Source organism: Magnolia sinica, chromosome 15 (assembly GCF_029962835.1).
Source record: "Magnolia sinica isolate HGM2019 chromosome 15, MsV1, whole genome shotgun sequence".
In the NCBI taxonomy this organism is placed as follows: Eukaryota; Viridiplantae; Streptophyta; class Magnoliopsida; order Magnoliales; family Magnoliaceae; genus Magnolia; species Magnolia sinica.
In genome coordinates, this window is record NC_080587.1 from 13,068,131 (window position 1) to 13,131,071 (window position 62,941).

The window sequence follows — 62,941 nt, forward strand, 5'->3', positions numbered from 1 at the left end:
CGCTAAGGGTATCGAGTTACTCAGTACGCAATCCGCTTCCGCTGTATACCTTTACGTTTTTATCCTGCTAAGTAAATTATGTGGGTCCATCTTGAATTTTTTTGGTTTATCCGCACCGTTCATCAGTTTTTTCAGATCATTTTAGAGGTTGATACTAAATTTTAAGTAAATTTAATAATCAAGTAGATCGCACCATACGAAACACTGATAATAATGATTTCTTCACTGTTGAAGGAAATGAAAGATCCGAACCTTGCCCAATCCGATCCGACTCAGTTTTCTCGGATCGGTCTAGGGAAGCATGTGATAGGGTCGGATCGGGTAAGATGGCCCAGACTCGGTCCCGGATCTGTCCGAGTTCGGGTCAGTTCATGCAAAACACGGACAGGGTCGAGTTGGACCCAATCCGATTCGACTCGGTCCGATGCCCAGCTCTACTTAAGAGGAACTACTTCGTGCAATCGGTACACCCGCATAAAGACACCGTACACATGGCATAAATGTTCTTTCATCCAAAAATTCTAGATCACAAGCGTCAATGAAGGTGGCCATTCATGCAAATTCACACTAATCGTTAATCTTAACGGTTCTGGTGATGGCCATCGAATTCCAGTAAAAATCTAAAATTAGTTAATGGTGGAAATTAAAAGAATAAATGTTCACTAATCATAGATTATGATCATCCAACAAACTCGATTTTTTGTATATATCAATATAAGTAGATTCCACTTAATGGACGATTTAGATTAGGATAAGTATATTCTGTAAGTACAATGATTATGCGCGTGTATACGATCAATATACTCTGCCAGAGAACTTCTACTCGAAAGTTGGCTAAAACGATCCCTCTCTGTGCCAATATCTACACGCATAACTACACGCGGTTTCAACTCCGATTTTTTAACATCAATGGAAAAAAAAAGTATGTACATCATGAAGTCTGACTAATGAACGTCTTGAATTTTGTGTGCGTGTGCTATATATGCACATGCACTCTCGTGTATGTATGCTACTGAAGACGTGTAGAATTAGGAAACCCACTCTCCCCATTTTGATCCGCCTAGGCGCCCTACCGTTGAAAAAGACTGTTCATTGCGTGGGCTCTGGCCAGCATGTGCCCTGGCCTAAAACCTACGTGGCCCACTCATCATTCGCGCGACATGTGTACTCACGTCTGATTGATACTATAGAATGTATACGTGATGCTTGGTTTTGTCTTTTCTTTCAAGTGGGACCCTGGGTTCGATTATCCAAACCACATAAACAGTGAACCCGCAGTGGATCCTTACCCGGGTAACACCTTAGTGGGAGTTACCCTTACCGTGGGGCCCACCTTGATGATGTGCTTTATATTCACTCCTTCCATCTTTCCAGCCCATTTTAGGAGGTTGTCCCAAAAATTAAGTAGATCCAACTCTCAGGTGGACCACACCTAAAGAAACAATAATGATTGAACAACCACCATTAAAAACTTCTTAGGGCCCACCGCAATGTTTATTTGTCATCCAACCTGTACATAAGGTTAAGCAGGCCTAGATGAAGGGCAAATAAAAAGATCAGATTAATCCAAAACTTTTGTGGCCCTTATAATTTTGTTGACGGTCATTCACTATTGTTTCCAATGGCGTGGTCCACTTGAGATTTAGATCTACTTAATTTTTAGGGTTACCTTCTAAAATAAGTTAAAAGAAAGGATGAACGGTGCGGATATACAACACGTTCATCAAGGTGGCCCCCAAATAGTAAGGGCAACAATCACTAAGGTCTTACCCGGGTATCGCTAGGGGTGTACATGAACCGAGCTAGCTTAGTTAGCTCGCTCTACTTGACTCGAAAAGCTCGATTCGACTCGGTTCGAAGCTGAGTTTGAGCTTACTCAAGCTGATTTTTTGAGCTTTAAAATGAGTTCAAGCCGAGTTCGAGCAGGCCCCAGCTCGAATCCAGCTTGAATCGAACTCGAATCGAACCAGTTTGGTGACTCGGTTACTTTGCCATTGATGTTGCTCACTAACTATTTGATAAAATGACTCAACGGGATGTGGCTGGTGGCAAGGAAGGTTTGGCCGATGGCAACTGGCAAGCAAGGTATGTACATTAAACAAATACATTTTTTCTCTTTTTTTTAAAAAAAAAAAGTTTTTATGTTACTTAGAAGGTCTTTGATAAAACGCCTGTAAAACCATTGCCCCTGTTTGTAAAACAGTGGGTTTTTGAAGTTGTAGTTCAGGGGTTTGTGGAAATGCCTCAATGGCGAACTCGGCTCGATCTTGGCTCGAAATCGGCCCGAGCAGTTGACCAAATCGAGCCGAGCTGGCCAGTCAGGCTCGAGGACCGAGCCGAGCTAAGTTCGAGTTGAGGTCAGCCAGTGTTTGAGCCGAGTCGAGCTGAGGCCAGCTCGACTCAGTTCGACTCGATATACACCCCTAGGTATCACCTACTCCGCTACCATCCCCATACATCAAAAGTAGCGACCGCAGTGGTGCCAACCACATCAATGGTTTGGATTGGTTATCCCACATAAAAACCTGAGCAAAGTTACTCTACCTTAGACACCATCCCGCAACAACTAGAGTAGATTTAGACTAAGGTATTGTTTAGCATTCCTTTCAATTAATGGGGAGAGCCCTCTGGTTAGTGACCCAACACCAGCCAATTAGTTGGTGTCAAAGCTCTGGAGGCCCACCTTGATATATGTGTTTTATCCATGCCGTCCATCCATTTTTTTCAACTCATTTTAAGGCATGAGCCCAAAAATGAGGCAAATTAAAGTCTCAAGTAAACCGCACCATATGAAAAGTATTGGTTGAACGTCCACCATTAAAATCTTTCTAAGCCTAATGTAAAAAACACAAATATTAACTTGATTCAAAACCTTTGTGGCCTCCAAAAAATTCTCAACACCAATAATTCAATCCCCATTATTTCTGGTAGTAGACTTGAGATGTGGACTTGTCTCATTTTTACACTCATTCACTAGAGCTGGGCATATTTGACCTGATCCAGTGGATCCGACCCGATCAGACCCGATCCAACCCGTTCCGAACCGAACCGATGGCCTGGATCGATGCGAATCGGGTAGGGCCATTCAGATCTGGTATTTTTCAGATCGAGATCGGGTTGTGGTCAATCCGGACCGATCCGATCCGCAAACCCGATCCGAATGGATCCAGACCGTCCCGATCCAGAGTGGTTCTTATCAGTAATTCTACTACTTTTTCCAATGGTATGGTCCAATTAGAGCTTTGGATATGCATCAATTTTGGGTTCAACCACTGAAATGATATGGAAAAACGAATGGACGGCGTGGATAAACCACATGCACTCACGGTGGGCCCCAACAGAGTCTAGTTAGTATAATAAGAAGAGGTTTGCTGGTGTACCATATACACAGCTATATAGCTGTTGTAGGATAGGATAGCTAATCTAGGCTATAGGTTATAGCTGGAGGTGCATGTCATGCGAAGATGAGCACCGACGCTTCCTCGAGCTCCGAGTTATACGAACGGTTCAAAGGAGATCAAAGTTAAATGGGCCCCATAGTGATGTATTTATTATATCTACACCATTCATTTATTTTTAGAGATCATTTTAGAACATTATCCAAAAAATGAATCATATCCAAAGATCATGTGGACCATACCACAAATAGCAGCGGAGATAATGATTTTCACCGTTAAACAATTTGTAGGGCCCACCATAACGTTTATTTTCCATCCAATCTGTTCATAAGGTCACAAAGATCTGAATTAAAGAGGGAAAACAAATTTCAAATTGATCCAAAACTTCTGTGAGGCTTGTGACCCTAAAAAGGCTTTCAATGATAGACGTTCAATCCCCACTGCTTTTTTTCAGTGTGGTCCACCTAATGGTTAGATCTACCTTATTTTTCGTCTCAAGCCTTAAAACTAGCTCGCCAAATGGATGGACGGTTTGGATATAACACATGTTCCATGATAAGGCCCACATAACATAAAGGCAGCAATGTAGGCACTTTCGTGCACGGCATGCTGCACACCGTGCTGTACACGTAAAGCCTGTAGCGCCTCGAGCTCCGAGTTGTACGAACGGCTCAAATGGGAACGGAGTGGTTGGTGGTCTGTGGGCCCCAAAATGATGTGTGTGTTTCATCCATGCCGTCCATCTATTTTTCTAGGTCATTTTATGGTGTGAGACAAAAAAATGAGGTTTATCCAAATCTCAAGTGGAACACATTACAGGAAACAGTGTTGAATGAGCGTTGACCATTAAAAAACTTTTGAGTGCCATAAAAGTTTTGGATTAATCTATTTTTTATTTTTTCCATTCATCTGGACCTTTATGACCTAATCAACATATTGGATTTCAAAGAAATAGTACATTGGGCATTAGGAGGATTTTAATTGTGGATATCCAATCACTATTGTTTTCCTGTGGTGTGGTCCACCCGAGATTTATATCCCTCTCATTTTTGGCATCAAGGCCTGAAATGCCCATGAACAAACCCATAGAACTTGCTAACATCAATACAACAAAGTGGCACTTTCATGCTGTAAACGTCAAGCTTATGCCTTGACCACTGAGTTGTACGAACGACTCAAATGAGATTATCATCACATGGGCCCCACAATGAAGTATTTATTATATCCATATCGTCTACCCATTTTTCGTGATCATTTTAGAGCATTTGGAAAAAAACTGAATCATATCTAAAGCTCAAATGGACCATACTGAAAATAGCAGTGAGGACAATGATTTTCACCGTTAAAAAAAACCGATCCGAATCGTACCCAACCCGATACGACTCGGTTTCCCTGACCGATTCGGACTCGGTTCGGGTCAGGCCAATCGTGTGTCGGATCGGTTCGAGTCCTGTGTCCCGGATCGGATCAGGTTTGGATCAGGTCAGCCACATTTCGGACCGGATCAAGTTGGACTGAATCCGATCCGACACGGTCCGATGCCCAGCTCTATCATTCACTAAGATGAGCTAGCCAAATAGATAGATGACATTGATAAGACTAGCCGAACTGTCTAAATTAATCGGCGAATTGCTTTTATATATATATAATTTCTATTTTTAAGAATTAGTTATATAAAAATGTGCATGTTTCTTAAAAGATACATAAGAAAATAAATTTTTAATCTTAAGTGGACCACAAAAAAAAAATTGGCAATTGAACGGCCACCACTCAATTTTAAGACATGGTTGAAAGATAAGGTAGATTCAAATCTTAAGTGGGCCACACCAAAGAAATTGTGGCAATTGAACGCCCACTAATAATAGCTTACTCAGACTGATCGTAATGCTTCTTCGCCATCCAACTTGATGATAAGGTCACAACGGTTTGATTAAAAACACAAAGTAGCAGCTTGATGTAGAGCTTTGGCATGTCCTGATAATTTTTTTAACTGTGGAAATGCAATCCTTCCATGTGGTCCACCTGAGACTTGAATCTTCTTACATTTTGAACCATTCTCTAAAATACACTAGCAAAAATGGATGGACCAGATGAACATACATCCGGGTGGGTCCCACAGTCAGGGCCTCACCCCCTGCCACTAAACCGGAAACAGATTGGCTACTCCCCTGCCACTAGCCCGGTGGCTATGGTCGGTGCTCTGTGGGCCCCACCATCATGTATGTGTTTCATCCATGCCGTTCATCCATTTTTAAAGATAATTTTAGAGTTTGATCCAAATATGAGATGAATATAAATATCAAGTGAACCACACCACAGGAAAACAATAGTAATTGGATATCCACCATTAAAATCCTCCTAAGGCCCACTGTATTGTTTATCTGACATCCAATCTGTTGATTAGGTCATACAGACCCAGATGAAGGGGAAAAAAACAAAGATCATCTTAATGGTTGACGTTCATTCAACACTGTTCCCTGTAATATGGTCCACTTGAGATTGTGAAATACCTAATTTTTGGTCTGATAGCATAAAATGATCTATAAAAATAGATATACTGCATGGATGAAACACATGGATCATGGTGGGCCCCACGGAGCACCGACCACCAGCCATTGGCCGGTGGCAGCGGAGGATCCAATCCGTTTCCTATTACCCCTGCCTGACCTCATCCACGTCCACATAAAAGTAGAGCCTACGTGGCTTCTCCTGAGATGAGACCTGCCAAGCCGTGTGTGCAATGCAAGTCATGTCCAGTCCATTCGTTTGCCATCATGGAATCCAGAACCAGAGCCCGATTCATCCGTTAAAAAGGCACCACTACGTCTATACACGAGTGGAAGAGTTACGTTAACCCACTGATCAGGTGGGTCCCATTTTGTAAAATAAATGTGCGGCCCTAAAACGTTTGGCTAAAGCTTTCTAACCCATCTACTTGTTTCCACTGGTGGGACCCACCTTCTAAGGCAACTAGAATAATTTAAACGAAAATAGGGTCGGGCCAACGGGTGGATGGATCTGATTTCAGACCCATGTGCCACAATGGCACATGTGTGAAGGCGTACGGCTCTTCTGTCGTGTGCAATTAACCGACAAGAGAGAGATCTTCGCTTTTACCGGTGCTTTTCTACGAGTTTGTAGAATCGGAAATCAATGCAGGAAAAGGCGGCAGGCGTTGTGCATAAGGACGTAAAATTTAAAACTCAAATTATTTTTTAAAAACATGCCTTTATTCTAAAGCTTGTTTGGGGTCCACCAAAATGTAAGGCCCAAATCCACTCCGTCAAAAAGGTCTTACCATTCAATATCCATTTTTTTACAATGGTTCAGACCTATTTGAGATGTAGGTGGGTCACATCACATGGAAAACCTGGGATGGGGACATCCACAGTTAAAACATTCTAGATTGTGTGCAGGTCGCACTATTTTTTTTATATGTCATCCAATCCGTTCATATGATGTGTATCACCAGGACGAACACATATATTCAGAATTAGGACATCCCAAACTGAGGTGGGCCACAAAAAATCATTTTATAGCTATTGGCATGATTTTACATGGTGTGGCCCACATTAATTTGGATGATAATGAATTTTTATCTTCTAATGATAATATTAGGGGACGAGAATGATGGATGGAATGGATTTTATAAACACATCACAGAGAGCCCCAAGCACGCGGCGTAGGCTTAGCTTATTCTACAAATGTTGCAGAGGAAGCCTCTCACATCAGGTTGTAGGGAGAGGATTAGGTGTCACCCGCGTAACACCATAGTCAGTGTTACTCCTATCGTGTGGGCCCACTTTAATGAATATATTTTATATCCATGCCGTCTATCCATTTTAATATTATTTTATGTGGTGAATCCAGAAATTAAACAGATCCAAACTTCAGGTGGACCACACCACTGAAACAAGTTTTGAATGACAATTAAAAACGTTTTTGCGGACCATAAAAGTTTTGTATCAAGATGATATTTATATTTGATATTAATACAGAAATTATTGACATTATCAAAAGGTTGGATGACAAATAAACATTACTGTGGTCCCTAGGTAGTTTTAATGGTGGGCATTTAATCAATACTGTTTCCTTTGGTGTGGTCCACCTATTTTTTTTTTTAGTTTCTCTGTTTTGTAAAATTTACTAAAAGGTGATGTAAAAACGGATGGACGGAGTGGATATACATAAAATCATAAAAGTGGGCCCCACAGTAAGGGTAACCCCCACTAAGGAGTTACCTGGGGTAACACCTAATCCGCTCCCCAGGTTGACAGTAACACCGCTTCCTTTATGCAGTGTACTCAGCTTTTCTCTTCCCTCAAGTGGGGCCCACTTTTCAAAGATCCATGCCACTGGTATGCTGGACCACAGTGGTCAAACCATTACATTAAAATCGTTCGGTACAAGACCCTTTTCAATCTTCAAACCGTTGGACGAAAACGAACGGTTGACAACGATCGAAACTCGACCCGAGAAAGGCCCAACATAGGTGCGGTGAAGATCCTTCATACTGTCAGATTTACTTGAAATAGTCCATCCACGTGGGTCCCATCAAAGAAAATGGTCTAGATTTATAATCAAGTGGCCCCACCAGTGCAAAAACGAGAATAATCCATCGGTCGAGTTAACATGTATAATATATTGAGTTCTTAAGTCCAACCGATGGGATTAAAAGTTAAAGTCCACCACCGAATAACTTCAAGCCTTTCATATGTGTGTTAAATCTAAACCGTCCAATAGGTTCCAATTATCACTAGGACACTTATAAAATAAATAAATCATATATAATGATCAACTGAACCACATTTATATTATATATATATCAATGGTAATAAATTATTTTATATGGTGTGGTCCAATAAATGATTATATAGATCTTATTTTTGCCTAATATGGTCCTTATGTTGGTCAAACTTATTGTAAGGGTTGGATGTAAATTATAATTAATAGAAAAGGCTCAAGTCCAATCAGTTGCACTACATGCTACATTCCACCCAGCACTAATTTCCTGCATTCCACGTATGCGAGACATCCGACATACTTAAAAATTAGATAATTTAAACCGTCCAATAGTTTGAGCCTATCATGAAGATTATCTTGCCCAAACATAATCCATATCTATTCATCAAGCGAAGCATACTTGTATTTTTCTATTTATCAATGGCTATGAATGTTTTCTATGTTATGGCCCACCTGATAAGTAGATAGTGCTTATTTTTTCATTAGATCATCTTCATGGTGGGACCAACCTATTGAAAGGTTTGGATCTTACATAAAATTAATAGGTTGGATGTTACTTTCTGTATAGACCGTACCTTGTTGTCCAACTGGTTGGACGAGAGACCTTCTGATAATAATATAATTCATTTTCATTTAAAGTTCTAAACCCGCTCAAAACCCCTTAATCTCTTCTTATAAATACCCCTTCCTCTCTTACAGCTCCACCTCTTCTTCTCAGTCTCTCATTTCTGTAGAAATCTCTCTCTCTCTCTCTCTCTCTCTCTCTCTCTCTCTCGATTTCTAGGGTTTCGATCTTTCATGAACGTACAGAAACCAGATCGGATCTCTTATGGCGGATTCAAGCACCAACAATGCCGACGCCACGACTCCATCTCCTCACCATCCCGTCTTTACCTCGTCCTCCCCATGCGACGCATCCCGGCCGTCGATTCTGCTGTCATCTGCTTCCTTCAAGGGACGTAGGAAGGGTTCCTCAATCGCACGTGCCGGCACCTCTGACGTTGATGATCTTATGAACCTCCTCCATGGCTCCGACCCCGTCAAGGTCGAGCTCAATCGCCTCGAGAATGAGGTCCGAGGTCGGGATTTCCTCATCTTCTGTTGTATCTCGGCTGTGGATTCGTCGGTTTTTTGCTCGATTTTGCTGGGTTTTGGGGGTTTAGGGCTTGATTGGGGTCTGTTTAGGGTTTTTGAGGTGTTTTGGATTATTTTGATGTGTCTCGGAACTGACATTTTATTTTCTTTCTTATTTTCCCCCCATTTTCGCTGAGGAAAATTTGAGTTATTTATTTATTTATTTATTATTTATTATTATTATCATGTTAGGGCTGATTTGGGTGTTTCCACCACAAAAATCGATAATTCCATGCCAACATGGATAATTTGGCCATTTCAGAGCTTGTGAAAAGCTCTCATGGGATTTTTTTTAATGACAAATTAGCCCGATATGGCGTTGGATATCAATTTTAGGGTTTGGAAATAGCAATCCCCCTACTGAATTGTTCTAATGTGTCAATCGGAGTGAATTTTTATTCCCTTTTTTCATCAATTTTGTGGAGTAAAAGTTCTTTTTTTTTCGCTAAAAATTGATTTTTTGTGCTTTTTTACATGTGGGTTTTTAGGGCACAGTTCTCATTTTTAAATTTCCGTTGTTTAATTTGTGTGAATGCATACCAGTTTTTCCTTCTTGATTGGCATTATCTTGTCTTTATCGGGAGTAATGGTTTTCTAGGGTTCCTGAGTTTTTTTATGGTACTTTGACAATTTGTTCTTAAAAATTATTTCCCTTCTGAAATTAGGGCTTTATGGGTAGCGTTTGAATTGGGTTTAAGGTACAATTGAAATTATCCACCACATATGCGAATTAATAGACAGAAATCAACTTAATTCCCTCATTTTCTTAAATTATTAAAGTGCCCCTCTATATGAGCTTAATTCCTTAAAGTAATGGAAAAATACAAGTTGGAGGGCATTTTGCTCCTATTGGTTTTGTTTTGTTTTTTGTTTTTTGTTTTTTTGTTTTTTTGTCTATTCATGTAAAAGTAAGGGGTTCTGCAAATGTTGCGCTACTGTAGCTTGGATTTTTAAAGTTTTGATTACTTCATCTTTTTTAAAATATTTGATTGATAATATTCAATGGCATCATGGCAGATCATGGAAAAAAAATCGTTTCCTTGCTCAATCAGTTGATATCACCCCCTGGTTTCTTTCAGTGATTAAAGCATTCTGTAAATTGCTCTAGTTCTAATTTACTAGATCAGTGCTGAGGCCAGGTTATTTGAGATTTCCAGTGAATCAAAAGATTTGGAGGGAAATTGTCAGTTGTTAAAAACAATGGCATGTCTCAGTGGTCTGCCTCTTGTGTTGTGCTGATGCCAATTGTCTATTAGTTTCTATGTAATCCAAGGTTGATGGTTTTTGTCTTTGATACTGATTGGATTTTTATTTTTTTCTAATATTGTTTTGCAGATAAAGATAGGGAATTGACAGATGCACAGGCAGAAATCAAAGCATTGAAGTACTCAGAACGCCTTAGAGAAAAAGCAGTCGAAGAGGTGATGTGAATGACATGTGTAACAAGGCCTTTGTTGTTGCTTATGGTGAAAAAACTTTTAGATTTCTGAAACCGATTCAAAAGAATGTTATAATATATGCAATATAGATTAAACCATGATTTGTGCAACTTAAAAGGAATATGAATTCAGTAAGGAAACGAGGCCTCGTTGTCAGGATGTGTGGGTTCCGATATTAGTTTGTTTACCACAATCATCTTGCCACGACCCTCCACAATGATCAATCACGGGTATTCTATTTGAAAAAGAAAATAATGATGGCATTAGGCTCTTTGGTTTCCTCCTTTATGAGCTTTGGAATGCTACATACTCCTGGCTCATATGAATGGCTAACCATTTGGTTGATTTTTGTTCGTCACTTTGTTGGTTGTATTTCTCTGTGGTTAAGGCTGAGTTTGGCTCAGGCCATGAGAAAAATACTTTGCTTTGGGATTCCTACTCTTACTAGAATATCTGATAATTAAGAATCGATACTCATCTGGATATGAAAGAGCTTTTCCTTTCCAGTACAACACAATAGAGCCCCATCTTGCAATTTTTGTAAATTCTACTAAGGGCCTGTTTGGATAGTGGGAAAAGAAAAGGAAATGAATCACTTTTCCTTGTTTGGGACATTTCATTATCCAAACAAGGAAAGAGTTGATCCCACCAAAAAAATCATTATCCAAAAAGTATGATCAATTTCTCAAGCACAAGGTACAAGGTGTTTTCTGGGAGAGGAAAAATGAGGTTTTGACTTGCTATCCAAACAAGACTCCCAAAAATGGAATCCATGGGAATCCATATTTGGATAATCATGTCTCATTTCATTTCTTTCTTTTCCTCTATTCAAATAGGCCCTAAGAGTAGAAATTCGATAATCACAAAAAAAAAAATTCTTTGCTCTTGAAAAGGCCATGAGCCTAACACAAGCTAAGGTTAGGTGCCATAACTGTGGTTACACTGAATTGCTGATTATAGTTTTTTGCATCTACTTTCGAGTATCTTTGTGGCTTTGTTCATTCAGTTGCTGTCTAACCCTTACAATTGGTGACTCTGCCTGTTTGCATATTCTGGTTCCATGTGGATGTGAACGTTACGGATTCTATTTTTCAGTATATGTTATTAATTTTATTTGTTGGAATGTCATCCAGTTAACTGATGAGCTGCAAAAAGTGGATGAAAAGCTCAAGGCCACTGAAGTTCTTCTGGAAAACAGAGTATGATGCATTATTTTATATTCCTAATTGAAAGTTATCTGACATGTCTGGTGGTGGGTAGGTTCTAATCACATTCCTTTGTACATTTTGTAGAATCTCGAGATTAAGAAGATAAATGATGAGAAGAAGGCAGCTCTAGCTGCACAGTTTGCAGCAGAAGCCACGCTTCGAAGAGTTCATGCTGCACAGAAGGACGATGACATGCCTCCAATTGAAGCCATCATCACTCCACTAGAGGCCGAACTAAAGCTGGCTCGGTTGGAGGTATGGTACCTGTAGCACAACCAGTTCTTTGTTGTAGTCGAGAGTCCATTTACTATCGGTCTCTCGTACTCTAGTGCATCTGCCCTTGCATGAGTGTGGAATTATCTTTAGAACTTCATAAAAATTGAGGACATTTTGATCAATTTTGGGATTTTTTTTAATTCATACAGAGTATTCTAGTAGGGGTGCAATAGTGCAACTTGGGCGGTTTGGGCCAGGTTGGGGGTCAGCCTGAGCCTGACCTGATCTCAAGAGGACCCAACCCAAATTCCATTACGAGGTGCCTAAACCCAAACCCAACCTAATGCCTCTATACCCAACCCCACCCAAATGCATGTGATTATTCCCCACCCAACTTAACCTGACCTGAATTTGCTTAACTGAACCTAACCCGATTTGAAATTGGGTTGGGTTTTTCCAACCTGAACCCAACCCACGGAACTTGATAACCTGGCCTGAAGTCAGGTTGTGGTTGACCCAAACCCAAGTTTCAGCCCTCTATTCAACAGCTGTTAGGATGTGTTGAGTTGTGTTCTTATGCATTTGAGAATTGTGGTTTTGTTCTTTTTAGGCAGCAAGGTTACAGGATGATAACAGAGCACTCGATCGCCTCACCAAGTCAAAAGAGGCTGCTTTACTGGAAGCAGAGAGAACCGTTGAGATAGCTTTGGCAAAAGCTTCCATGGTTGATGATTTGCAAAACAAGAACCAAGAGCTAATGAAGCAGATCGAAATATGCCAGGTACATCGTCTAGTTCTTTTTCTATTATTGAACTTTTATATAGTCTGCCATCAACAGTTTTGGGTCTTTGAGGACTCCTTTTGTAAATTACACAAATGATTCAGTGCATTATCAATGTCTTGTTGCTTTCCTGCCTTTCAGGAGGAGAACAAGATTCTGGACAAGTTGCACAGGCAAAAGGTTGCAGAGGTTGAGAAGCTAAGCCAAACTGTACGTGAGCTTGAGGAAGCTGTTCTTTCTGGTGGTGCTGCTGCAAATGCCGTGCGTGATTACCAGCGGAAAGTACAGGAGATGAATGTAGTGTTTCTTACCTTATACTTTTTATTATTATTTGAGTGTCTGATAGACTTGCTGATTCTTCAAAGGTTCGATTTTTAAACTTAAAATGCTTGTGCAGGAGGAGCGGAAAACCCTTGATCGAGAGCTAGCTCGTGCGAAGGTCACTGCAAATCGAGTTGCAGTCGTAGTTGCAAACGAATGGAAAGATGCCAATGACAAAGTAATGCCTGTCAGGCAATGGCTTGAAGATAGAAGATTTCTACAGGCATGTCACAGGTTTCCGTTTTGACGACCTTCTTTACTCCTCTTTTCGATGTAGCGTTTCTCATTAAAGTTTCATGCATTTTTTATAGGGAGAGATGCAGCAGCTTCGAGATAAACTAGCTGTAGCAGAACGTACTGCAAAATCAGAAGCCCAGCTGAAAGTGAGAGAATTCTCCTTTGTAATTCTTTTCCCATGCAATAGTAGTTTAATTTTCAAGCTTCTGCTAAACGGATTGCATCATTTCTTGGGTTGCATGTTTAGGAGAAGTTCCAATTACGGCTCAAAGTTCTGGAAGAAAGGCTAAAAGCATCACCAAATGTCAACAGTCGCACTATTTCAGAGGGAAGAAGCATAAGCAATGGCCGTTCACGCCGCCAGTCTCTTGGCGGGGCAGAAAACTTGCCGAGGTCGTCATCTTCTAATGGCTTTTCATCGAGGAAAACATCGAGTTCACCATTCAGGTCTGCTCCTTCCAACAGTGCCACCGCATTGTTGAAACTTGCCAAGGGTTCGTCGAGATCGTTTGACGGTGGCAGTAGATCATTCGACAGGAATAAGCCCTGCGCAAATGGAGTGGGGCCCAGTGCTTCGCATGGTGAAAGTGATGATGGGATAAAGAACAATGAGACAAATGGTATGTGTAAGGAGACCTCAGAGGGGAAACCAAGTGGAAATAGGAAAGGGGATCCTGAGGACTATGTGCCAGGATTGTTCTATGATATGTTGCAGAAGGAGGTTGTCACTTTAAGAAAAGCTTGCCACGAGAAGGATCAAAGCCTGAAGGACAAGGACGATGCCATTGAGGTTAGTTGTTCTTGCTCTCTATTGAAAGAAATTATGGGACCCTGGTGCATCGGGACGTGAACTGTATTCTAAAGCATGCATATCATACAAGCGGGCGCCATGGTTCAACAATCCAGATTGTTCAAATGGTGGACCCCGCAATAATGTTCCAAACTGTAAGATCCCAACTACCTAACAAAATTTCACTTCCTTTCCCAGACCATTGCTGCATTTTTTTTCCCTCTTACCATCTATTTGTACGCAATCAATTGAAAGTTCAGATTTTTCAATCTGGGAGATTATTCCAGCGTTCCTGGTTCACGGTGGGATGCATAAGATCAACAGCTTCGATTTGTAAACTTTGGGCCCTCTTGGATGGGAACAGCACATCAAGATTGATGCATCGGGACCAATAATTCCTTCTATATTGTATACTTTCAAAACGGAGGTCTCAAGTCCAACCTGTTGGACTTGGACCACAAGTTATGTTCCAACCAGTGGATAACTTCCAACCTATTAAGGGAATGCAACATCCAACCCTTCCAATAGGTTGGCCCCATCACGTGGATCGACTAATGCAAAAATCATTCCCATCTACTCATCAGGTGGGCCGTACAATAGAAAACAATTATAGCCATTGATAAATAGCAAAATACAAGTGTGCTCTACTTAATGAGTGTATTTGGCTGATTTTTGCAAAAGGTAATCCTGATGGTGGGTCCAACCAATTGGACAGATTGGATGTTGCTCACACATGAAAGGTTGGAAGTTATCTGTTAGGTGGACCGTAATGGTGGCCAAACCAGTTGGACTTGGGACCTTTGAAATTTGAGTGATTCATTTCTACTTTTAAATCTGACACCATTTCTAATTGTGATGTTAACTTGAATTTTGATTAGATGTTAGCGAAGAAAGTCGACACTTTGAATAAAGCCATGGAGGTTGAGGCAAAGAAGATGCGGAGGGAAGTAGCTGTCATGGAAAAGGAAGTGGCCGCGATGCGCGTTGACAAGGTGCATGAGTTGAGGGCACGTCGTCTCACAGCTTCCAAAGGCCCTGTAAATGGTTCTCAGTTACTTTCTGGAAGGTAATGTTGTCTGCCTTTATCACAAATTGAATTTACAGGGTCCTGAGCCTCAACAAATGTACAGTTTGCTGAGGCTCCCAATCAAAGTACATTTCTGGACCGATCTTGGATAATTTTGGGTATTGTCCATCCTCTGTGTGGCCCGTCGGTTGAATGATCTGATTGCTATAGGTGTGTTTGGTTGCACCAAACTTGGTGATATTTCATGATTAATCAGACGAATTTGGTGCAAAAATCATGATGTTTGGTGCAACCAAACACACCATAAATCATGGGCACCACACCACGTATGAGGAATTGTGGGTCTTTGCAGAGTGTAAATTTGCTGGGGCTCAGGACCACGAAATCTTCTTTTTCTTTCTTTTTTGGTGCTATTGTGTGGTCCACATCTTCAAATGAATATGGCATGATACTGTGGGCTTCAGCCTACCGAAAAACGGATGTTTGCTAATCCTACGTGACCGCACACTGGTGAACAAGGAGTGGAGTTGCTCATTTTGGTGGTCCCCACCACAGATGTGGCCTAGTCCAAAAATCAGATTGATTGAAGGACAATCTTGAGTGCTAGCTTGTACATTCTGCAACCGTTGGGTTGGTTCCTTTTTATAGTATTTAAAATAAATATTTTTTTAAAAAAGAACTCCATTTCTTTCCTCTACTAAGCAGTCCGGGCATCCTGTTTTCGGATCACATCACATCCATGTGGGGCCCACCTGTTCACGTGTGCAGCATGCAGAGACTGAGCACCCCAGCTGATAAGAAAATATGGCTTGAGTTTTGGTTCTCATCGTTTTCTTAGGGAGTGGACCTAAGCAGTGGTCCAAACAAGATAACACCATGGCCACCCTCAATCAATTTGGAAAATCCCACCAAAGCAGTGGTCCAAATAAAGATAACATCATGACCACCCTCAGTCAATTTGGAAAATCCCACCAAACTAGAAATTTAGAGTATACGGAACCTAGAAAAGAGACCAACATTCCCACCCCGTTCACCACGCCATCCTGCACGTACTGATATTGGTATGCTCTACCAACCAACACAAGGGAAGAAACAGAACATTCGGCCCCCCGCTATTTTCTGCCGCCCTTCAGACTCTGTCCAAAATGAGCCCTTTTTTCGTGATCCACAGAAAACGGCTTTCTGTTAGCCGCTTCCACCTTCTATTGGTTGTTGCTTTTTTAAGCTGACAAAGAAAAGAACAAAACATCGTTTTCTTTTTGTGCTTCTTTTTCACCTGTGTTTTTTACTGTTGAGTAACCACTAACCAAGTCATGCTTTTCCAAGATCAAGTTACAACAAAAGAGAGAAACGGAAAGATTGTCATCTACCCCTGGGTGGTTACTTGAGAAATAAGATCAGTATCATTCTTGGGGTGTGATTTGTAGGAATCATCAGGTCATAAATGCGTTGATCCATCTCCACCCTAGATGGGAGATTCCCCAGTGATATTCCTTATTTGAATATATCCCAACCCTTGGATCAATGGCTATAAATGGATGGTCATTTAAGCAAAGGACTACAATGAGGGCTAGAAAGTAGACCCAAGATTGAATAGTCATTTTAGATAGTGAAACCATAGATTAAGAACCCGACGAACCTGGATGTTGGGTCGGGTGGACTCAAAAGACTCATTCGACTCAATATTTAATAATTAAACTACAAAGAATATTTGTATAATAAAATAGGTCTTGTTCCCTAGATATGGAGCCCATGGTTGGTCTATCTAAGCCATTGATCTGACGACCCCATCATGTATCCTAGCCAAATTGGAAGATCCTGGCCATCTAATATTTGGTCTTTCCTTCATTGAATGTGATTTGTTTGGCCTTTCTACCGTGTATTTGTATGCCAGCAATGGGAATGGGACCTCCATGATGGAGGCGTCAGATCATTGGCTTGGATAGTCCAGCCACGGTCCCCACATCTACAAAACTAAGTTCCAAACAGGGAACTTCCTGTTAGGTACTTGACCCATAAAAATATATATGAATAGCATTAGCATAGAAATCTGCTGACTAAACACAACTACATTGCATGGCTTGACACAGCTGTCAGCATGCAGGCTCGACAAGTCGGAACACAGTCAAGCTCGCAGTAGGCTTGATTTCCCATTGAGTCGTGCCATGGAGTTCTAGAACTATGATAGAAGCTAGAGAAATGTAACGTGAAAAAAAATAATTAAAAAATCTAATGATTTGAACTTAATGCAGGAACGTACGGAATCGATGATGATCAGTTGTTTCAATTAGTAGGGTTTATCAATATATGGACGGGATTGTTTCAAGGTTGGCACGGGTAAATGCGTCGGGTTGCATCTTGTCTTTCGTCTCTCGGTTTTCTTGTTTTGGGGGTGTCATTTCCGAAGGACGCCATTACCGGCGGGCCAGCCCAAATGTAAAGATCTAACGCTGTGTATGTATGGCTATTATCATGGTTGTGTATATTTTTTTTCCTTTTGTAATAATAAGTTTGGGGTAGTTCCGATTCTTGCATTCTCCGGTTCATTGCAATCTTAAACCGTGGGGCCCACACTTGGTGGGTTCATGTCTAGATATATAGTTCGATGATTGGAGCCGCCCATGCAGTGGTTCCTGCCGTAAAAAGATCAGTAAGAAATTCAAGCTGAAGTAATGGTTTTTGGACTTGGATTTGTGTTGCTGCTGAATGGGTCAGCGATGCGTGTGGAAAAATGAAAATAGATTTAGGGCCTGTTTGGATTTGTGGACAAATATTTTGAGAAATTGTTTTTCTCGGAAACAGTATGAAGTGGTGGGAAAGAAAAGCCGTTTTCCCGATTGAGTGTTTTTCATTTTCTTAATAAAATTCTTCACTTCCAAATTTGTTGGTTGGGAGAAAGAAGAAAAAAAAATAATTAACTTGGAAACAGATGACACGTGCATTGAAGATGGATTGTGGAATGTGTCAGTGTCACATCGTTACACGTGAGACATTGGCACGTGTGCGGTTACTTGAAAATGGAAGGCGGCACATGTTGAACATGTGATCTGGTCTGTCGGCATGTGTGGTGTGCTTAAAAATGGACGGCGGTACTAGTGAAGCATGGTGGTATGATGGCACGTGTGGGGTATTGAAGATGAAGGTGGCACATGTTGCACATGTGATATACTGGAGCATGGACTACTTTTAGATGGTTGTGTATAGCATCTGTACGGTGCTTTAAAATGGTGGTGATTAATCATTAATGTGCCAGAAAGGTTTTGGATCAAGCTCATATTTGTTTTATGCGTTCACGCAGGTTTATGTGACCTTATCAACAGGTTGGGTGGTAAATAAACATTAGGAAAACAGGTTGGTCGGAAGATTTTTAATGGTAGGACGTTCAATCACCACTGTTCCTATAATATGGTCCACCTGAGATTTGGATCTTCTTAAAATTTTTCGACTTATGCCCTAAAATGATATATCAAAATGGATGGACGGCATGATATGGAATACATACATCAATGTGGGGCCACGGTAAGGATCGCACCTAATCTGCTCCCTAAGATTCATGTTAACACGTGGGCATAAGAGGATGATCAGTAGGACATGTTGCACATCACAGTAGGGCATAAGAAGATGATCGGTGGCACGTGTTGCACTTCAGAGGGGCGTAAGAAGATGATCAGTGGCACGTGGTGGATGTAAAGGCTTAAAAGATGGATGAGGGCTGGGGCGCATGGCACATTGACACGTGTGAGGCATTTAAAGATGGACAGTTACACATGGCTATGGCACATGTGACTGTCATGTGGGTACTTTTATAAAGAGACTTTTCCTATTCAACGAATTCATACGGGCCTTGTCCTAATTAGGGGTGTCAAAGGACCTGGCTTGGGCCTGTAAAATTAAAATTTTGAATAGGCCCGGCCTGAAATAGTTTAAAATTCGGGCCAAGACCAACACCGGGCTAGGCCCGTTGACAGCCCTAGCCCTAGCTGGGAAAAACCTAGGAATGTGACTCACTTAGATAATAGCAGGAGCGGATTAAGTGAGACCCCGGATCCACTGAGATGACCCTTGACTGTGGGGCCCAACGTGATGTATCTGACTAAATCCATGCCGTCCATCCTTATTGGAAGCTCTTTTTAGGGTATGATCCAAAAGATGAAGCAGATCCAAATCGCAGATGGACCATAGTACAGGAAACAGTGATAATTGACCGTTAAAAACTTCTTGTGGGCCACGAAAGCTTTGGATCGACACGATATTTCTGCGGTCTCTTCATCTAGGACTTTGTGACCTTATCAATAGGTTGGATGGAAAACAAACATTCCAGTGGAATCCATTAAGTTTTTAATGGTGGGGATTCAATCACGACTGTTTCCTGTTGTGTGGTCCACCTAAGATTTGACTCGGCTTCATTTTATGGATCATAGCCTAAATTGAGCTTTCAAAATGGTTGGATGGCGTGGATTTACGTCACATACATCACTGTGAGCCCCACAGTCAGGGGTCCCTACCACCTCGGTGGATACCGGGTCTCACCTAATCCGCTCCCGATAATAATCCCCCATTGCCCATTCAGGTATGCAGCAGGCTTGAAATTTCATTGGGAGTGCATTCTGTGACGGTGAGTTTGATGAATGGTTCAGATTTTTTGACACGTGGTACATGCACACGCGTGCCAGAGGCTGCTTGTCAATCAACAACTCTATCTGCATTTAAAAAGAAATGGATGAGAGCATTGAAAATAATAATAATAAAAGGAAAAAAAGAAAAAGAGTCACCATACACCTTGATTACTGGGCTATTGCTCATTCAAAATGGTGCCTGAATCATCACCATCCATCTATGCGAGTGGGCCCAAAATAGGCCACATGGCGAAATGATTTCTTGTTATATGGTCTTTTGGGGCAGTCACTAGCATTTTCAATGAACCGCCGTACCTGAGCTTGTTTGCTTGGGCCGTTCTAGTTGACTTTTAGTCCTACCAAATAATTGGCCACTGCCAAGCCGAGATGGACCAGGCTTTGGTACGGCCCCCAGCAGGACCAATAGGGTCTGTTCTAGCTAGGTTTATGACTCATCCGAATAGACTTGGATGCGGCTGTCGATTCTGCCCTAACTTAAGGTTTTGTAGTAAAAAGCATTCTGGTATTGTTACTTGTTAGCTTGTAATAACTTCTTATACACTACTAGTGCACTTATTTCAATTCTAACGATCTTGATTTTTAGCATTTTAATTATTTTATAATAATTTTTAAAATAATATTAAAAAATCATATAACTCGACTCGGCTTGAGTAACTCGCTCGACCCAACTCGATCCCAGCTCGACTCAGCTCCAACCAGCGAACCAAGGTGAGCTAGAGGGGTAAGCTCGAAGACTGAGATGAGCTAAGCTCAAGCTTGGGTCATAGTGAGGTCGAGCTGAGCTGAACTTGGCCTAGCTTTACTCAAACTCAACTCGTGTTCAGCTGTACTTTTCCGAATCCACTCGGATGCGGCTGTCGATTCTAACTTGGGTGAGTCCTGACTCAATTTAGGGCTGAACAAGTCATTCAGTCAATCTGGGTGACTGAGTCTTTCAACCATGGTCTCTAGGTTCATTGCTGTGCAGTTACAAGACGTGCGATGGCACACTACCTTTAAGTGAGGCACCTGTAAACTCTTTACAACTAATAAAACTTACAGGCATCTAAATGATCTATTTTTGGGAACGAGTGGGACCCATTTCTTTAAAGATGCGACCTTAAGATGTTCGGCCCCTTGTTTTGATGCCTATAAAAGTTACAAACAACTTACACGTTAACCTGAATTTTAGGTTTACGTGTCTTATAGGTAAGTGAAATCACTCTCTTTTTTTTTTTCAGGATCTCAAATGCACTAAAAAGCTAAAAGTGACTTACAACTTGTAACTTATTACTTAAATTTACATCTAATAAAACTTACAAGTATCTAAATGATACACTACCGTGCTTCATACACGGTCATCTCCTTTCCCTTCTTGTCCTAATATGATTAGCCCTTTAAATTAATCAACATCCATTTGGGAACAAGTGGGACCCACTTTGGAGATGATCATTAAACACATTGAGATGCATCCTTGACCGCAAATCCAATCGGGTCACACATGTTTCCTAAGATCCAATGTATTATAAATAAAAAATAATTTTAAAAATTTTAAAAAAATTTTAAAAAAGAAAAAGAAAAAAAAAAAGAGGTGATATCACTAACTTGGTCCTTCATCCATCCATCTCAATACTTGCGGCTCAAAATTGTTGATCTGATGGCCATGAACCTTCTATCTCTTACTTGGCTTACAGATCAATGTGCCAAATACCATTTATTTATTTTATTTATTTTTTTTACACACGCACACACACCCCACACACTCACGCTGGTGGAATTTCACCACCGATGGGTACTCGAACCCTTGACCGGGAGTTGAAACTCCCCAGAGTCTACCACCTGGGCAAGAGTAAGGACCCAAATACCATTATAAAAAAAAAATACATGGATAAACATATGGAACACTCATTCACAAAAGGAACGGTTATGATGGATCCAAAACTAACCCAACCAACAGTTCTTGCCTACTATATCTTTGTTAGAGAGATTGTGGCCACCACCAATAAAAGTGGGACCATAAACTAAGATTTGATGAGCACGAAATTTATGAATTTAGCAATAATTTAAACTGATGAGTTCATGAATTATGTATTAATGCGATTGGTTAACCTTAATTGCTAAATTCAATAGTTGGATGGTTAAGATCTTCATTGGTTGGATGGTTATGATCATCATTGATTGGACGGCTAGAATTGGACTGTCCATTTTCTATTCATTGGAATGGTTATGAGCATCATAAGTGAGCTTTTAGTGGAATAATTGGAGTTGGGTCTCATATCATAGATAATCCAAATCAATGACTAGGCCTGTTCTAGTATAATCAATATGGACCATCCAATTTCATGGCCAAGATTGGTTCTTAGGATCAACCGCTCAAATTGATTTTTGAGATGGATGGCAATGAAAGCTGAGCTGCTCATGGTTGGGGCTCCAAACATATATATGGATGGTCCTCACATGAGGCGCGGTTTGGACAATTACTAGATTTCTTAATAATAATAATAATAATAATAATATATACACCATCCATTTTCTTAGGTGGGACACATGATGGGTGGGTTAGATTAATGCTAAGACTATTACAATGTATTTAATTTTGATGACCATTAATTGGACGAATCATCTATGCGAGCATCCCGTACGGCTGCAATATCCTAACCATCCGTCACAAGGGTAACACTGTAGTTTCTCAATTCCAAGAATCAGGTCATTCCAATAGTCAGGTGGGCTACAATTAACTGAACCAATGTGTGTGGTTGTGAAGAAATCAGCCAAAGTCTCGGAACCCTTCACTTGTTTCTAATATCATGGTGCACCGTCTAAATGGACCCCACCTTTACCTTTTTGGAAGTAACATCGACACAGTGGGGTCCACCAGATGGATGGCAGGGATATTTCACCTATTTGCTAAGTTGGCATATGTGGTGGCATGTGTAGTACCTGACTTGTATGAGCACGTGGTACATGCACACGAGTACCAGAGGCTGCCCGTCAATCAACAACTCTATCTGCAATTAAAAAGAAACGGATGAGAGCATTAAAAAGAAAGAGAAGAAAAGTCACCATACACCTTGAGTACTGGGCTATAGCCCATTCAAAATAGTGCCTGAATCATCATCATCTATCTATGCAAGTGGTAGACTCTTACACCAGTGGTAGACTCTGAGGAGTTTCAACGCCTGGTTGAGGGTTCGAGTACCCATAGGTGGTGAAATCCCACCATGGCGTGAGTGTGTGCAAAAAAAAATAATAATAAATAAATAAAAATAAATAAATCTATGCAAGTGAGCCCAATATAGGCCACATGGCTTCGGACCATCTATGGTCTTTAGGGGTGGTCACTAGCATTTTCAATGAACCGCCGTACCTGAGATTGTTTGCGGGGCTGTTCTAGTTGTTTTTTAGTCCTACCAAATAATGTGCCTGAGCTTGTTTGCTTGGGCTGTTCTGGTTGGCTTTTAGTCCTACCAAATAGCAGGCCAGTGCCAGGCCTAGATGGACCAGGCTTTGGTATGGAACCCAGCCGGACCAATAGGGTCTGTTCTAGCTAAGTTTATGACTTGGATGTGGCTGTCAATTCTGCCCCAACTTAAGGTTTTGTAGTAACAAGCATTTTCATATTGCTACTTGTTATGCACTGTCGCTGCACCTATCTCAATTCTAATAATCTTGATTTTTATCATTTTAATTATTTTATAATAATTTGTGAAATAATATTAAAAAAATCATATAACTCAACTCGAACTAGCGAGCTGAGGGGTGAGCTTGAAGACCAAGTTGAGCTGAGCTCGAGCTTGGGTCATAATGGGGTCAAGCTGAGCCTAGCTCAACTCGTGTTCAACTCTAGTCATTTGAATTGACTCGGATGCGCCTGTCGATTCTGCCCCAACTTGGGTGAGTCCTGACTCGATTTAGGGCTGAACGAGTCAATCTAGGCGACCGAGTCTTTCAACCATGGTCTCTAGGTTCGTTGCTAGGCACTAAAAAGACGTGCAATGGCACACTACCTTTAAGTGAGTCACCTGTAAACTCTTTACAACCAATAAAACTTACAAGCATCCAAATGATTCATTTGGGAATGAGTGTGACCCACTTCTTTAAAGATGCAACCTTAAGATGTTGTGCCCCTCGTTTGTATGCCTATAAAAGTTACAAACAAGTTACACGTTAACCTGAATTTTAGGTTTACGTGTCTTATAGGTAACCGAAATCACTTTTTTCTCTTTCAGGATCTCAAATGCACTAAAAAGCTCAAAGTGACTCACAACTTGTAACTTACCACTTAAATTTTGTGTCCAAACACTACCTGTAAGCTTTTTACAACTATTAAAACTAACAGGTATCTAAATGATACACTACCGTGCTTCATACACGATTATCCCCTTTCCCTTCTTGTCCTAATATGATTAGCCCTCTAAATTAATCAACATCCATTTTGGGAACAAGTGGGACCCACTTTAGAGATGATCATTAAACACATTGAGATGAATCCTCAACCGCAAATCCAATCGATCACATATGTTTCCTAAGATCCAATGTATTTTATTATTTATTTTTTAAAAAAGTTGGACGGTTGAGATCTTCATTGGTTGGATGGTTATGGTCATCATTGAATGGACGGCTAGAATTGGACTGTCCATTTTCTATTCATTGGAATGGTTAGGAGCATCATTAGTGGGTTTTTAGTGGGATAATTGGAGTTGGGTTTCACATCATAGACAACCCTAATCAATGACTAGACTATTTCTAGTATAATCAATATGGACCATCCATTTTCATGGCCAAGATTAGTTCTTTGGATCAACCGCTCAAATTGACTTTTGAGATGGATGGCAATTAAGGTGAGCTGCGCATGATTGGGATCCAAACACATATATGGACGGTTCTCACATGAGGCGCGGTTTGGACAATTACTGGATTTCTTAATAATAACATATATGTATCCACCATCCATTTTCTTAGGAAGATTGCCCAGATTCAAAGGCTAAAAAGACTCCACGTTCCGTATTGCAATATGTCGAGATGTATCCAAGCAAACCTCTATTTTCAATCTGTTGGGATAAGATAAGGCCTTATGATAGGGTTGTAGGTATTCAAAACCTTAAGGATGAGATTATTAGCTTTGAAATATACTTAAATGAGGTTTATAGAGATATGTTCAAAACAGGATAGATGCATCCAAACAAGCATGCAACGGTTACCAATGGGCCCTTTATTTTTATCTATTGGGAAGATTAGGATAATCTTTTTCCCACATTGGGATCATTGTTTTAGTACTCAGATGAATCCCATGCAACTCGTCTCATCCGAGTTAAATCAGACTCAGCCACCCCTTCTTGAGTTGAGACTGGTCGAGTCTGTCCGAGTTGCTGAATGGATCTGGATGGTCTGGGTCACAGAACCATGGGCCCTGCTGCTACAAAATACAAACTGAAAACCTCAGTATAGTTCACATCTGGACTGCTCCTTTTGTCCATCCCTCTTCAGTTGCTACCTTCACAAAACTACATTGATCAGACAATCCTAATGATAAGATCAATAGCATGCAAAAGTACATATGCAATGTTTTTTAAAGAAACATTTCCAAACATGATTCTAAGCCGTCCATTGATGGGCCCACCCACAGTTGACTATGGTACTATACAATCAATCGATTTGATCAGCTGATGGTACCCACCCAATCAATAGATCAGAAAAGGATGTTTTATATTTATATTTATTTTTATTTTTAAAAAAAAAAAAAAAGATAATCCAAAGATATTGGAATTATTCGATCCAAATGGCAATTTCTTATAAAAAGTGGGTTGGAGTGAGTGGATGGTCCAGATCAATGGTATGGATTGCCCTCGTGTCAGAATGCCATTAGGCGTATGGAAAGGTCCCCTGAGAAACATCACCTAGGAAATGGATCGAGAGGAATTGTAAGAACTCAAGGGGAGCATATAAACAGCATGCACAAGTTTTCGGTTCGTGCAGATCAAGACCGTGATCCATTGATCCAGACCATTGGTATGCTGGCTCGAGCTGTCAACTGACCGTTCGTTCATGGGCCATTGCGCTCTTTTCCTCATCATCAATTACAATCTGGAGCAGTTTTAAGGAGCTAACGTGAAATGTTCTATCAGTTGAAGAGCTTTTGGCTTTGGCATACTGGTTAGGTACCCCTAATACTCTTCTTCACCGTCTAATTTCAGTGGTTCGGATGCTCATTTTCAGACCCAACGTGTGGAGCCCATCATTAGGTAGTTTAGATCATCGGTCTGCCGCCACCATCACAGCCAAGACGGACCACGCCTAAAAAATTCCTCTACAGTATAACCATAACTTTAGATAATTTAGTGATGGTCCACATAGAGGTAAAAGAGGCCCCAAGGTCAGCGGCGAGAATGTTCCAGTCAGGGCGATTTTGAGGCATGATTCATCTACAGTAGGGCACACCAGACCACTAAAAAGGATAAACCAGGTCACTTGTAAGAACTCGAGAAGCCAATGTATAAGGCTGTACCAAAGGAGAGATCAAGAGCTTAGTTGCTTAGCTTTTAAGCTCCCAATCTACAAGAAAAGAAGAAAGATTCTGATGCCACTCCCGGCTCATGCTAGCACATGGAGAAAGATCTGGGTCATTCATCAGGTGGGACCCTCTGGTAGCATTCCCCATACCAGGCTGCTGACCTACTAGTATTGAGGAAAAGCAGATGGCTAGAGAAGAAAATACAAACTAGTCTCAACTGGCCGGCCTGATGACTGGGCCAATCTTATTGTCAAGGCATGTTCGTGATGAATGGCACCAATCTCGCCACACACCAGGCCAGCGCAGTTGACACCAGTTGTCTTTTCATTTGATCCTCGTGCAAATGGCCTAGGTATCTCTCATTGGCAAACTGACTCTGGCATACTTTCTGTCGTGGACATACAAGATCTGATCATCAAGCAGGTCCCACCTTCAACAGACGGCAGCCCAAAATAGCGTCAATCAGACAGGCAACCCTCTAATTGGTAGATTTTTTGGGCGAAAGAAGAGAACAGTCCAAACTTTAGGCAGGGTTTTTTTTTTCTTTGGAATGTTCTCCAATAGAATGGTTAGGATCGTAATGTTTTGGGTTATGGTCCATTCAAGGTTGGAAGCTGCCCAATGATCGATTCAAATCTCAAACACACACCACATGTAGAGATACTCATGAATGATGAAGCTACAAAACAAGCATTTTTTTTTTTTAACAAGGGGTGGTTTTGCCAAATCGTAGCAACTCATCTACAAGCATGTGGCATATCCCGACTTTGCATGCGGTGCATGGGCTGGTATAGAATGGATGGTCATAGCACCCACTTTTGGCGGTCATCAACTGAATGGTTAAAAAGAAAGGATCAGCTGTCCAAATTCACCATACAAAATCAGATGGTTGAGAACACGCCATAGTTAACATGACCTGCCCATGTTCCATCCAGTGGGGCCCACAATATGCCATGTGTAGCATAGATGCAATTGCTGCTGTTAGGCGTGACAAACACATTGTAGTCTATACCTCTAGTATGATACAAGATGAAACCAAGCCATTTCTCACAATGTTCGGGTCACGAATCCAAGCCATTAGATGGAAAGCAGACCATTGATTTGTGCATAAACTAAGCTCATCAATGGATTTAGATTATTCTCAATCCGTGACAAAGACCCAGGTTTCGACAACCATCCAAACAATGAAAAAGAAAAAAAAGAGGACTAGATTACCTGACCATGATGTCCCAGAGTAGGAGATGAGAGATCTCGAAATGAGATGAAATTGTCGGGTGAGCAGTGGGCACAACCAACAGCACAGAAGCAAGCCATTTCTCACAATGTTAGGGTTACAACTCCAAGACATTAGATCAAAAGCAGACCATTGATTTGTGCATAATCTAAGCTCATCAATGGATTTAGATTATTCTTGATCCATGACAAAGACCCAGGTTTCGACGACCATCCAAACAATGGGGGAAAAAAAGGACCAGATTACCTGACCATGATGTCCCAGAGAAGGAGATGAGAAATCACAAAATGAGACGGAAATCTAAGGTGAGTACTGCCTCGCTTGAACTAACTAGCCATCGGATGGGCATGTATGTACTCGATCGCGAGAATACAGGAATCGATCTTATCAGCCTCTTTGTCCGGAATCTCCAGCTTGAACTCCTCCTCAAGAGCCATTACTATCTCGACATTGTCCAAGCTATCCAGGCCCAGATCCTTCTGAAAATGGACATCCGGAGTCACCTGCAATCAATTGCAGAAGAAACTGTCAATGGAAATGAACTGAATTGCATGCAAACAATACTGTAATGTGATGGGGCAGAACCAATTGCACAAACCCAATACGGACACATGAAAATTTCAATATCTCAAAACAAATGGAAAGTGGAATCAATGCGCAAAGAAGAAACTAACAAAGATGAACAGAGAAAAAAAAAAGGTGGCATCTTGATGCTAAAGCCAATGCACCATAGCAGCAGATATCATAAGAAAGCCGGGTTGTTGCAGAAGATTCTGAAAGAAGTGCAGGGCAGGGAAGGAGGAATGTACAAGGAAGAAACCAACAAAAATGAGCAGAGAAAACAAAACAGTGGCATCTTGATGCTAAAGCCAATGCACCATAGCAGCAGATAGCAGAAGAAAGCCGGGTTGTTGCAGAAGATTCTGAAAGAAATGCAAGGGAGGGGAGGGTCTTGTGAAAGTAAGCAACCATTGCTGAAGGGAAACAGTGGATACACAAATCAATGAAGACGCTGATAGAATCTGACTGCCAGCTAGATTTGACACAGTAAATGCAAAAGAGAGCCCACACACGTGCAATGAAGCTCATGTACACAGCAGCAACGTACCAGCATGGCGTGGTAGGTCCAAGATCCATCCTTCTATCAAAACTAGATGTATCATGAACCAAAATTTAAGCCTATTTGGTTATCATTGGATTGGTGGGCATTTATTGGATGGTTAAAAATGAAAAATATCCAACGGTCCTACTTCCACAAACAAGTATCCATGAATCAGAGGTTACAATTGTTCAATGAATCTGACCTTCAGATTGGCAACAGTTGGCTGCACAATCTAGTAGATTTTATTTGAGTTAATATATGCTATGTATACAATTTCTGGGTGCCTGCATTTCAAGCAGCATATTCAGCCCCAGTATCATATAACTCCTCAAACTATATTTACTATGGCCACTTTGAAGGGACAACTTCTTAATCACGAAGCCATTTTTAGCTCCATCTCACAAATCTTCACTTTGAGAGGGCTGCCTCCCTACAAAAGGCCTCTTCAAGGGATCAAAATCCCTTAATGATTCTCTGTGCTCCTTGTAGCACAAAGCTACATACACTTGCAAAGAAACTCAGAAAGAAACCTGCATATAGCTAGTCCTATTGGGTCGTAGGCCAATTACTACGATGATCTTGCGTCTCTTTTGTCCCACAAGCATTATGACCGATTGGTAACCATGCTCCGATACCACTTGTCACAGCCCAAGTGCTTCCCCAAGCATAAACAATGCAAGACTCGAGCCCAAATCCCAGTTATAGACAAGTCGGTCAATCCCCCAAGTGCAAATACCCAATGTCATGCACCAAACTCAAAAGGATGCAAGAGAGAATACAATAATGCTTCCATCGTTTGAGAGCAAACACCACTGCCCACCTCAACCCTATACCCAAACTCTCCTCTCCCAAACCAAGGGGGAAAAGGTCTTTTTCCATGGTCAACCGTCAACTATAACAGATTTGACCTGGTTCTCTCATGGTTTTGCTGACAGATGTTAACCATGGGGTGGATTTTGACTAAATATGGAAAATGGAAGGTGATATTTGGGAAAACACACAAGGGGGGCTGTTATTTGTCTTTGAGCAAAAGGAGAGGATGCTACATGTCAAAACCTCATTACAAACATTTTCTTGCCTGCACTGAGCCGATATATGCCAGTTCTACAATAGAGGAAGCAATTGACTCAAATCATATCCTTCCATTTCCATTTTACAGGGTCTACAGAAGTAGCAGTATCACCAGATGACATAAGTCATGGAGTAAAGGATCAGAAGCCATCACTTCAGCTAGCAATTCTGACAATGCATCCATAACCATCCCAGTATCCTTCCTACTCAGAAATGCACTCCTTGCTGGCTCAAATTCATGACAAAGCTTCATGGAAAAAACTCCATCAATCTCCACATATTTCAAAGTTTAAGACTGATGACAGCCCAGCAATGCTACCATGGGGCTGCTGAATCTCATCAAATTCATTCCATAGACGATGAGTTTCGGAATAGAAATCTCAAATCAGCTTGGAGCCCTGCTCCAGCTTGGGAAGGTCATTTCAACCTAATAATAGTAAGCCTGGCTTGTCTGGGTATAAAGATCACACAGATATACCCACATCTCTTTAGCTGTCTTGAGTGTGTGGAGTTGTCTTTGTTCCTGCATCGACTGAGCCAAGGATCCATGCTCGAAGCTAGCATCCTTAGTACTCTCCACCTTGAATATTCCTTTTCACAAATTGACTAAGAGAACTCTCATCCAATTGTCCCCACAAATCTCATCCTTCAACAAAGATCTGAACAAAATTTGCCAAGAAATATAGTTTGCACCATTCAACTTAAAAATCCGATGTTGGAATCAACACCTACCATTATGCAAATCAAGCCAATTGAAGGAATAAACGCCCGTCGTATGAACTTTCAAAAAAAAAAAACACCCCTTGCATGAATTTCAAAGATCACTTACAGCTCCAAAAATACTTGATTTTGGTTGTTCATGCAACATGTTCGTCTGGTACTTGATTTTAGTTGTGCATGCAACATGTTGTCTGTACAACCCAAATTTGCCAAAAGCTCAATAAACCTCCCACACCACAAATCATATCACCAAATATGTGTGTGCGTGCATGTGTGTGTGTGTACATACTTATCAAATCCCCAGTTTCATGTATATTGCAAAATACCTCGTTTGTGGCAACACTTCCTAAAAGTAAAAGGGGGTTCTACATCTACACATGTTGAATCCTGGCAACAACCTATTCCATAGATATTTGGGCTAGATCTGTCAAACAACATAAAAAATAGGAGGTAGAACCCGTAAAAATTTCTTTTTCGATGAATCCCTGGATTGATATGGTAGACACGTGAGATTCAAAATCTCATTTCATATCCTTGAGATGCAAAATAAAAGCAATTAGATCCAGAGAAAATACACCTGTTCCGTATTGAACTTTATTGTTTGTTAATGAGATCCGGATTACTGAGCTTGATGCAAATGGCCATAATTTACTTTGAAAGATGTTAATTTCATTGAAAGGCCATAGCTAATAATTAGAAAAGAAAAGAAAAGAAAAGAAAAGAAAAGAAAACGAAAAATAAAAAAACTTACAACCCTCAACTACCCTCCCACCAGGAAAAGAAAAGAACTACATAGAGCCAAAACCCATTCTTTAACAAAAGATTTAGCCCTCCTAAAAACATATATTGCTCTCTCACTCTTGTTTTTTAAAAACTCGACCATTTCTCTCTAACCATAATGCCCATAGAACTACTAGGCTGTTAAGCTTCCAGATCCTTCTCTTCGATTTCCCTGAACCCCCACCATGCCATGAAAGAAGGAAAGCATCTATTGAACCAGAAAGCACCCATAGAACTCCAAAAAGCTGAAATAGGAGACCCCACACCTCCCTAGCAAAAGAGCAGTGAATAAACATGTGATCCACAGATTCCACATCCTGCAAACATAAAAGACAAGCATTCAGGAGAACCATATTCCTCTTGCATAGATTATTGATTGTTAACACCTTGTTTATTCCAACTAGCCAATCAAAAACCGTGACCTTCAACAGAGCTCCATATTACCATACAAAAGTTGTGGAAGCTAGAACCGCATTTTCCCCCTCTCCACTTAGGTACCAATACAAAGATTTCACTGAAAATTTACCGGATTTATCCTTTAACCATCTTAAAGAATCCGTACTCAACGCAACTGGAGAAACCTTGCTGAAGACTTCCAAAAGCAAAGAAAATTCTTGAGACTGTTCATCATCCAAATTTCTTCTGCAAAGGGGAGTCCAAAAACCTTTGGCACCCCTCCATGAAAAACAAGAGCCGACCTTCAAATTTACTTCCGAAGCTAAACCCGCTAGTCTTGGAACGACCTCCCACAGAAAATTATCACCTACCCATTTGTCCTCCCAAAACCTTAGATTTTCCCCATTCCCTAGCACGAATCCAATCCCTTCCCAAACCTTTTGTTTCAAGGATGCCACCGACTTCCATAAAAAAGAGGCCCGATACAACGAAGAAGCTTTAGTCCACCATCCAGACACATCTAGCCCATATTTCTTTTCTACCTTTTAAAACAGGAGCGTGTTGTCCGCATATTGGAGAATGGAGATGCGAAATCTGATAATTTGATACGTCCACCCCAAAACCTTCCCCCAAACCTCTCTTCCCCTCTCTCCAACATTTTGCTAAGAGCCTCCATCACTGACACAGAGATAAGGAGACAACGGATCACCTTGAAGAAGCCCTCTAGACACCGAGGAATAACTATTCGCCGAACCGTTTACCAAAATTGAAATTTTTGCCTAAAATTTTGCAAATGGCTATAATATCTTCTACTTCATATGATTATCAATCAAATAAAAGTTCTTCTATGTATCAATCCTTCCATCTCCTACAACTGGTGGAGTGCAGAGGAGAAGGGTAATGACATTGATCCACAATAAGCTCAACGAACCCTGGACATATCTGAAGCTAACTTGAGTAGAGCTGTGGGACATTGAGGAATATGCAGAAAGGCATTTTCGGAATGGATCTTATTCTATCTCTGTTAGGTCGTTCTGTCAAGTAATGGAAATTCAATAGAATTCATAACTGTCTCAATGTAATCTTTTCCTTCTTTTTTATCGTGTGGGATACAAAAATCTGAAATTTTCTATATGGCTTTGACCAGAAAACTGATTATTATGTCCCCATGATCTTAGTTAGTTGCAGAATCCTTCCAAATAGGTCCCGTTCTAACTCCCACTTACTAATCGTTTCTGCTAAATGGCATTTTAAACAGAAGCTTCCCCACTCCTGCTCCCGCAGCCAAATTTGTTGCCACTTCACTTCACCCCTCATGCAACTATACCTCAAACCAACATGGATTGATTGATATATGAAGAGAACACAGTTTTGTCCCTAAGCTGGACACTAAAGACTCGAAAATCTCAAATCAACAACCATGATCTGTTAATCCCAGTCCGATACCATGACAAGATCATGGAAGCAATCACGATCATTATTAGGCTTGAATTTAAAAAAAAAAACAAAAGAGATGAATTCTCGTGTACTGATGAAAGAGCGTGCTTATCGAATCTCAGGTTCACGAGTAACATATGCATCTCTCATATTTTTCTGTAAATTTGCAAAAGTGTCCTGCATAACATATGGCAAAGTAATAAAAGTTTTTTTTTTTTTTTTGTTATAGATGTGTACCATAACAAAAACACACTTTTTATTGTCTATTCCTTCTCAGAATTATGGTTGATTTATCATGTGCATTGGTGGCTATTTCCTTTTGTGTTTGAACTTGCTCCATAACTAACAAGTGGTGTTTTAGTTAAATTAGGAAAGTCAGCGTGGGCAAGGCCTATGTATGCAAGCCGCCCATAGGTATATAGAAAGAAACCTAAATGATTATTTGGTGGTTAAAAATTCATTCCATTGAAGCCTGTTATTGATTAAATTTTTGCATGTGAATGGTAGAAAAAACCGGTTAGGGTAAGGGTGGGGCCCGTTACACAATACATGGCTGTAAAGGGTGGGACCCGTTATGTGATACAGGGCTGTAATGCCCCATCTATAATATATATATATATATATATATAAAGAGAGAGAGAGAGAGAGAGAGAGAGAGAGAGAGAGTCATGCTCACCTACGCACCTTTGCACACGTGTCATGGGTGTCTAATCTGAACGGTCCATGTGATGTGGAATCCCATGAAACCCCAAGGGACAAATTTTCACCCTGATCTGAAATTCTGGTGGGCCATAGCAAAGAGAAATGCAATCAAGGGAGGAAACTGTTTTCATTTTTCATGGCCCACCAAAGTTTGGATCAAAGTAAAACTTGGGCCCGGGGAGTTTCATGAGGTGCTTCTTCACATGGACGGTTCAAATTTTAGATCCACATCACGTATGATGGGTTCTCAAAAATCTCATATATATATATATATATATATATATATATATATATATATATGGGAAAAGGTACTATGCGCTCGACCTCACGATAAGCTCCCGTGAGGTCGAGCTGTGTGGGCCCCACCGTGATGCGTGTCGACCATCAACACCGTGCATTTGATGGGTCCCCTCTAAATTATGGGATATCCCAAAAATCAGCCGTATACGGAACTCAGGTGGGCCATACCATCTAAAATCATGTGAAGACATGCCAAAAACATATAAAAGCACTTGGTGGGGCCCACCTGAGTTTTGAATGCTGCTGAAACTTGGTCTGAACCCTCGTCCAAGTGGGACACACATAATAAATGGGCTGGATTTGCAAACCACATCTCGGTGGGCCCAAAAAATGATTATGAATGTGTTTAATGGTGCACGGCCCCTCCCCACTTCTGTATGTGGTGTGGCCCACACAAGTCACGGATTGACTTGATTTTTGAGACCTAGACCCACGATGGAATGGTGCATCTGACTGATGGCGTAGATGTTCGAAACGCATCACGGTGGGGCCCACACAACTCGACCTCATGGGACGGTCTTGTGAGGTCGAGCGCATAGTACATTTTCCCTATATATATATATATATATATATATATATATATATATATATATATATATATATATATATACACACACATATATATAGTGAAACGCTCACCTGCGAACCAGTTCGTACGTACTACGTATGAACTTTTTTGAGAACCCATCATACGTGATGTGGATCCGAAATCTGAACCGTTCATGTGAAGCAGCACCTCCTGAAACCCCCAGGGCCCAAGTTTTACTTTGATCTAAAACTTTGATGGGCCATGAAAAATGAAAACAGTTTCCTCCCTTGATTTGCATTTCTCTTTTCTATGGCCCACCAGAATATTAGATCGGGGTGAAAATTTATCACATGGGGTTTTATGGGATTCCGCATCACATGGACCGTTCAAATTAGACACCCATGGCACGTGTACAAAGGTGCTCACGTGTGTAGGTGCGCAAGGGAGCATGACTCTCTCTCTCTCTCTCTCTCTCTCTCTCTCTCTCTCTCTCTCTCTCTCTCTATATATATATATATATATATATATATATATATATATATATATACAAGTCTGAAAATGATCTAATACGTACCCATAATGGACTGTTTACATTTTCTTCCGTAACGGCCATGACAGATCATATCATAACGGTCATGCGGCCAACCATTGAACCCGCCATGACCATTATCAAATACCTTGCAGGTGCTCTCCTTTTGATCTAGTGGGTCGATGCCCTAGAACTATCTTCCCTAGAGGTGTAATGCATGGATCTATCCTCCTCATCAGTGTGAATTTGTGATGCCCTATATCTTTCCTTGCCCTTCTTCTCCAACTTCCATTCTTCTTTGGTTCCTTTAAGGGACCGTTTGGGAACAAGGATTCCCTGAGAAATTGATTATTTTTTTTAACTACCACAAATATGATGTTCTCCAATATTGTATTGTAAAAAGTTGCTATGGAAATCAACTGTCATGAGTTATCTTTGAACCTTTTTTTTTCTTTTGGTTAGCTTGTTAGTACACCCACTGTCAGTTCACACTTCACTGTTAGCGCCCCCCCCCCCCCCAATTAGGGAATCGATACCAAGACCTCGGTGTTGAAATGAGGTATCTTCCACTCAGTCTACCACTTGAGCTATGGATCTGGGTGTAGTTATCTTTGAACATTCGACATATACCACCCTCCTTTTTTGCTACATGCCAAATGAGGCATTCTCTTCTCACTATTGCCAAATAACCCCTCCTTTTCCATATATGGCCATAAAACACCATGTAGTTAACTTCCCTCAGAATTGACCGTTAAAAGAGACCATTGACCATTCAATTTGACTGTTGACCAAATGAAATAATGCTTATGCCCTTTACTTTGTAGTAATGAGATAAATTATCATAATGCCTCTAAACAAATGCAAAAAAGTTTTGGACAAGATCCAAACCACTTGTTATGTGAGCTCAACACGACCACATGATTTAGACCGTCCAAAGGTAGGTCATCCATGGCATTTGGTCTAAACCCATCCAAATAGTGGATTTAAACCATCCATATATTAGGCCTTCCATGGCTTATGATCTAAATCATCCATGTGGTGGGACATCCACGATATGTGATATAAACCATCCAAATGTGGATCTAACCCGTCCATATAATGGGTCGTCCATGCATGTGATCTAAACCATCCAAATGATGGATGTTAAATCCACGGTATACGATCTAAACCATCTAAATGCTAGATCTAACTCATCCATGTGATGGGCCATCTACAGCATGCAATCTTAACAACCAAATGGACAATCTAAACTATCTCTGTGGCGTGATCTGCACCATCAAAATATTGGATCTAAGCCATGCATATGGTGGGTCATCCACGGCATGCAATCTAAACTATCCAAACTGTGGACCTAATGCATCCATTTGGTTAGCCTTCCATGACACGCGATCCAAAGTATCAAATGGACGATACAAGACATCAACATGGTTGGCCATGCTAGGCATGTGATCTACACCATCCAAACGATGGATCTAAGCCATCCATCTGTTGGGCCACCCATGGCGTGCAACATGCAATGTAAACCATGAAAATGGTTGATCTAACTTATCCATATGGTGGGAAATCCATAGCATGAGATCTCAACCATCAAAGTGGCCGATCTAACCCATCCATATGGTGGGTCATCTACGGCATGTCATTCTAACCATCCAAGTGGCGGATCTAACCCATCCATATGGTGGGTCATCCACATCATGTGGTCTACACCATCCAAATGGTGTCTAACCCACCAATGAGGTGGGTCATCTATAGCATGCTAGCTAGACCATTCAAATGGTAGATCAACTCATCCATGAGGTGAGCCATCCACAACACACAATATAAGCGATCCAAATGGTGGATCCAAGCCATCAATATGGTGGGACATCTACAACATGCGATATGAACCATTCAAATGGACAATCTAAGTCATCCATGAGTTGGGTCATCAACAACATGTGATCTAAATCATCCAAATGGTGGATTTAAGCCATCAATATGGTGCGGCATCTATGACATGCGATAAGAACCATCCAAATGGACAATCTAAGTCATCGATGTGGTGAGTCATCTACGGTATGCGATATAAACCATATAAATGTTGGATCTAACTCATCCATGTGGTGGGCCATCTATGGCATGCAATTTACTGTACAAATGGTGATTTAATCCATCATATGGTGGGTCATCCATGGCTTGTAATCTAAACCATCCAAATGGTGAAATTAATCCATCAACATGGTTGGCTATTCATAGTAAGTTAGACCCACCATTTGGATGGTGTACATCATATGCCATAGATGGCTTAGATCCACATTTGGATGGTTTAGATCGCATGTCATGGATAGCCCACCACATTTACGGGTTAGATCTACCATTTGAATGGTTTAAATCGCATGCCATAGATGGATATGGATAGGTCAGATCCACCATTTGGATTACTTAAATCGCATGTCACGGATCGCCCACCATATGGGCGGTTAAATCCACCGCTTGGATGGTGTAGGTTACATGTCATGAATGTCCCACTACATGAATGACTTTGAACGTCCATCTCGATGGTTTAGATCACATGTGATGGATGCCCCACCTAATGGATGGGTTTTTAGATGGTTTAGATCGCATGTCATGGATGCCCCACCATTTAAACGATTTGCATTGAATGCAATAGACGGTTCACCATTAACATATTCATATTTGCATAAGGGCAAAATGAGAATTTCTCTCATATCTATAAAGTCAAAGACAAAAGCATCATTTCATGTAGTCAACAATCAAATTTAATGGTCAATTGTCCCCTTTAATGGTCAACTTTGATGGAAGTTAACCGCGTGGTGTTTTATGACTGTATATGGAAAAGGATAAAGCATATTTGACAAAGCTAGAAAGGGATGGGATTTATTAGCGTATAGCAAAAAAGGAGGGTGGGCATCTCCATGATAATTTGAGACACCTCTGAAACTCTTAAACTTTCCCTCAAAATGATAGCTTTTCTATTTCCACTCAAAAAATTAATTCATGGGCATTTCTATTATAATGTAAGACACTTCAAGTTGTTGACCATTAACGTTAGGTTCATGTCCATGGAACTCAACCTAAAAAACCAACAACATACATTGACATGTGTCCCTTCAACATTTCCACTGTTTTCTAGATCGACCAATTTCGGCGGGGGGGGGGTACATTCAATCTAATTGAAAGGTGTAGTTCGAATCATTTCCTTGCGAAATCAATTTTGTCATCAGCTAATTTTCCCAAATTCAGTATATTCTCCCTTCTGCAATTCTACTTCATAGGCTAAATCTCTGCCCCTCTTCCTAACCCTAACGTATATTCAACTCCAACCCTACTGCCATAACCCAAACCAGTTTATAACAACATATAGTAAGTTCCTAACCAACCCAAAACAGCTTGAAACTGGACATAAACTCAGCCCAATCATAATCCCAAACCACTCCACTAAGCAGTCCCCAATCAGCCCTTATCTCGACCCAACTTCTGTCCATAAATCAGTCCCTTAACAGCTCTAAAATCTGTCTGCAATTGATCCCTCAATCTCAGACCCCATTCGGCCCTATTTACAACCTCAAGGAGTCCTAGAAGCATACCAAAACATATCAGCTTATAAACTAGCCCCCTACGTGTTCCAAAGACCGTTCCTTTCAGCAAATATTTCAGTCACATATCAGACTACAAACTGTCCCTAGGTACTTCTACATCAAGTCCATAAATCAGTCCCCATTCCAGCCCAATTCCCAAAAGCAACAGGAACCAATTCTGAGGCCCACTTGTAGCAGGAGTGTGGGACATCTTTTAGTCCTTAGAAGGCAGATACAAAACAAATACCAGCCTACAAACTGTAAAAACCCAATCTATGAACTAGCAACCATTGCAGCACAATTCCAAATCCCATCTGGAACAAATTTTGATGCCCACTCATGCCAGGAAATCTTTTAGTCCTAAGAATGTGGATACAAAAGAAGGCAAGATGATTAAGACGATTATGCAACACTTGCGAGCAGTCACAAAGCATGTGAATGCCCTACAGGATGAGTGCGACAAGAACCACCAAATAGATAATTCCGGCCAATGGGTTAATGAAGTACCAACCTAAACTGGAAGGATTTGTGGAAATGGGGAGCGCCTTCTCTACACTACCCATGTTTAATACAATGGGTAGGAAAGAAGGAACCTGTGGTTATCATGAACATAGTGATACTATTGAATTCCAGCCCACGTTATCCAAGACATGGACTGTGGGGCTAGATGCCGAATATACCCTACCATCCCTACTGTGTTTATGAGGATCATGTTGAAGACGGTAGAAACATGCATGCATGCAGACCTCAAATTCCATTGGAAAGCTAGTCTGGATGCTTTCATGATTGGCTACAATCCCTATGATATGAATGGCAAGAGTAAGGTGTGTTTTGCTAGAAGACATTCAAAGGCTCAGGACAAAACTGTTGGCATCATGATGAGACATGGTTGACAAGCAGGGTTGGCAGCCTTCTGTAAACACTTGAGAATGGGTAAGAACTAAAATGAAAGAAAGACTTCTGCCCCTCGATTATGAGGAGGTTAGCTTTACGGACCTGATCACACTCTGCCACAGGAATTTATCCATGGAGTATACAGAAATGTTTATGATCTAATGATTCGTTGCGAAGTGAACGAGAATGAATGTCAAGAAGAACAGTCTACTATAGAACACTTGTCTAGAAGACAATCTCCTTAAACGGGCAGGCATGACAAGACAAAACAATGAAGTGTTCTATGTGGTGGTGTGTAGGACACTATGCAGGAGTTTTTCCAACAAAAGGTCTACACTTCTGTGAAGGTCAAGTTGAAAATGGCTCTAAAGATAACGTGCAAGTATAGGTAAAAACCAGTGTTCGAAATATCGGTATCGCACCATGTATCGCACCCCTAGAATACAGATACATATCGGTTATACCATTTGTATATACCATTTGTATCGCATAATTTATCACACTTTTTGGGAAACATGGGGAAACATTGGGAAAATGGTTGAATTTTTTAATGAAACTTTGGGGATTGTTAAAAAATCCTTAATACACACTTTTAAATCATAACATCTCAAAAAAAAATATGCACATAATAAGTTTCATTTGTATAGGGTCCTAAGCTATGCGATATTTAATTGAACTAATGCAACTATATTTAAATTGGATGCATGAAATTTATAAATATATCATAGTTATGTATGAAAACACAACCAATTCATTGAAAAGACAAAGAATAACTGAAGAATTAAAATTTGAAAAATATACGTATCAATGATGGGGACATGAAGTGACATCACCAAGTTCTGAAGGACCCACCATGATGTATGTGTTGTATCCACACTGTCCATCCATTTGAAGATATCATTTTAGGCCATAAGAAAAAGAATGAGTCAGATCCAAAGCTCGAGTAGACCCCACCACAGAAAACAGTGGAGAGAGTGACGCCCACCATTAAAATTTTCTAAGGGCCACAAAAGTCTTTGATCAAGCTGAAAGTTGTTTTTTTCCCTTTTTTCATGTCTGTCTTAACTTATAAACAGGTTAGATCTCAGATAAACATCATAGTGGACCCACAATCAGGGTTTCAACGGTGGGCGTCCCTCTCCCCACTGTTTTCTATGGTAGGGTCCACTCCAGATTTAGATCTGACCCATTCTTTGTCTCATGCCGTAAAATGATCAAGCCAAATGGATGGACGGTGTAGATACAACACATACATCATGGTGGGCCCCACAGAACTTGGTGACGTCACTTTAGTAGCCGGTTTGGCTACATGTCCTGAGAATCCGAGGACGCAGATTTCTTGCGCAAGCCATTTGCAAGAAGTTCCAGCGCTGAAAACTTAAGTGGGGCCCAACGTGATGTTTGTGAGTAATCTACTCCGTCTTTTTGAGATCATTTTAGAACAAGGAGCCAAAAAAGAACAGGATCCAATTTTCAAATGCGCTGAAAACATAAGGATTGAACATCCACGGTCGAAATATTCGTGGGGCCATAAAAGTTTTGAATCAAGTTAATATTTGTGATTTCAGTTCATCTCAGCTCCGTGGGCCCCACCATAATGTATTTGTTTCATCCATTTTTACGGATCATTTTAGTGCTTGATACAAAAAATTATAGGGATATAATCTCATGTGGACCACACCACAAGAAAACAATAGTGATTGGATATCCACCATTAAAATCCTCCTAAGGCCCACTATACTGTTTATTTGACATCCAATCTGTTGATTGGGTCATAAAGACCTAGATGAAGGGAAAAAATAAATATCTGGTTGGATGACAAATAAACATCACTGTGGGCTTTAAAAAGGTTTCAACGGTGGAAATTAACGGTTCCACTGTTTCCTATGGTATGGTCCACTTGAGTTGTGGATATGGTTCAATTTTGGGCTGAACACCTAAAATGATCAGTAAAGACGGATGGACGGCGTGGATAAACCACGTGCAATCACGGTGGCCCAACAGAGTTTACTCAGTATGAGCACACATGTCGCCCGTCATTGACGGAAATGGATTGGCTACTCCACCAGCCAATGGCTGATGGTCGGTGCTCTGTGGGCCCCACCATGATGTATTTGTTTCATACATGTCGTCCATCTATTTTTCTAGATCATTTTATGATATTACACAAAAAATTACATATATTCCAATATCAACTGGACCACATTACAGGTAACAATGTGGAATGAACGTTGACCATTAAAAACTTTTTGGGGTCCATAAAAGTATTGGATCTAGCTGATATTTGTTTTTTCCCTTCATCTGGGTCTTTATGACCTAATCAACAGATTTGATGTCAAATAAACAGTACAGTGAGCCTTAGGAGGATTTAAATGATGGATATCCAATCACTATTGTTTTCCTGTGGTGTGGTCCACCTAAGATTTATATCCCTCTCTTTTTTGAGATAAAGCCATAAAATGATCTTTAAAAATGGATGAACGGAATGGATGAAATACATACATTATGGTGAGGCCCACAGAGCACCAACCACCATCCGCGGGCTGGTGTCAGGGCGAGTATCCAATCCGTTTCCGTCATTGACGGCCCCATTGCCACATGACCAACTTATGTGGGTCCCACCATGATGTATTTTTTGTATCCACACCGTCTATACATTTGAAGAGATAATTTTATGGCATGAGCCAAAAAATGGGTCAGATCCAGAGCTCGAGTGGACCCCACCATAGAAAACAGTGGAGAGAGTGACTCCTTAAAGTTGGGCCCTTAAAATTCCTAAATTTAGGGATCAACCCCTTAAATTAGATGGGAAAACGGATGGAAGGCATGGATAGACAACATACATTAAAGGTGGGCCCAACTGAGTTTACTAAATACGATAAGAGCGTACTCCGTAACCCACCGCACGATCGAAACCCCCTTTTCACCCCATCTCTGCGCCCTTCTTCGTTTTCCCTCTCCTTCACGCACGCAAAGGTTTCGACGATCGCGGCGACGATGATTCTCGTTCCGAAGGAAGGGGTTCCTCAATCTGGCCCGATTTCTCGCCGGAATCTCCGAGAAATCCCCACAGATATATCGTACTTACCTGTCGAATGGCCCACCTCCGATCACCAATCTTCGCGGGTACTCTCCGATTTCTCCTTTTTTTTCTAATTCAATTTTTTTTTATTCTCCACCTATACGCATGGCGATATCGTGAGATATCTGAATTTTTGCATTTTTGGTATCTTCTGGGCGTTATCGCCCGGGTATCATCTCGTTGGGGGCCAATAACGATAATATCGGCCGATAGTATCGATATTTCGAACACTGGTAAAAAATGTTGAAGAAGAAGTAGAGCCTAAGGCTCTAGAGGGTGCTACTTATATCATGAGGCATGTTTTGACTGTGCCTAAGGAAGCCAACACAGAAGATTGGCTCAAAAGAATATATTGTAGAACTACCAAGGAAACCGAACTTAAAGATTAGAACACACATACCACATTGTAAGATCAATCTCTCCTCCAATGGTTACAGAATTGATAAATAAGCCAAATATATGGATTGTGGAATAATCTCAACAACCATCTAGTCTAAAACTAGACTTCACAATAAGAGATAGGGGTAGCAATGAGCTTTGGGCCTCTAAACTTGGCCCAAGGGTTGGGGCTGGGGCCGGGCTTAAAATCTAGGCCCGATGTTCGGACTAGGCCGAGCCAGGGGCCATGATGAATTCCCCTGCCTGGCCAGTCGGCTCAATCCAATCAAGTCAGCCGCTATTATACAAAAATGAATGAACAGTTTAAAGACACTGGTGAGTGGTAACCAGTACATGTTCACCACACACATGTAGTTCAAAGACATTCGTTACATTTAGGTCATGATTTAATGATCCAAATCATTTATAAAATGGGACTCATTGTGGATGGAGATTACTTAAAATTTAAAAAAAAAAAAAATTAAAAAAATTAAAAAATTTTATTTAAAAAAAAAAAAAAAAAACACTCTTAGGTTGGACTATTTCAAACCTTTGATCATTTAAATCTTATCCTTATAAAGCCGGCCCTGGCCCAGTCCAAGCCTAAGCCTATAGGTCCAAGGTCAGGGTTTATCGGCAATGTTACTTGGACACTTCTACTTTCTAAGATTTTGTCGTGCTAGCACTTATGGACACTTGGACACTCTTAGACACAAAAAGACACTTCAAATTTGGTACAAATAACGTGTCCTTATTTGTCCCAGTGATGTCATTGGAAAATGTCGTGTCCTAGACAATTTAAGTGAGTATCCAAACATTCTTCTGCACAAGGATTTTTTTCCACAAATATTTTGTTCGACTTTCCTCAAATTTTTTTAATGTATATTTCTTTCATCAAGCAAAAGATATCACACTCTTAAGATTGCCTCCATTCTGTTATTCTAGAAGAAATTACCTATATGATCTTTGGAAATAGTAGTTTTTTTATTTTTCCACAAACGCCCATGATTTTCGATGTTTTGTTAATCAATTAGTTGTTAGTTTAAACAATTACTATTTTTTTATTGGAACTATTTAAATATGCTTTCTAATTTTCTTCATCTCAAACGTTTTCATTTTTATTTTATTTTTTTCTTTACTTAAATTATTATTTATTTGTCTAAAAAAGTGTCCCCATGCCTAGATTTTTAAAGTTTTCCATGACAGACATTTTAGGACACTTTGGCAGTTGGCACCTGCGCCATGTGTCTAGGTAACACTACTTTTCAGCCCAGTTAAGGCCCAAACCAGATCCAAGCCAGCCCATTTCCTCCCCTAATAAGAGACTCATTCTCTTACACAAAACCCTAAAATTAATTCATTCATCAAATAATCATGGCATAGTAGCCATTCAAAAAAATCATGGTATGGAGTGATATATGTGGCCTTGTAGGCTTTTATATTAACCTTCAACACATCTCATTAAGTCTTCCAGAATAAAGCCTATAATAGAACCCTATTGGCCAATTACATATTGCAAAATTAAATGCAGAATATATTGTAATAAAAGAAGAAGAAAAAAAAACAACGGAACTAAAACCGAAGTCCAAAACTAGTAAAATACTCTAAACCAATCCTATGGCTATAGGGATTGTACATTTGTACAAAACACTCAAAACCAATCCTATGGCTATAGGGATTTTACACTTGTACAAAATCCTAGTTCCTCTCACATTGTTCGTGTGTGGAGCCCTTAAAACATGTATAATTGAACCTGTGGGACCGACAATCCAATCAGTAGTCAATCAGGGCCATCCAATTGGATATGCGGGCCCCATAGTCCCATCAGATTGGTGAGCTAATCAAAATCATCCATCAGGACCGTTGATATGGTTTCAATCTTCCATCGGCACAATCTTCTATCGATTAGCATTGGGATCAAATCTGGACCCTTTTTTAAATTCTTACTTGGACGAATAAATGGCCTAGATGCATCAATTCCCCCCAGAAAGAACTAGCCTTGGCTTTGAGGTCAATTTTGATCCATGGTCCAGAATCGCCTTTATGGTATCTTGTTCTGACATCAGAAGTTGGTGAGGTCTCATTTGTTGATATAGCGCAATATTTGAAGGGTCTCTAGCTCTCTTCCTCTTGCAACCATTGTCCATGGTGGAGTATCCATCATTGTCGTAGATATGGGTGGTAATAGGCCAGGCTGGGACCAGACCAAGGCTCTCCCTAGCCTGGCTACAGTCCCCCTAGCCCTGGCCCTAATCAAGCTGAAAAGAGCCTAGCTTGACCCTACAAATCAAGCCCTATAAGGAAATCATTTAAATGATCAAAAGTTTGAAATAGTTCAATCTAAGATGGACCTTTTTCCTCTTTTGTAACCTCCAATGGCGATGGCGAGTCTTGTCACATGAATGGTTTGGACCATTGAAACCCGACCCAGATACATCGACTTTGAACTATAAATATATGTTGAATGGGAACTGCACATAAGTGTCTTTAAACCATCCATTCTTTTTGTATAATAGAGGCCCACTTGATGATTGGACCAGGCCAACATGGGGGCCAGACCATTCATCATTGGCTTGGTCAGACATTGAGCCTAGATTTCAAGACTGGGTCTAGACCTTGGGCCAAGTTTAGGGGCCTAAATCTTGGCCCTACCAGTCAGGCTGCTCAGCCCATTACCATATCCAGTCGTAGATTGGCATGATATTGATCTCGACCCATGTATCTTCCAAACACATCCACTTATTTCTTGACAATGTCTACCCATCGTATCATGTCATCGTCTATTACCTCCTTTGATCAAAGCAATGACCTTTATCATTCTCCTACAGTGGATTGTCTTTCTTAGATTTCAGGATATTCTTCTAACCACTGTGCATGAAAGCATATAGTGTTGCAATTTGTGTTTGTATAACCAAGCGCAACGAAGAAGGATGTGAAAGATTCTCAAGACAATGACATCCCAGCAAACAAATTCAGTGTAATCTGGCCCCAATGAAGTAGTTAACCAAGCAATATAGTACACCAAACTGTGTACACTGTTCACCCACTCAATCAGGTAGAATTTTGGATGCTTTTTATTGTAATCTTCAATTTATCAACTGACTCTAGTGAGGCCACATGAATACTCCTTCCAAAATCAATGATGATCGGCACCCTTTCCCTAGCTTTACTTGAGTATGAGAGTAGTTTTCGCTTTTTTAGGTGAATAGACCTCACAATAGCATAGCAACCTCATAATATTATAGGGAAATTAATTAAAATAACCATTAATTATGACATAATAAAGATGTTGACCTCAGCATTTGAAGTCATTATGTGTTTAGCCATTTAGGCACTTTTTGCATTTTTGGAGGACGAAAATGCCCCTCCGTCAGTTATCCTCTTGTACGGCGATAGCATTTCACAAAAGTCGAAAAGGCCTTTTGAGAATGGCAATGTGGGCCCCACTAAATCAATGATTTGGGTCACCCCTCGGTCGATCTGATCCGTTCACTTTAATCGAACAACCGTGAAACCACAATAGAGCTATTTCCTAAAAAAATAGAAGTTGTGGCCCACAACTGCATTAATGATGTGAGTTAATTCCGAACTATTTCCCTTTGTGTGGTCCATCTGTGATGAGTTTTGCCCTCAAAATTGGGCAGATGGCATGAAATTAAAACTCCTTTTATGTGGACGGCGTGGATCTGCTACAAGACGATCCAATGGGCCCTACACAGGATATGGGATGGGTTCAATAGGTGGGTCCCTTGCACGAGAAGGCCATTTAGCCTTTTCTTTCTCTTTTTCTTCGTTTTTTTCACAGGAGAGGACCATTTGGCCGTTAGGACCATTACCACCTTCGTGGGACCCACTCCAGCGAGCTTCTGGCATCATTACCTTCATTCTGGTGAGCTTCTGAGTGTTTTTTTTTTTAAGATATCCAACAACATTATCCGACGTAGAAGCTATGATGGCCAAAGGTAGTAGCTTTTGTGTGTTTGTTTATATATATATATATATCAATGATGAGAGTGTGTGAAAGGGAGGAGGGTGTGGTGGTTCTCTTAATTATTTTTTTTTATGGGTATGAATGGCAGGAGTTTGTGAAAGGGATAACTTTTGTAATGGAAGAATGTTGTAATGGATGAATTTTGAAATGGATAAATGTTGTAATAGATAAATGTGATGAATGTCGCCCAAAAGTGGGCCCAAAGTTATTGCGGATCACCGATACTCACTATGGATCGCCGGTACTCATTGTAGGTCGTCGGTCCCACGAAAACGGTCATAAATCCCTTATTCAATGTTCGATTTTGGTGATCTTGTACTCGTTGGAAAGGTAATTTGATGAACTTTCAAATAAGTTTGGAATCACCTCATTTGGACACCATTTGATTGCCCAAAAGTGGGCCCATAGTTATTGTGGATTGCAGGTACTCACTGTGGATCGATGGTCCCATGGAAACAGTCATAACTCCCACGTTACAAGTCCGATTTGAGTGATCTTGTACATGTTGGAAAGGTAATTTGATAAATTTTCAAATGGCTTTGGAATCACCTCATTTGGACACCATTTGATTGCCCAAAAGTGGACCTGAAGTTACTGTAGATCATTGGTACTCACCGTGGATCATCGGTCACACAAAATTGGTCATAACTCCCTCGTTACATGTCTAATTTGGGTGATCATGTACTCGTTGGAAAGGTAATTTGATGAACTTTCAAATGGCTTTGGAATCACCTCATTTGGACACCATTTGTTTGTCCAAAAGTGGGCCCAAAGTTACTGTGGATCGTAGATCCATGAAAACGATCATAACTCTCTCGTTACATGTCCGATTTGGGTGATCTTGTACTTATTGGAAAAGTAATATGATGAACTTTCAAATGACTTTAGAATTACCTCATTTGAACGCCATTTGATTGCCCAAAAGTGGGCACAAAGTTCATCATGGTGATCCACAATAACTTTTGGGCCACTTTTGGGCAATCAAATGGCGTCCAAATGAGCTGATTCCAAAGTCATTTGAATGTTCATCAAATTACATTTCCAACGAGTACAAGATCACCCAAATCGAACATGTAAGGGAGTTATAACTGTTTTTGTGGGACCGGTGATCCACGGTGAGTATCAACAATACACGGTAACTTTGGGCCCACTTTTGGGCGATCAAATTATATCCAAATGAGGTGATTCCAAAGCCATTTGAAAGTTGATCAAATTACCTTTCCAACAAGTACAAAATCACCCAAATCGGACGTGTAACAAGAGAGTGATAATTATTTTTGTGGGATCGATGATCCACAGTAACTTTGGGCCCACTTTTGAGCAACATTCATCTATTTCAAAATTTATCCATTATAAAATTCTTCCATTACAAAATTCATCCCTTTCACAAACTCCCAGCAGTCATACCCATTAATAAATATATATATATACATATATATATAAAGGGAACCACTACACCCTCCTCCCTTTCACAAACTCTCATTATTAATGCCCACAAAAAAACAAAAAAAACAAAAGACATTATTATCCAAACCTAAACCTACATTTGGTTGTTATCGCTTCTACATCAGAGAGCTCGCCAGAATGGAGTGAATGACGCCGGAAGCTCTCCGGAGTAGGTCCCATGGAGGTGGCAATGGTCCCCTTCCGTGAAAAATAAACAAAAAAAAGAGAAAGAAATGGCTAAATAGCCTTCCCATGCAAGGGACCCACCTATTGAACCCATACAACATCTTGTGTGGGGCCCATTGGATCGTCTTGTAGCAGATCCAAGCCATCCACATGAAAGAAATTTTAATTTCATGCAATTTGCCCAAGTTTTAGGGCAAAACTCATCACAGATGGACCACACCAGATGAGACAATTCGGAATTAACTCACAACGTTAATGTAGTTGTGGGTCACAGAAAACTCCAAATTTATTTATTTTTAAATGACCTTACTATAGGTTCACGACTATCCGATTAAAGTCAACAGATCAAATCGGCCGAGGGTTGGCTCCAATCATTGATTTAGTGAAGCCCACACCGTCATTCTCAAAAGGCCCTCTCAACTTCCGCGAAAAGCAACCGTTGTACTAAGGGACAACTGGCATAGGGGCATTTTCATCCTCCAAAAATGCAAAAAAAATGCACAAATGGCTAAATAAATAATGACTTCAGATGTTAAGGTCAGCGCCTTTATTACATCATAAATAAGGGTTATTTTAATTAATTTCCCCAATATTCTATAGCCTTGAGCTTTGACTCTTCAACTTTCTCTGTCGTAGCCTCTACATGCACATTGACTAGCTCCTCTTCTTCCTCAGCTTCTTACTCGTAGAATTGTAAGCTCCATGTAGGTAGGCTGACATAAAATGGCCACGCTTCTGCACTTAAAGCAGGCATTAGTCATTCTTCCTTGACCAATCACGATTTCTTTGCTTTTCGTCACATTGCATTTGCATTGTTATGTGGACTATTTTTAACAGTTACGTGGACCATCGTTTGTTACTATTAATAAGCATAGAAGTGCTCCGAGTATCATTAACTCATGAAGCAGAAGTAGGAGCAAGCTGTTCAAGGTCGATCAAGGTGCTCTTTGAATATGCTCCTAGATTCTTAGGGAAATCTGATCAGCTTCATCTATGGTATAAGGTCTAACCAAGGTCTAAAATATCACCAATACAATTCGGTATCGCCCAAGTGCAACTGTTTCAGTAGGGACCAGGATGAGTCACCAAACTGAAAGGAGCACAAACACAACCAAAACATATCGAAATGACCCAAGCTGTATCAATTACAGTCTCTAGGTGAGTCTCACTCCAGAACATCTACTTAAAACCATGGGTCTAATGGCTGATATGTCCCTTTGAAACTGTCCTTGCAATCCATCGCAATAATAAGCCATGGCCCAACATCCATTCTAAGTCACCGCGCAGTGGAGCATCAGATCATGGTAATTCCCCATGCACTCTTCAACGATAAGGTTTCCCTGAAGGGCCTAAACTGTGATATGATGTCTCTAAATATGACATATAATACATGAGCAGAAACCTAGCATTTAGCATATTCTTCTTCTCCTCCAGAGAGGTGATAGGAAGAAATCCCCCATTTTAAGACTCGCTGACTCAGACCAACTTGTCTGGTGCTGAATCAAGTTGTGACTCAGCTGAGTCACCCCTATTCTCCATTCTGACCTCCGGTGTCAAACCGGACTGGGTCCAACCAAGCCCAAGTCAATTACGACAGCTTGCATTCCGAGAGTTAAAACCTTGTCCACCACCCTGTAGACTCGCTTCAACGGAGAAAAAGGGGCCAGGCGTCGAAAGGATTATCATCTCCGAAAGAATGTGACTTTTTTTTGCATCACCCATCGACAATGAGACTCATACCATCAACGGTCTGGATTGCCGAACAATGGGCCCCACAGAGAGCGGAATACTACCTAGACCCCCACTTTTTTATGCACACGCCCTTTTCTACTTCAGTTAAATTGAAAAAAGAGGTTATCTATATGCATCAAAATATAAGTAATAAATATTATTTCCATGAGAAAAGATATGGCATTTTCATATTTATCAGAACAGTGAAATGGAAGAACTGATTTTAATGAAATTAGAAGGAAAAAATGAAATTAGGGTTAGCGTTTTGTCAGGCATTTGCCACAGAAACTTTAGAAAAAGGAAATCGACGTCCATGAACACGAGAGCAAGAGAAATCTAGGGTTAGGGTTTTGGGGTTTTAGAGAGGACCTTGGAAGGATCGACTTTTGGGAAGCTCTTGACGACGGATAGTACTCTCTCGATCACTTCTTCCTTGTCCAGATGATCGTCTCCATGTGACGACAGCCGTCGATTCCACGCCTGGGCCCACCTCAGCGGGGTCCGATCAAGGGTTTGAACGACAGGGATGCGAACGTGCCTCAGCAACGCACCTCTCCACGCCATCTCTCTCCCTCTCTCTCTCTCTCTCTCTCCCTCCCTCCCTCCCTCCCTCCTGATTTTGTCCCGAGCAGTGCTTCAATGGACGCGGACTGAGACTGCAAGTAGCGTAGCACGTCGCTACTGGTCTGACGCGGATTAGACACTGACAAGGTCAGTAGCCAAATCGCTACTGAAGTCACGTCACCTAGCTCTGTGGACCCACCATGATGCATGTGTTGTGCCATACCGTCCAAACATCCGTAGATATCGTTTCATGGCATGATAAAAATAATGCGATAGATATAAAGTTAAGTGGACCCACCACAGAAAACCGTGGGATCAGTCACACCCACCGTTGAAACATTTATAGGCCCCACCATGATTCATTTTTTAGATCCAACCTATTCATTAGTTAACATAGAGATAAATGAAGTGAAAGAAAAAATATAAGCTTGATCGGAAACTTCTGTGACCCCTGTGAAGCTTTGAACGATGGATGTTACTGTTCCCAATGTTTTTTTTTGGTGGGGTCCACTTAAACTTTAGATCTATTTCATTATTTTTTCTCATGCCATAAAACGATCTCTCCAAATGGATGGACAGTATGAATACAACACGTGCATCATGGTAGGGTCCACAGAGCTTGGTGACGTCACTTCAGTAGCCATTTGGCTACTGACCTTGTCAGTATCTAATCTAATCTGCGCCCCTACTGGACTGGCTCTGTGGGCCCCACCATGATGTATATGTTTTATCCATGCCGTCCATCATTTTTCCAGCTCGATTTAGGGAGTGAACCAAAAAACGAATCAGATCCAAATCTCAAGTGGACTACACCGCAGGAAACAGTGGTGATCAAACGCCCAATATTAAAAACTTCCCCAAGGCCCACTGTAATTTGTATTTTCCATCCAACTTGTTGATAAGATCACAAAGTCCTGGACCGTGGGAAAACACAAATATCAGCTTTATCCAAACTTTTGTGGCCCTGATAAGTTTTTAATGGTGGCCGTTTAATCACCACTGTTTACTTCGGTGTGGTCAACCTGAGATTTAGATATGACTCGTTTTTAGGCTCGTGATTTAAAATGAGCTGGAAAAATGGATGGACGGCGTGGATGAAACGCATACATCACGGTAGGGGCCACAGAGCACCGTCCAGTAGCGAGTGGCTGCTGACGGTGTGGTATGCAATCCGCATCCGACTTCAGTGGGCGAATGGAGCACTGAGAGTTGGTGCATCCATTATTTCCAGGGATGTCAATTTGCCGGGCCCGGGCCTGCCAATCAGAATTTTCAATTGGCCCGGCCCGAAACAGTTCTAAAGTCCGGGCCAAGACCGACCCCATTTCGGGCCCGTTGACAGCCTCTCCCAACAAAACTTCGATACTCTGGCAGTGTGTGATTGATGATATGCAGTCGCTGATTAATTGTGCCTGCGGCGTATAAGCAATTCAATTTGAACTATCCAAATTGTGGGCCACATTTTATTTGTTTTTGGAACAAAATATTAGGCTTATTTCACTATATAACTATTTCATTTGGGGGCATTTTTTGGACAGTTGAAATTCCCTATTTCAAAAAGGCAAGCGTCTACGATAAGAGGCTAGGGTTGTTTAACAAATCTGATTTTCAAATTGTGACTCCATAGTGGGTTCCATAATCCAGGTCTGTGGGGGCTGAATGCCGAGCAGCTTTAACCTGGCCAACCCATGACTAACCCAGCATTGGGGTGAGCTCGGGCAGGATGTATCGAGTTTGGTCTCAAGCTTGGGTTATATAAACACTAACCTAATAAAGCCTAGTTTGGGCTCGATTTGAGGTCTCAGGTTGCCCTACCCAATAGAGTGTGGATCATTCATGTTGAAAGCATAAAAAATTCTAGCACCATCAAGTCTCATTGGTCCACGTGATTTCTAATGACCCAATCTAACAAGATATGCCAGATTTATCTCTTCCAAATAGATTCCGGGCTACATAACACGGCTTTTAAATGAGTAGTTGTCATATATTTTAGCTTGTTTGGTTATAAAAAATGAAGTTCTTTATTATAAATAACTACATGTATAATTAATAAAATCATGTGTACAAAAAATAAGAAGTGTATTGAAATATAATAGACTAATCTGATAACAAATATATTAACATGTATCCACACGGCCAACCCGACCGAGCCCGCTTGGGTTGGACTTGGGTTCAGAATTCCCAATCAGAGGTTGGGTTGGATTGGTTTAGGATTTAGGTATAGAAATCTTGGGTTAGGCTAGGGTTGAGCACCGAAGCTACTCGACTAGCCCTACTCTCCGCTTCAATTACTGTGCATGATGTAGGCAATTTTAATGACAGCGTATCAAGCATCATGCCCAGCCAAAGTACCAAATATGAGTTCGGAATAGATTAGAGATCCATATCTTATGAGAGATGATTGTGCGGAAATCAACAGACGGACATTTAAATACCAATTGAGGCCAGTTCCTCTGCATCATTTATGGGGAAAGCTTATTCTGCCACTTTTAAAGAGACCGTTGAGATTTGCAAATGGAATCCAACCCATCCAACTGTTAGACGTAGGCCAGTGGGGCCCACTTATGAGCAATCGCTAGTGGGTACATCCCATGTTTTCTCCGGTCTCTTCCTTTGAATTAAATTTCAAATTCAAATATGAATTTAATTTTTAATTGAAGATAGGGATTTGATCGGATTATTTGGTGTTATCCCAATCTCACTCAAAGTCTCCTTCCTTTGTTATAAACAGGAATGAGCTTCTCTCATGTAAAGCATTGAGTCATATGATAAACCGAGAGTATACAGAGAGATATTGTGTGCGCTATAGTCTGTCCATTTTAGCTTTCCTTAGGACGATCTGATCCATAGATCGCAATCCGGGGCCACTATATACCGTAGGATCAGAGGTGTGAATAGTTTCATCTGCTCCAGTAGTAGATAGGCGGGCCGTTGAAACACCGTTCTTCTGCTTTGTGAGGGTTCCAAACTTCATGTAGACCGTCAGATCTTGAGGGCTCACCTTCCGTACTTTCCAACACCAACAAGGTCTGCCCCACCCAGAAAGTGAGGTGCCCAAAAAATAACGACGATCCAACCATCGCATGGACCGCCACCTAAATTTAGAGGTTTTTGGGGTGGTGTCGTGGCCTGCGTAATGATTTCATAGACCTGATTTTGGGGCATCCCAGCATCTTAGGGGATTATTGATGCATGGGTTGGACGGCACACGCACAACTTGGTGGACCCAACACTATATTTAAATAACGCTCATCATGGGTCTTAAGAAGGTTTCAATGATGCTTCCTTTGATGTGGTCCACTTGAGCTTTGGATATGTTTCATTTTGGGCCATATGCCTTAAAATGAGCTGGCAGAACGGATGGATGGTGTGGATAAGACACACATACATCACAGACCCACATAATTTACTTGGTACTTCGTGGCTTACTACACAATCCGTACCCCATGACAATGAACCAACTTGCAAATAATTTTATTTTTCTTTGTTAGCTTGTTAGTACACCTATTGTCCGTTCACACTTCACTGTTGGCCACCCCTTCTAGGGAATTGATACCAAGTACACAGTGTTGAAACTAGGTATCTTTCACTTAGTCTATCAATTGAGCTATGGATCTAGGTGTCCAACTTGGCAAATACATGGAAACATCCCAACCGCGCATAAACAATCTCGTGCAAAGATTATTGTACCCCATTGTCTACACCTAGCCTAATGCAGTCTAAACAAACAATTTTTTACAAGAGAATAACGTAACAATCTTCTTTTTTTTTTTTTACTCACATGAGACCTATAACATCCCGTCCAATCGGTACAGTGTCCTAAGGCGTCCACGTAGGACTTTTCCGCAGGACCGAACATTTGAAACGTTCGCGGCAGGGATGTCATGAGCTAATTAATCTAGAATTAGCCCCTTTGCCTGTACCGGATAGGCCATGGCAAGACTAAGTGCGGGCCGCCAAGCCGGATGACCATTTACAATGAGGTACAGTCCGTCCGGGCTGTACCGCGACGCCGGAAGGTCAGAAAAATCTAGAAACTTAGGGGGTCATAGGGCTCACTGGGCTTGTGGTCCATCGTGGACCGCGGACCCGGCAGACGCTCAGAAGTGGGATCTGGCACTGACTTAATGCACTGCAACTATGCCAGGACCAATCTAGCGCTGGCAAATGGAACCAAGATTCCAGGTTATCCGACCATTGGATCTTTTCCGTATTTACCGTGAAGGCCTAATGGATTTTCCTGTGCCTGTCCACCAACTCTGGGACCCGGTCGTGGGCCGGTCACCGTCGATCACAAATCGGACCCGTGCGGTCAAACCCCTGGTCCGATCGTCCCCAAATCTTGCGTGACCCTTCATCAGGCCATGAAGCACCCATCCTAGAAATCTCATAGCCTGAGGACCACCAGAATTACTCAAATCACTAGAATGGACCCCACAGGGCCGTTTCAAGATCAAAGCCTTTGACTCAAACCCCACTTTCGTCTATCCGTTTATTCCCAAATTTTACACGGGCCCTAGACGGGCCATAAGGCACCTACCTACCGAATTTGGTGGCCAAAGGAGCATTAGGGCCACGCCAACCCCGAAAATGTCCCTTGTAGGCTATTTTGGGAATATGAGGGAACTTAAGGCCAAAGGGGCCAAGTCTAGGAAATAAACCCAATCCCTCATAACTCCCTCTCCCATTTGCTACAACCACCAAGAGAGTAAAGGGGAGTAAAGAGGAGAAGAGAGAGAGAAGGAGGAGATCAAGGTGGACCCTAGATCAAGGTGGGCCCCAAGAAAGCTAACCCTTCCAACATTTTGCCACTCTTGCAAGGAGAAAACTTTTTTTCTTAACCTCAACAACTATCCGTGGGTTGCCTAGGTGAGCTTATCACCCATCCTTCTTGAAGTTCATGTAGTAATGTGGATTTGAGTTGGAAATCTAACATGCAATAGCTTGATTTAGGGATTTCGGCCGTAACACCCGAAAGCCCTCTTTCCTAGGGCGTTTCCCGAGTCACCAACGAGCCATAGGTGCGGACTATTACTCCTAGGTGGCCTAGCACTAATTACAATATGAGTTTAATGATTATGATTGTTGGTTGATGCATTTAGAGAGTGTAGAGAAAACCTAGGGATGTATGCCTATTGTAATGGTATGAAATTGTGTGTTTTTGTTCGATTTCCTCACATGATGCTATTCGTGTTTCTCGCATGACTTGTTGAAATTTGATGACTGCTTGTTGATGGCTTGATGGATTGCTCATAAGATTGATGCCCTATAATATGCATGCCTTATTTGCTACATGTGTAATTTGTCTTCATGAGTTGTAGGAAGTGAGCAACTTCCCCACTAACACATCCAACACACATGCCCCATTGCTCATAAAATGTTAGCTTGCTTATTTGGTGAATCTGGACTATGCGATTGATATATGAGAACATGATAATCTTGCCTGCTGATACTCCTGTCCGTTGACATGTTGTGGACCACCATTCAAACCTTGCGGTTAGCCAAGGAAACAAGGAAAGCTAAGGAGGGCTAGTTGGTAGGACCGCCTTGAGGCTAAACCCTCAGATTTGGGCGAGCGTGTGTGGGCGGCTGTAGTTAGACTACGTGGGTTGCTTGCACCCGATATCGTTCCGCCACACGCTTGCGTGGACTCATGCGGTCTAGCCTACTGTTTGGCCAACCCCGATTGTTAACCCTATTTGCTCACATTTGTATGGAAACCGGGACTCCCCACAACCATTGTAGCCCAACGACAACCTACTCGAAATCGGCCCACAGCCTCGTGAGCCGAGCATGGTGGAATGGGACACTGTGTCCGAGCTGTCGGCCTACGCTGGGGTACCGTACCTCCCCGTAGTGACCGCGAGCGATCCCTTCCTCTTGGCACTCCTCATGTGCTTGAAGTCGGGGATGAGGAACCCGACGGGATCACGGACCGCGGGGCCTCGGCCTCACGCATTGGGGGGTCTTGGCCTCGCAATCAGTTTAGGGCATAATTAGATGGGGTGTTCCAGATTCCCAAATCTGCTGGATGAATGAACCTAAGTAATAACTCGGCTAACACGACCGCATCGCATCGCATTAGTTAGGTTGGCGACTCGGCAGTCGAGGTCGCACTGAGGGAGTGTTGGCATTGGCGATCGTTAGATGGTGTCACACGAGGGAGTGTTGAGCGAGGGCATACATCATATCATCCTGCATGCATGCGCATTAACAAGACTAGACAGATGCTGATGATTGATCGCTTTTCATTAAATTCTTATTACGATTGATGCTTGTTATAACTTATAGCTAATAGCACCCACTGAGTTGATCACTCACTCCCACTCTGGGACGGTGTTTTAAAACACCAACCAGACCCTTTCATAGATGCAGGTGACTCAGGACTGGAGGAGCCTAGCGAGGTGAGCCTGTACGAGGAGTTGGAGCTGTCATACTTCCAGCTGATGGAGGGTTCGCAGCCAGCATGAGAGGCGGGATAGGATGGCTGAGCGCTGGGCTCAGTCTCATTCTTTTGGGACGTCATATTCTTTTGTTATTTTGGGTGGGCAGCGCCTTGCGCGACCTATTTATATTTTTGACTTGTATTTGTATACGTCAGACCTCTTCAGTTCAGCAGACATGTGTGTTCATGTTTCATGTACAAGGGACTCCAAACTGCGCAACTCGAACAGATTGAATGCATACTGATGAATATCGGTTAATAGGACTCTCGGAAACTCGGGAGTCGAGCGGATGCGCGACCCCCGATTTTCAGGGCGTTACAAGTTGGTATCAGAGCATGGTTTGGAGGCAACTGGACCATGGGTTATGAGCTCGAGAACGCGTCCGCTGACCTGAGAGGGTATGTATTAGAACGCCCAACCGTGATTTAAGATGTTAGGATACATCCCAAGCCCGAACCGGCCATCTCGGGTGGATGGTAAGATTTTGTTTGGTATTGGGATTGAGTTAGCAAAGGGAGGTAGCAACGCTGGAAAATGGGTCCAAGAGTCATGCCAGACCTCAACCCATTAATAGGTACGAGCTAGAGATTGAATGATTGGACGGTCAGAGGCAACACCTACATGCGGATGAGTTGATTTTGGGTAAAATTTGATAGTACCCGCCTGATTTAGGATGGGGACTTAGGAGTGAACGAGATTGTACCAGACGTAGTGGAACGGGAGAAAAATAAGTTTTTGACCCATAAGCGAGAAGAATCTCCCACAGGGGATAGGACCATTGCGTAGATCAGGTCGTTCTACCCCAAATTCATGTATAGTACTTCCCGGGGAGCCATTCCCACGCCCGGGAATGCCGGATTTCATCCGGGCCCCTACACCGGCGTGCTCACCTCGCCGACCCGCGTGCTCGCCCCGCCGGACGTCCAGAGAACGGGCGTGCTCGCCCCGTCGACGCGCGTGCTCGCCCCGCCGGTCGTCCAGAGCACGGGCGTGCTCGCCCCGCCGACAGCGTGGTCGCCCCGCCCGACCCGCGTGGCCACCCCGCCACGGGCGTAGTCGCCCCGCCGCCCGTCCAGCAGCCCGCGTGGCCGCCCCGCCGAACCGGCGTGGTCACCCCGCCGGACCACCCACTCCCCTATTTCAAAGAAATTCGAAAATGGGGTGGGCCCCACTGTTTTGGTGGCCTTAAAACCTAACCACCCCACTTCATTTTCCCTCATTTTTCTCTTCTATTAGCCTCTATCTCTCTCATTTCCACCCACTCACCCTCTCCTTCATCCAAACCCTTTTTCATTCTCCTTCTTCCTCTTCCATTTTTCTTCTTCCTCTTCTAGAACCCATCCCCAACAACTTCCCATCTCCTTCATTCACCCTTCATCATAGACAATTGAAACTCATTCCATCTTCATCTTCAAAACCTATCCCATCTTCAAGTTCACCCTCAACACCCAACATTCCCTCAACTCCATTTTCTTAAGCCACTTCCAATCTTCCTCAAAACCTATGCCCTTAACCCACTTCCACCCCTTGCAAATCCATTCCCAAGCCCCATTTTCTTTCAAATCCCCCATCTCAAAGCCATACCCCAACCCATAATTCCTCCATTCCCTCACAAATCCGTCCCCATAAACTCAAACTCTACCCCTTTCTCCAAGATCCACTATATTTTCCTAGGACAATGGCATTCTTCACCACCATTGCCGCATTCTTCTCTATTCTGGTGCTCTTATCTCTCATGGGGAAAAAAAGGGCGGCTCCTGAGAAAGCGGGGCCGAGCCGAGAGCGGCGGAGCAAAAAGAAGGCCGATCTGAAGGGAAGGGCAAGCTCGGAGTCCCGATCCAAGAGGCGGAACGATCCCCAAAGGGATGAAGCGCTAGTCGAGGATTTGGAAAATTTCCGCGTGCGTCCGGTCACTTTCGAGGCCTCGGTGGAAGAGCATCTGCTAGGTAATAATCCTTTGCTCAACCGGCTCATGGAAAGGGATTGGGGCCCCATGTTTTATGTAAGCGGACAGGCCGATGTGGGGCAGGCCAGAATGTTTTACACCCGGATCAGGAATCCCCGATTTGAGTCTCTTGGATTCGATGTTATAGTACGATGCGAGAAAGTCCACTTGGGAGTAGAGGACTTCGTCGAGATTCTGGGAGTACCGCAGGGGGAGGTGCAGATTGATGAAGCAAAGCTCGAATCGAGAGAGGTACGTGATGAACGGACTCGTTTCCTATGTGGCCAAGCAACCCCTTGGAGGCGGGATGTCGGCTTGTACGCAACAACCGTGATTCCCAAATATCGGGTGCTTCACCGCGTTGCCACTCACAATATATACCCGAGGTTGAGGAATCGCACCGAGTGCACCCGCTACATGGCAGAGTTCTTATATCAGGTGGGCCGAGGGACAAATGTCTGTGCCCCTAGCATGGTGCTCCACCAGATTGTGAAGGCCGCAAGAGCGGCACGGAAGGACACAGTTCTCTCATTTGGCCGCCTAGCCTGCCACATTGCCACTCAGTATGGGATTGGCGGATCAGACAGAAACCCCGTGCCAATTGAAGTCCTGGGGGACAAGCTGCTGAACTCTATGGGAGTGGGACCCAGACAAAAATAAGCCTACATGGAGGAATTCGGAGATGCCGATGAGGAGGAAGAGGAAGAAGGCGAAGACGGCGAAGATGATGGAAGCGGGCAGGGGGAGGTAGGAGCTGAAAATGCTGAAGGGACTGAGCCAATTGAGGGGATCCAGGAGGTTGGTAGAGAACCAACTATCACTCCAGACGTGCTTGCGCGCTTGGACGCGCTTGATGCTAGGATGGCCAGGATCGAAGAGAACCAGGCGAAGCAAGAGAAATGGAACAAAAAAATGTATCGAGCCATAAAGGCTTTGATCTGTTGCAGCAAGGGTGAAGAAGCGCCGCCACTTTCGCCTGATTCAGACGAGTAGCAACACGGCGCTACTGACGATTAGTAGTTAGGTTAAGTTGTTTGAAATCTGATCTTATGTACTAATGAATGCTTAGAAGTTTGTTTCAACTAGCTTATACTTTCTTTCTATTTAGCATGACTAGTAATCTGTGTGATCCATGCTGCAACATGTATTGGGCCATACTCATGGCATTTTGGAATCAATATGAAATTATGGATTGCCTCGGAAAATTTCTTATTGCCATGTAAATGCTCATATGAATCACGCCTACACACACCAGGATTGTATGTGAATCTTGCATATCTGCGCGTAAACTAGGCATGGGCGATGTTTTAGCATCTAACCCATCCAAGGATATTTTACAGGAATGCCTCCTCGACCTGAGGGCCGGTTCGTCCGCCTACCTCATGGCGGCCTAGTTGAGAGGGACTTCCTTCCTGACGATCCGCAAGGCCTCCTTGGCGGAAATGGATCTCAAAATACGGGTAGCACTATCCAGGAGGCGGCCCCGAGTGCACCACCACAGTCGGCCGCGGCATCTGAACCTCCTCCACCGCCGGCTATGGACCGGGTAGACCAGATGTTGCTCCTCATGCAACAACAACAACAGATGATGGTCACTAATATGCAGCAACAGCAGCAGATGATGGCCACTATGATGGGGGCCATGGCCCAGAACATGGGAGGGCCGCAGCAAGGGCCACCTGGTCAACCCGCACCCGCAAGCAACATGGGTAACTTGTTTGAGCGATTCCAGCGGTACAGGCCGCCTACATTCGCTGGCACCCACTGCCCTGAGGAAGCGGAGTATTGGCTTAATCGGGTCACCAAACTACTTAGGCTTCTCCACTGTACTGAAGCAGAGAGTGTGGAGCTTCTTTCCTACCTCTTCGAAAAAGAGGCAGACTTATGGTAGGAAAGCGTTCTCCGCTCCATCCCTGAGGGCCACATATGGACGTGGGAGGAGTTTGAGGCCCGTTTCAATGTAAAGTATCTCCCTCAAACTTACCAGCATGAGAGGGAGAATGAGTTTCTCCGCCTTCAGCAAGGGGGGATGAGCGTGGCCCAATACGAGAACCGTTTCACGGAACTCTCCCGCTATGCTTCCAAAATGATTGCGAGCGAAGCAATCGAGATGAGGCGGTTCACGGCAGGACTGATGAGCGGTATTCGCTCCAAGATATGCTGCATCAACATCAGGACGTACGCCGAGCTCGTCGAAATGTCTATTAGGGCGGAGCAGGATGAGGAGCGGGTCGCCCGAAGCCGCTCACAGTTAGGGCCGCGAAACAGGGTGGACGGACCGTCCTCCTCTTTTACAGGAAAAAGGACTCGTCGTAGCTCACCACCCCGACTGGCCGCTGCACCGGCCCCTTCTACGTGACCGGCCCAGACATGTACTTATTGCAGAAGGGCGGGACATTCCGAGCCCTACTATTTTACGAGGATGAGAGACCTCGGGTTTACTCCGCCGCAACGCAACATTAGGCCTCCACAGCCGGCCTTACAGATTCCGCCCCTGCGGGCAATGGGGCCAAGTCAACAATTTCGGCGTCCACCGCCGCCTCAAGTTAGACAGCCACCGCAGCCCATGCAACGGCTAAATTTTCCACAACAGGCTCGGGTGCATGCCCTAGCAGTTGAGGGCCAAGACGCTGCTATCCCCACTCCTACGGCCTTTGAGGTGACAGCCCACATCCAAGGTACTCCCATATTCCTTTTAGTGGACACCGGGTCCACCGCTTCCCTCATATCGCATGCGACTGTTAAGCACTTGGGGCTACGCCCTAGCCCCTTCGTGGGAGTAAAGATCATTGCGGCTGCCGGCACTTTTGCAGAGGCAACAAGGATATGTCATAGTTGCCCCATCGACTTGGGATGCAAGGTAGCCCACATGGATTTGATAGTGACCAAAATCTTCCACTACGACGTCATTCTGGGCATGGATTGGTTGACAATGATAAAAGCAGAAATCGATTGCGATGCCAAAACAGTGAAGATATTTGAGGATGATGGCTCTTCCCTCACGTTCCCGGTACAGGTCAGCTACGAACGCAGGATTTCGTGTTATGCATCACTGGAGGATGGATATTCTGGGCCCTCGATAACGGACACACCCGTGGTCCAGGATTTTTGGGACGTATTCAAAAACATACCTGGACTACCACCTCGACGTGAGATAGACTTCACGATCGAGCTAGTCCCTGGAGCCAAGCCCGTCTCCTTGCCCACCTACCGCATGCCTCCATGTGAGATGGAAGAATTGCGGACTCAAATCGACGACTTGCTAAAGTCGGGTTTCATCAGACCCAGCGTGTCGCCATGGGGAGCCCCGGTCCTATTCGTAAAGAAGAAGGACGGCTCTTTGCGGCTATGCGTGGATTACAGAAAGCTGAACCAAATGACTGTTCGAAACAAATATCCGTTGCCTAGAATCGACGATTTGTTCGACCAGTTGAGGGGTGCTCAATACTTCTCCAAGATCGATCTAAAGTCCAGGTACC

At 42.2% G+C, this 62,941-nt stretch overlaps 2 protein-coding genes across 2 annotated transcripts; one reads left to right on the forward strand and one right to left on the reverse strand.

Annotated features, from left to right (window-relative positions):
* Window positions 1-8,832: 8,832 nt before the first annotated feature.
* LOC131226746 (microtubule-associated protein 70-2-like) lies at window positions 8,833-17,828 on the forward strand. Its single transcript, XM_058222441.1, has 11 exons — window positions 8,833-9,220; window positions 10,611-10,696; window positions 11,848-11,913; window positions 12,007-12,177; window positions 12,749-12,919; window positions 13,061-13,216; window positions 13,317-13,463; window positions 13,552-13,623; window positions 13,725-14,267; window positions 15,146-15,333; window positions 17,547-17,828. The coding sequence occupies exons 1-11, from the start codon at window positions 8,971-8,973 to the stop codon at window positions 17,563-17,565; spliced, it is 1,869 nt and encodes a 622-aa protein (XP_058078424.1). The 5' UTR covers window positions 8,833-8,970; the 3' UTR covers window positions 17,566-17,828.
* Window positions 17,829-27,678: 9,850 nt separating this feature from the next.
* On the reverse strand, window positions 27,679-51,141 carry LOC131227108 (acyl carrier protein 1, mitochondrial). Its single transcript, XM_058222819.1, has 2 exons — window positions 50,877-51,141; window positions 27,679-28,158 (listed from the first exon to the last, which is right to left on the reverse strand). Exons 1-2 carry the CDS (start codon window positions 51,069-51,071, stop codon window positions 27,982-27,984), a joined length of 372 nt encoding a protein of 123 aa, XP_058078802.1. The 5' UTR covers window positions 51,072-51,141; the 3' UTR covers window positions 27,679-27,981.
* Between the last annotated feature and the right edge of the window lie 11,800 nt (window positions 51,142-62,941).

Excerpts from the sequence above, each read along its gene's own strand:
- LOC131226746 (XM_058222441.1), top strand. The coding sequence starts at position 8,971 with ATGGCGGATTCAAGCACCAACAATGCCGACGCCACGACTCCATCTCCT. Across the intron at positions 11,914-12,006 it reads AAGTTCTTCTGGAAAACAGA|AATCTCGAGATTAAGAAGAT; the intron begins GTATGATGCATT and ends TACATTTTGTAG. Across the intron at positions 12,178-12,748 it reads TAAAGCTGGCTCGGTTGGAG|GCAGCAAGGTTACAGGATGA; the intron begins GTATGGTACCTG and ends TGTTCTTTTTAG.
- LOC131227108 (XM_058222819.1), bottom strand. The coding sequence starts at position 51,071 with ATGGCGTGGAGAGGTGCGTTGCTGAGGCACGTTCGCATCCCTGTCGTT. Across the intron at positions 28,159-50,876 it reads CAAAAGTCGATCCTTCCAAG|GTGACTCCGGATGTCCATTT; the intron begins GTCCTCTCTAAA and ends AATTGATTGCAG.